Source organism: Borostomias antarcticus (genome assembly GCF_949987555.1).
Source record: "Borostomias antarcticus genome assembly, contig: scaffold_219, whole genome shotgun sequence".
NCBI classification, from domain to species: Eukaryota; Metazoa; Chordata; class Actinopteri; order Stomiiformes; family Stomiidae; genus Borostomias; species Borostomias antarcticus.
In genome coordinates, this window is record NW_028175736.1 from 82,773 (window position 1) to 145,000 (window position 62,228).

The following is a 62,228-nucleotide window of genomic DNA, read 5'->3' on the forward strand; positions in this document are numbered from 1 at the left end:
AGCCCAAACCGGTCTGGCTGGAGTCGCTCTGTATGGTGACCGGCTTGCTGACATCATAATATCGTAGGACTGGCACCGCCGTGACGAGCGTCTTGATTTCCTTCATAGCAGCATCATGCTTGGGCAGCCAGTGCCACAGCACATCTTTGTCCAGTAATCTTCTCAGCGGTTCACACACCTCTGACAGGCGTGGCATGAACCGGGACAGGTAGTTCACGAACCCGACAAATCGCTGAACCCCCTTCGCATCCGTGGGGTTAGGCATGTCCAGAACCGCCCTGACCTTGTCAGGGTCAGCTTTGAGACCCTCCGCTGAGAGTACATGGCCGTGGAAGCGGACCTCCTTCACTCGAAACTGCAGCTTTTTCAGGCTCAGCCTCAGCTTCACTTCTCTGCATCTGTCCATCAGAGCGATGAGGTTTGTGTCATGGTCGCGAATGGCTTCCTCCTCTGTGTCCCCACAGCCCACTATGAGGATGTCATCGGCTATGGGCTCAATCCCTTTCAACCCGGCCAGAAGCTCATGCTGCTTCCTCTGGTACAGCTCTGGTGCGACAGACACACCGAAAGGAAGTTTCAGCCACCGTTTCCTACCCCATGGCGTCAAGAATGTTGTCATCAGGCTGCTCTCCTCATCCGGGCGACACTGAAGGAATGCATCTCGTGCATCCACCAGGATGAAGATACATGCTTTCGGCAGCTTGTACAGCACGTCATCTAAAGTGGGCATGAGGTAGTGGGACCGCCTTAAAGCTCGATTAAGGGGCTTGGGGTCAATGCAAAGCCGCGATTTGTCTGGCTTCTTTACTATGACAAGATTGCTAATCCAGTCTGTGGGTTGAGTGACTGTGGTTAAGTGTCCATCCTTCTCGTACTGATGATCCAACTGCGCTCGAACAGCTTCCCTGAGGGCTACCGGGATGTTCCTTGGAGCGCACTGCACAGGCGCCACAGTGTTATCCAGCTCAAAGTGAACATCACCTGGCAGAGAATCGACAGGGCTCGTGAACACGTCGTGGTAGGTGCTAACAAGACATTCTTTAGTTAGTTCACCCATCTGACAATGTTCCAGTTTGTTCAGCTCTTCTGGAATGGTGAAACGTATCAGACCAAGTCTCTCGCATGTCTCCCCTGAAAGCAAGGGCTTCTGGCTAGTACGCACGATCTCAAAGTCCAGCATGTGCGTTTTGCCCCTAACGACACATTGTGTGCTGTACACTCCCATCGAGGTCATCTATTCACTGTTGTAAAGCTTCAATCTGGTGAGACTTTTCCGAAGACGCATTCTAGGCGCTAGTCTCATCTTGTCCTTGATGCTCATCACGTTGCAGGTGGCTCCAGAGTCAAGCTGGCACCTCTGGACCCCTCTGTGTAGAGGCAGGTTGACAAACCACTTTTTCCCCTGAGTGTTCACTGCCCCCAAGCTCTCTGCTGAGTACACGTCTCTCTCATCACGGTCGCTGTCACCCGGGTCCCCTAGCGGCGGGTCATCCACGGCGTTCAACTGACGTGCCTGCTGGCCTCTTTTCATGCATACTTGAGTGATTAGCAGTGCCGCATAAGCGGCATGATTTTCCAAATGCGGGGCACAGGTCTCGCCCACGTTTGTGCAGTGTGCCACAGTACTTGCATTCCCCTGTGCCTCTCATGCCGTGTGGCTGTGCAGATGTGTTGGTAGACCTCCGTCCTTGTCGCTGTACATGTGTTGCTTTAATGCTCTCCCCAGGCCCAGAGCTGACCAGTGACATGGATTTTAACTTATTGTCCATCACCTCGGCTGCACGACAGATGTTAATAGCCTCATCCAATTTCAGGTCCTTTTCTCTTAGCAAACGTCGTCTAGCGCCCTCGTCAGTTATCCCAAGGACAAGCCTGTCCCTTAAGAGTTCGTCTCTCAAAGCTCCATAGTCACATGAGGCAGCCTTTTCTCTCAGTCTAGTGACAAAAGCATCCACAAGCTCTCCTTCCTCTTGTTTGAGGTTGCCAAAGACGTACCTCTCAAAGATGACATTCTTGGTGGGTGTGAAGTATCTCTCGAGTGCCTCCAATATTGCTCCCACATCCTTCTGTTGCTCCGCCGTGAGTCCCAGGTTGTGCTTATAGACATGGCGGCAATCGTTCCCCATCAGTCTCCGAAGCGTCGCTGCCTGCACCGGCTTTTCTTCTTTGTCGAGCCCGGTCGCAAGCAGATAATCCTCGAACTCTGCCTGAAAGTTCGCCCAGTTGCTGTGAAGATCCCCGTCATCTTCATTGGCTCATACCTCCGGTATGTTGGATGCCATTGTCCCGACGTGACGCTAATGCTAGCAGGCTAACCGGAACTACTAAATATCTTGACCAAAACAAATAAAAGCACGCTGTTCCAGCGACAGGTCACGCTAGGCTCACTGTGGGTCCTAATAGGACTTCTGACACCATGTTATGAGTGCATGTGCATGAATAAAGGACAGAGTCGGGCTGTGTCTGTAAATGCCATGTATTAGTCGGCCGTGCACATAACAGATCTGGGTCATAACACGTGAGGCAGGTATATATATAACAGCGCCCACAAGGTGGGGCTGTTGGCTACATAACATAAGACCCCCGGCAACACCTACCTGTCGGACTCTCGCTTCTCTCTCTCATGAAGCTGTGCAGCACGGCAGGGGCCTCATTTATCAAAGAGCGTGTAAATTCAGGTGTAAAAGAGGGCGTACGACGAAAACAAGGAAAATGCGAAAAGTAGCGTACGACGAGAATATTTACACGCTTTTCGGATCTATCAAAAATGTCGGACACGCTGCTGCGCCAAATTCACCACAGAAAATCCGACGCTGGCGGAGGAGAGAGCGTACGCGCACGCGCCCCGTGTTCCGCCCTCTCCACGCCCAAATTCAACCATATATGGTCAAAACTATGACAGCGCACAACGTGGATACCCCGGAAGGAACCGACATAATATAGCGTGGAGCATAGGAAAGACAAATACGTTTATGGAAAAACGCGGAAACGCCGAAACTTTTCGGAGACGGAGGTGCATGTGCTTGTTGGTGAGGTCCACGCGAGGAAAGAAAATCATCTTCGGAAGGTAAGCTATTTGTACGAGCCTACATTTGTCTGATTGCTCCTACAGTTTAGGTAGCCTACTGTACGTTTCGTGCATCCTGTATTTGGCGTAGTCTACACGGACATGCTGTATTATGTGGCTGTGAGGAAAGCAAACATTCCACACATTCTGTGGTAGGCTATGATTGATTTAGGACCAAAAACAGGGAACGATAACACAGATGACCACTTCATAATGTTAGACCACATTAAACATTTTCCCCTCTGGGAAATTAAGACTCATCTAAATCACCCGGTAAATCACACTTAAGCATTTATTTGGCTGCCAACAGAAAAACAAATCAATTGAATATGGCTACACAATAAAATGTTTAATGCATAATCAAGTTAACAGACAAACACAAAGAAAATGACTGAAATTGTTTCTCCAGACTCTGACGTGGGGTGGGACTCAGAGGAGGGGGAGTCTGCAGTGGTCCTTGACCTGACGGTCGTGCCCCCGCCGGTTGCAGCCTCTACATCCAGCGCCACGACCTCCAGTGCCTCCACCTCCAGCGCACCGGCCTCCACCTCCAGTGCCATCTCCAGCGCCTCCGTCTCCACCGCCCACGCCTCCACCTCCGGCTGCCAGCGTCCCTGCCTCAAGGGTCCCTGAGGGCTGGGCTTCCTCTCAGACGCTGTGCTGGAGGCTCATGACCCTAGAGGCCCAGAGGGAAATGGCAGAAGGGATTGGGGCAGTTGTGGGGCAGTTGTGCAGCAGTTGGTGGAGGTCACCACACTACACCACCAGAGCCAACAGGACATCCTCACTGCACTTCATTCCCTCACACATGCTGTCACGGACCTCACACAGTCACTCACTACCACACTCAAGGACCTCACACAGTCACTCACTACCACACTCACGGACCTCACACATTCACTCACAAACGCACTCACACACCTCACACAGTCACCCACCAACAGACAATAAAATGGTAGAAATGTGAACCTTACTTGTTTGTGTCTTCATAGCTGGCGCATGACCTCAGTGTGGGCCCTTTGGCCCCGCTGGTAACCCTCATGACGGGGAGGGGGCTGAGGGCTTGGGTCCTCATTTTGTGGTGGGGTCTTGACTGGTTCTCATTCTTATCAGCTTTGAATATACATCTTGGCAAACATAACAGAATGATGTACAAGGAGGGGACAGATACCTAGTGAAAGTACTATTGGTTGCTAGTAAAAAGACAATAATGAGGGCTTGGTATAAGGTGGAACCCCCAACCAAGGAGCAGTGGTGGGTGTTGTGGAGGAGATTTATGAGATTTATTTATGCATTGAGGATGCAGGAAGGGAAGTTTGAAGGGAGATGGGAAAAATGGATGGATTATAGAAGGAAGTGTGATGATACCACTAATATTAAAATAGTCATATTTGAGTAAGAAAAAAAAGCTGCATGGATGGAAGTACCCATAAGCTGTTATTGTAAGTTTTTATGTTTTATTGTATTGTCGTTGTATGGATGGAAAATGCTAATAAAGATTAAAGTAAATAAGACAAAGAATATGTATCTTGGCTATGCACACACCAAGCCAGCCGTCACGCGCAGCGCCTGCCTCCAGTCTAGTCCCTACCCTGCTGTGCGCCAGGATGGATGAGTCATGCATGGAGCCAGGACACCGTGCCACTACACTTGTGATGAGCATGTCGGCGTCACATATGATTTGGGTATTTATAGTGTGCACATTTTTGCGATTCACATAGACGTATTCATTCACTGATGGTGCCCTTATGTGGGTGCAGTCGCCATCGCCGTCACCTCTTTGGAGTTCTATTGTTGTTACCTGTAACCCATTAAGCACCTATCTGGAACGGGAACAAGGTATTGTTTGTTGTGTGATTTGTTTCGATCTAACTGTTAAGAAGTATTTAATTCAATTGATGCATTTCTACCTCAATGGCGCTGATGTTACTCCTGATGTTAGATGGAGTTAAATGAATGGCTGTAATGCGACGGTAATGCAAGCTTTCTTATACACCAATTGATATGGTCTGTTTAAGTTTGTATGTTGAGCTCATTTTATTTCCATCATCTCTCCTGTAGCTCGGTGTTTCTTGAGGAAACTGATAGGAAGCATTGTGTTCAATATATGGACGGATGAACAATAAAAGGCTTCTGGAAACATCAGTGCGCTTCAGCGCATTATCTAGTAGGGTTCTACACTAACCCTACTAACACAGTGGGTTGCAGCAACGTTGCACATAAGTTGTACTTAGGTAAGTTGCAACGTTACCATCAGGCGATGTTGTGACAACGTCCATCTAAGGTCGAAAATAACTTTACCCTCCTAAGTCTAATTAGACTTTTCTGCAACGTTGCAGAAACATTGACAATATGGGTCCCTGCAACGTCATTAAATAACGTTGCAGTGACGTTGGATTAAAGTCCTATTAGGCTAGCAATAGGATTGCAATCGGGCTATCCCGTGACGTCACTGCTTGCTTGGTTCACAGTTAAAGTAGGCAGGATTCTTTGCCAAACTGCTCCTGTCTTTTTTATTTTTTATTTTATTTTCGCTTATATCCTTCATATTGTACTGTATGTTGAGGTTAATAACGCATCTTAGAAATGTTATTGATTGTATATTTACCTGTTTGTTATAAATTGAATGCTTTTTCATTAATTAAAAAAAATTCTACTAACTTTTCGGTGTCGACCAAGATATCATTTTTCAAAAGACGTGTCGAGAAATCCCATTCATTCTCTCGGCATTATGGAACGCTTCCACTAGGGGGCGATGAGATTATTTTCCCTCCCTATAGATGGGTTCGCCGCCTACGTCACAGCAGAGCGAGCACGAGGCCTCTGGGTAAAAAGGCAACGCTAGCCACAGTAGCCAGGAGCTCCGTTTCATGTAGCTTATTATGCCTCAAAGCTGCTGTGCTGTGAACTGTACAAACAGAAAAGGACAAGATGATGGCCTCAGATTCTTCAGCATCCCCTCGAGATGTCACCCTTTTCAGAGGAACCGTCGAAAGCTGTGGTTTAAAGCCATAAAGAGAACAGATTGGGGACCAACAAACACAGTGTGGTGCGCACTTCAGATCTGGTAAGTTATACCAGTTACCTCGGGGGTTTTTTTCTCATCAAATTACATTGATTTGACCGTTGGTTTAGCTATTTATTTGTTTACTTACCGGTAATATAAGATTTAAGTAAACAGAAGTAACTCATAACCTGAACGCTAAACTAAGTTCAGGAATTGGAAGCCTAATGCTAGCTAACGCTACCTAATGCTAGCTAACGCTACATAATGCTAGCTAGCACGCTGCCTAATGCTAGCTAACGCTACATAATGCTAGCTAGCACGCTGCCTAATGTTAGCTAACGCTACCTAATGCTAGCTAACGCTACCTAATGCTAGCTAACGCTACCTAATGTTAGCTAACGCTACCTAATGCTAGCTAGCACGCTACCTAATGTTAGCTAGCTAAGTCAAGGCCCGAACTTGGCTAACGTTTAGACAATATTGCAAATACTCCGACAAACTATTGCACCTATAAAACCTTTTTTCTGTTACTGCTGGCTTTGTGTTCGCCGCGAACATTTGCAGAAACATAAGCGAACGGTCTGAGCTGGTAGTTTGTGTTAGGTAACGTTGAACACTAAAATGGCCGCTGGACTGAGGGAAATGTGAATTGTTTGTTTGACTCTGCTGAATTTGAGACTCACATTGGGAGCTCGCTCGTGTCAGGCTTTCTAAGGCCATCACGAATCTTAGGCTAATATTACATAGGCAACAGTGAAGGCGAAGCCAAGATAATGCTTTATATATTTCCATTTATCTGGAAAGTGGGAGACTGAGAACAATGCCACCCACGAGGTAACCGCGGTATCATAGACAATAGCGTTAGCTCGAAACAAAGATGGAGGCAGCTTTGTTTGCCACATTAGTAATATCGGTGTGTATTGTTGGAGTTCGAGTCAAAAACAGGCGTTCCTGTTAAAACTGAAACTGCATGTTTGTGTTGAAATGAAATGTCTATGCCTACTGCACACTGATAGTTGGACTATTTTTTATTTATTTTGAATACCATTTTACTCATCTTGCAGATTTTCCAAGCTTGTCCCATGTGGGCGAGCGGGGCCCAGGCCCCATTTATAGCACCCCAGCCAGATCATACAGCACCCCAGCCAGACCAGGTAATAGTGGCATGTACTGCTGTGGTGTCTACCTGTCTTGTCTTTATTTAGTTTCCCTCCAAATGCCAGAAGCCAAAGCCAACACCATAAAGTTTCCTGCTAATCCCTTTAGGTTTTCAGTTAGCTCTGTGATTGGCTTTTTTAGATTGAATACCATTTTACTCATCTTGCAGATTTTCCAAGCTTGTCCCATGTGGGCGAGCGGGGCCCAGGCCCCATGTATAGCACCCCAGCCAGATCATACAGCACCCCAGCCAGACCAGGTAAGAGTGGCATGTACTGCTGTGGTGTCTACCTGTCTTGTCTTTATTTAGTTTCCCTCCAAATGCCAGAAGCCAAAGCCAACACCATAAAGTTTCCTGCTAATCCCTTTAGGTTTTCAGTTAGCTCTGTGATTGGCTTTTTTAGATTGAATACCATTTACTCATCTTGCAGATTTTCCGAGCTCATCCCCTGTGAGCGAAAACCATGCGAGCCCAGGCTTCATGTATAGCACCCCAGCCAGACCAGGTAAGAGTGGCATGTACTGCTGTGGTGTTGTGATGTCTACCTGTTAATGTCTTAATTTATTTTCCTTCAAATGCTAGAAGCCAAAGCATGCTGCCAACACCATACAGTTTCCTGCTAATCCCTTTCCTTTATCCCTTTTGTTTTTCAGTTAGGTCTGTGATGCCGTCGCCCAATAAAACGGCTCCAGCACCATTGACTCCATGTACCCCTCTACCTAATCGATGCTGCTCTGCAGATGCTGGTATGGGACTACTTCATGTTGCATGCAGGGATATATTTTGAGTTTCATTTAGTTTTATGTCAATGTACTTATAGCCACATCTGTGTTTATCTAGATTTCCAGAGGTCTGTACATCAGCAGTTCTCAGAGATGCGGGAGCAACTCCGTGAGCTTGCACGGACTGTGAGGGAACTGGCCCAGAGCATGCGGCCTGTGGAGTCTGGAGCCCAGGGAGAAGTGCTGGATGTACTGAACCCTGCTCAAACGGACGAGGAGCTGCAGGTCTGTGAGGCCAGGTTGAAGGACCGGGAACATCAGAGGAAGATGGTGAGTGTCTGCAGGGCAGAACTTTGTCTTATTTTTGCAGTGCAGGGAAGGGTACAGTAAATGACTGTCTTTGTTTTGCAGACACAATACCTAGGTGCCATTGGTGGCAGAGAATTGGCGGACACAGTCCGGCGGGTGCTGTCAGCTGTAGCCACACATGCGGTGTGGAGCGCCTACAGTGTGCACGGGAAGAAGGGGAAGAAGCCACTGAAGAGTATGACACTCTTCAATGTTCTAACACGTAAGAAATGGTTCATATTTTGAATATTTTTTAATACATCGTCTTTGTTCCATGACCGATGTGAATTGAAACCATTACCTTTCTTGATAACTTAAAGGTGCAGTGATGGTCTCCATGCCAAAGGCTATGATGGCGTAGGTGGCCGCCCAGCTGCAGGAGACATTGAAACATGCCCCTGCTAAATGCAGAAGGGTAAGTGATGTCTTTTTTTTTTGGTTTCTCCTACCCAGTGACACTGCATGGTTCCAAAGATTGTGTACCACTTTTTTGTGCATGTATGTGCGTTGTGTATTTACTGCCATTTCATTGTGTCTTTAGGTATCTGCAGAAGTCCGCCTGAGCACAGCCCATCCAAGAACAGTCCATCTGAGCACTCCCCAGCATTCTGATGAGGAAGACTTCCCTTCCTAGCTGCCCCCCAGCCCATCTGACGCCCCCCTGCAGCCCATCTGAGCACAGCTCCCCCCCAGCCCATCTGACGCCCACCCGCAGCCCATCTGAGCACAGCCCCCCCCCAAGCCCATCTGACGCCCACCCGCAGCCCATCTGAGCACAGCCCCCCCCCCCCCCATCTGAGCACAGCCTGCCTTTTTTTTTTTTAAATAACTTTTTTTGTAAATAACTTTTTGTATTTTTTTTTTTAAATCCTTTTTGTTTTTAAACTTGTTTATCATGTTGCAGGCCAGACATTGTGTACTTTTTTAATAAAATAAATTGTTCTTGACTGAATGGTGTTGTGTCATAACTTTTGTACCATAATTTTGCTTGCTGCATTGACTATGACATTAATAGGCTCCTTGCACAAGCTCCACTACTTCCTGACACTCTACAGGCGTATTTCTTTCCTGTCCTATACTAGTGGATGGAAGTGATTGATCAGGTGTGCTGCACACCGGATTCATCGCTATTGCTATCCAATAGTATAGGACGGTAAAGAAATATGCCTGTAAAGAGTTTCAGGAAGTAGTGGAGCTTGTGCAAGGAGCTGATTTGTTTTGTAATGCAAATTATAAATGTAGCCAACGGAAGTGTAGACCACGTTGCAGCAACGTAACAAAGTAATATATAAACGTGTATACAACGTTGCAGCAATATACATCGAAATCATCGCGGAAATCACAACGTTGTGTACACATTGAAGGCACGTTGCAGACACGTTGGACCTGCACGTTGCAGCAACTTGTGTGCAGATACCGCGTTTGCGTTGCATGCACGTTTAACTTGACGTTGAGTGGACCATACAAAAGTCTAAATTGCACGTTTCTGCAACATTGCTGCAACCTGATTGTGTTAGTAGGGAAGAAGGATTTCTGAAGAGTATTTCACTCACAAAAGTATGGAACATGACTTGGAGAACACAATCCTGAGACATGCGGGCCTCGGTCGGTGGTGGAGCTACAGAATTCCGCTACCCCATGTCCAGCACATTATGGGGTGAGTTATGAGTTTTGTGATTTGGTTGAAGGTAAAGTTGAACGAGCAGCAGAATAATAACATTTGCCTCTAGACAGTTGAAAGTCTAGAAACCGCAAGGCCAACAAATTGTCCATGATCCCTCTGTCACTCTGCCTTTTCCACAGGGACATTTTCTCATTGGGCTTCAGGCCATTTCGCTGGGTGTGTACCTCTGGTGACCCCCTTCTTTCTGACAAAGTGCTGCGTGTTTGTGCTTCCATATATCCTGGTGCCCGTGCAAATAGCCTACAACAAGACATGTTAACTGTTAGTGTACCAAATACATTCACTTGATGGACAACAGTGGTTATATGTTTGAATTTTTAGATAAATAAAACATTTTATTCATGTCTTCTGCATGGCTCTGGGTGTGTGAGTCACAGGCAGACAGGTGACAGGCTGTTACTGTCCTTTGTCCAAGATGATGGCCCATTGTGACAGATCATGGGGTGTGGTAGGGGTGTGGTCTGGGTAATGAATATTCTGATTGGCTGCTAATTAGCCTGCTAAATTTGGGAACTGTTGTGACTCAACTTTTTTTTTTGGAGCTATTTAGATCTAGGATGTTCTAAATATTTTTTACATCATTGCATAACCAAGACTTTGATGAACAACTTTCATATTGACAAAACAATTCATCACTATCATTTAGGGGGTGTTTTAACAACATTTGTGAGGGCAGAAAAAAATAGTCTTTATAACTTTTGTGTTTGTAGATCTATTTTTAAGCTGAATGGTAGTGACCAAACTATTGATGGCAAATGTAGCTGCGATTGTCCTTCAACTAAAAATATAAATCCTTCGGAGTAAGTGTGCGTTAAGTTGAGGAAATTTAAATTAAGTGTAGTCCAGTTTAAAAATGCATTCAAGGCAAGGCAAGTTTATTTATATAGCACATTTCAGCCACAGGGCAATTCAAGGTGCTTTACATGAGACATTAAAAGCATTAAAACAAAAAGCAAGACATTATAGACATTTAAAACAAAAGGCAGGACAAATTAAAAGCATTAAAACAAAAAGCAAGACATTATAGACATTTAAAACAAAAGGCAGGACAAATTAAAAGCATTAAAACAAAAAGCAAGTCATTATAGACATTTAAAACAAAAAGCAGGACAAATAGAATACAGGAATAAAAGTTACAGTGCAGTATACTGATAAACATATTAAAACACATTAAAGAATTCATTTGCGCCATACTTTACAAATTTGACAAGGTACACACAAACGGCTGATGTGACTGTGAAGGACACTTGTTGTGTGTTTAACTGGACTGTGTGTTTAACTGGACTGTGTGTTTAACTGGACTGTGTGTTCCTCCGTGCAGGTCAGCGGGCGTCTGGCCATGTTCTACGCGTCGGTCTACGCTCACTATGTGGACAAAGGAGACCCGGCGATGGCCGTCACGCTGACCATCTTCCACAATACGGTGAACGCACTCACTCACTAACGCACGCACTCACTCACTCACGCACTCGCTCGCTCGCTCGCACGCACGCACGCACGCACGCACGCACACACACACTCGCACACGCACACACACCCACGCACGCACGCACGCACTCACATGCACTCGCACGCACTCACGCACGCACGCACTCGCACGCACTCACGCACGCACTCTCACGCACTCTCACGCACGCACTCACACACACACACACTCGCACGCACTCACTCACTCACTCACTCACGCACGCACTCACTCACTCACGCACGCACTCACGCACGCACTCACTCACTGCCTGACATCTTCTGCCTCTCTCTTTCTCTCTCTTTTTCTCTCTCTTTCTCTCTCTCTCTTTCTCTCTCTCTTTCTATCTCTCTTTCTCTCTCTCTCTGTCTATCTCTCTCTTTATCTCTCTGTCTCTCTCTCTGTCTCTTGTGTTATAGCTGCGGTGCTGTGGACTGGTGGGTGCGTTGGACATCCTAGTGAAAAAGACGTGTCCTAACCATAGCTTTCTGGAGACCTTCACCATGCCTGTGAGTATACTAATATGACCTGTCTCTTCACCATGCCTGTGAGTATACTAATATGACCTCACTATACCTGTGAGTATACTAATATGACCTCACTATACCTGTGAGTATAATAATATAATAATATGACCTCACTATACCTGTGAGTATACTAATATGACCTCACTATACCTGTGAGTATACTTATATGACCTCACTATACCTGTGAGTATAATAATATAATAATATGACCTCACTTCACTATACCTGTGAGTATAATAATATAATAATATGACCTCACTTCACTATACCTGTGAGTATACTAATATGACCTCACTATACCTGTGAGTATAATAATATAATAATATGACCTCACTTCACTATACCTGTGAGTATAATAATATAATAATATGACCTCACTTCACTATACCTGTGAGTATAATAATATAATAATATGACCTCACTTCACTATACCTGTGAGTATAATAATATAATAATATGACCTCACTTCACTATACCTGTGAGTATAATAATATAATAATATGACCTCACTTCACTATACCTGTGAGTATAATAATATAATAATATGACCTCACTTCACTATACCTGTGAGTATAATAATATAATAATATGACCTCACTTCACTATACCTGTGAGTATAATAATATAATAATATGACCTCACTTCACTATACCTGTGAGTATAATAATATAAACTCACTTCACTATACCTGTGAGTATAATAATATAAACTCACTTCACTATACCTGTGAGTATAATAATATAAACTCACTTCACTATACCTGTGAGTATAATAATATAAACTCACTTCACTATACCTGTGAGTATAATAATATAAACTCTCTTCACTATACCTGTGAGTATAATAATATAAACTCACTTCACTATACCTGTGAGTATAATAATATAAACTCACTTCACTATACCTGTGAGTATAATAATATAAACTAACTTCACTATACCTGTGAGTATAATAATATAAACTCACTTCACTATACCTGTGAGTATAATAATATAAACTCACTTCACTATACCTGTGAGTATAATAATATAAACTCACTTCACTATACCTGTGAGTATAATAATATAAACTCACTTCACTATACCTGTGAGTATAATAATATAAACTCACTTCACTATACCTGTGAATATAATAATATAAACTCTCTTCACTATACCTGTGAGTATAATAATATAAACTCTTCACTGTACCTGTGAGTATAATAATATGAACTGTCAGCCAACTACTCTCAAGGATTTATACTCAGAATGACTGTAGCTGTATTAGTCACACTTAACTGCAGTAGGTCTGTCTTCTCTATACCACATAAGACAACAAAATGGATGACCAAAGATGCCTTCAGTTGTGATTAAATATCTATTTCTCTAAATGGTTCACCAGATATAGATGAAAAAACTCAATTCTAACTCTCAGAGTAAACAGACTGCACCTTAATTATTATTATATCAATTAAAATTCAACATGGAAGATTACAGAATAACTGTCCTAATACTTTAACCTCCTCTCCTCTCCTCTCCTCTCCTCTCCTCTCCTCTCCTCTCCTCTCCTCTCCTCTCCTCTCCTCTCCTCTCCTCTCCTCTCCTCTCCTGTCCTCTCTCCTCTCCTCTCCTCTCCTCTCCTCTCCTCTCCTCTCCTCTCCTCTCCTCTCCTCTCCTCTCCTCTCCTCTCCTCTCCTCTCCTGTCCTCTCTCCTCCTCTCCTCTCCTCTAGGCCTGTCCCACGGTCATCATGAACCTGTTCCAGGAGAAAGCCCCCCTGGTGATGGGTCTGTTCCTGGGCACGGCTGCCCTGCTGGTGGGCCCACTTCCATACTATACACTACGCACTTCCATACTATACACTACGCACTATACTAGTGTAGTAGCACAATAGAACACACACACGCACACACAAACACACAGTAGCTCAGGAGGTAGAGCAGCCGTCTGCTGAGTGGAAGGTTCCCGGTTCGATGGCAGCTCCCAGCAGCATGTCGGAGTGTCCTTGAGCGTGCCCACTTCTCCTAGCTTCCTTGAGCCTGCCCACTGCTCCTAGCTTCCTTGAGCCTGCCCACTGCTCCTAGCTTCCTTGAGCGTGCCCACTGCTCCTAGCTTCCTTGAGCCCGCCCTCTGCTCCTAGCTTCCTTGAGCCCGCCCACGGCTCCTAGCTTCCTTGAGCCCGCCCACGGCTCCTAGCTTCCTTGAGCCTGCCCACGGCTCCTAGCTTCCTTGAGCCTGCCCACTGCTCCTAGCTCCTAGCTCCTTGAGCCTGCCCACTGCTCCTAGCTTCCTTGAGCCCGCCCACGGCTCCTAGCTTCCTTGAGCCTACCCACGGCTCCTAGCTTCCTTGGGTCAATCACAGAGGACCCATTCCACCGGTGACACTGCTGTACTTTACTGCCCCCTGGTGGCAACCGAACACCCAGCACCGTACTGCACACTATAAACCACTCCACACTGTCTGTTAGAGCCACGGTACAACACACAGCTCTGAGAACTACTGACCTGTTCACTATGAACTACTGACCTGTTCACTATGAACTACTGACCTGTTCACTATGAACTACTGACCTGTTCACTATGAACTACTGACCTGTTCACTATGAACTACTGACCTGTTCACTATGGAGCAGATGGAGGAGAGAGGGAGAGAGAGATGGAGGGAGGGAGAGAGAGGGAGAGAGAGAGATAGATGGAGGGAGGGAGAGAGAGGGAGAGAGAGAGATAGATAGAGGGAGGGAGAGAAAGGGAGAGAGAGATAGAGGGAGGGAAAGAGAGAGACAGAGGGAGGGAGAGAGAGAGGGAGAGAGGGAGGAAGAGAGGGGGAAAGAGAGATAGAGGGAGGGAGAGAGAGATAGAGGGAGAGAGAGAGAGATAGAGGGAGGGAGAGAGAGAGATAGAGGGAGAGAGAGAGATGGAGAGAGAGAAAGAGAGGGAAAGTCAGTTTGGAAGGCACCAGGTGGTTAAATAATGGTAAATGGTGTAAAGAACCAGTGAGGAGCAGAGCAGATGGAAATGCTAAATGGACGGCACTTATAGAGCACGTTTACCCAAAGCGCTTTACAGCGAAGGCCTCTCATTCACCCACTCACACACACATCAATGGCGGCAGCTGCAAGATGCAAGGTGCCAGCCTGCTCACTGGGAGCAATTTGGGGTTCAAAAGGGCACTTCGACATGTGGTCAGGAGGAGCCGGGATTCAAACCGCCGACCCTACGATCACCGGGTGACCCGCTCTACCTCCTGAGCTACAGACGCCCGATCACCGGGTGACCCGCTCTACCTCCTGAGCTACAGACGCCCGGACGAGAGACATCAACTCCAAACCTCAAGATTGTTAACATCTCTTTGTTCCCCCTTCTCCTCTCCTCTGCTGTGTGATGACCCCTACCTACCTGTGTGTGATGACCCCTACCTACCTGTGTGTGATGACCTGTGACCCCTACCTACCTGTGTGTGATGACCCCTACCTACCTGTGTGTGATGACCTGTGACCCCTACCTACCTGTGTGTGATGACCCCTACCTACCTGTGTGTGATGACCTCTACCTTCCTGTGTGTGATGACCTGTGACCCCTACCTACCTGTGTGTGATGACCCCTACCTACCTGTGTGTGATGACCTGTGACCCCTACCTACCTGTGTGTCGCTTACATCTCACCTCCTCATCTAATGACTTTCTTCCCTCGCTCCCTTTCTGTCTCCCTCCTTGCCTCTTTCCCCCTCCATCTCTCTCTCTCTCCATCTCTCTCTCTCTCCATCTCTCTCTCCCTCCATCTCTCTCTCTCTCCTTGCTCTTTCTGTCCGTCTCCTCCTCCTCCGTTCTGTTCTCCCTCCCTCCATCTCTCTCCTCTCGCTCTCTCTGTCCATCACCTCTATCTCCTATCCGTTTGTCCTCTCTCCATCAATCAATCTCTCCTTGCTCTCTCTGTCTGTCACCTCCTCCTCCTCCTCCTCCCCCTTGCTCTCTCTGTCTGTCACCTCCTCCTCTTCCTCCTCCCCCCACCCCTCCTGTCCTCCTCCATGACCCTCCGTCTCTCTCCCTCCCCCCCCATCCCTCCTCTCCTCCTCCATGACCCTCCGTCTCTCTCCCTCCTCCCATCCCTCCTCTCCTCCTCCATGACCCTCCGTCTCTCTCCCTCCCCCCATCCCTCCTCTCCTCCTCCATGACCCTCCGTCTCTCTCCCCCCCCCCATCCCTCCTCTCCTCCTCCATGACCCTCCGTCTCTCTCCCTCCCCCCCCCACCCCTCCTCTCCTCCTCCATGACCCTCCGTCTCTCTCCCCCCCCCCATCCCTCCTCTCCTCCTCCATGACCCTCCGTCTCTCTCCCTCCCCCCCATCCCTCCTCTCCTCCTCCATGACCCTCCGTCTCTCTCCCTCCTCCCCCCACCCCTCCTCTCCTCCTCCATGACCCTCCGTCTCTCTCCCCCCCCATCCCTCCTCTCCTCCTCCATGACCCTCCGTCTCTCTCCCTCCCCCCCATCCCTCCTCTCCTCCTCCATGACCCTCCGTCTCTCTCCCCCCCCATCCCTCCTCTCCTCCTCCATGACCCTCCGTCTCTCTCCCTCCTCCCCCACCCCTCCTCTCCTCCTCCATGACCCTCCGTCTCTCTCCCCCCCCATCCCTCCTCTCCTCCTCCATGACCCTCCGTCTCTCTCCCTCCCCCCCATCCCTCCTCTCCTCCTCCATGACCCTCCGTCTCTCTCCCTCCTCCCCCCCACCCCTCCTCTCCTCCTCCATGACCCTCCGTCTCTCTCCCTCCTCCCATCCCTCCTCTCCTCCTCCATGACCCTCCGTCTCTCTCCCTCCTCCCCCCATCCCTCCTCTCCTCCTCCATGACCCTCCGTCTCTCTTCCTCCTCCCCCCATCCCTCCTCTCCTCCTCCATGACCCTCCGTCTCTCTCCCTCCTCCTCCCATCCCTCCTCTCCTCCTCCATGACCCTCCGTCTCTCTCCCTCCCCCCCCCACCCCTCCTCTCCTCCTCCATGACCCTCCGTCTCTCTCCCTCCCCCTCCCATCCCTCCTCTCCTCCTCCATGACCCTCCGTCTCTCTCCCTCCTCCCCCCATCCCTCCTCTCCTCCTCCATGACCCTCCGTCTCTCTCCCTCCCCCCCCATCCCTCCTCTCCTCCTCCATGACCCTCCGTCTCTCTCCCTCCCCCCCCATCCCTCCTCTCCTCCTCCATGACCCTCCGTCTCTCTCCCTCCCCCCCATCCCTCCTCTCCTCCTCCATGACCCTCCGTCTCTCTCCCTCCCCCCCATCCCTCCTCTCCTCCTCCATGACCCTCCGTCTCTCTCCCTCCTCCCCCCATCCCTCCTCTCCTCCTCCATGACCCTCCGTCTCTCTCCCTCCCCCATCCCTCCTCTCCTCCTCCATGACCCTCCGTCTCTCTCCCTCCCCCCCCCATCCCTCCTCTCCTCCTCCATGACCCTCCGTCTCTCTCCCTCCCCCCCCATCCCTCCTCTCCTCCTCCATGACCCTCCGTCTCTCTCCCTCCCCCCCAGGTCGCAGCCATCGTGTTGAGCTCAATCCTCAGGAAGGAGATCTGGGGCTCCCACTCCTCCTCCTCCTCCTCCGCCACCTACGTGCTCCTCTCCCCCCCCGCCACCCCCTTCTCCCCCCCCGCCACCCCCTTCTCCCCCCCCCGCCCCCTTCTCCCCCCCCCAGCCTGACCCTTACCAGGACCCCGTCGTCTTCACCCCTCTGACCGTCTCCATGACCACTGCCTCCGCTTGCATCTAACCCCTCTGTCTGCAGACCTGGGGGCAGTTTCATTAGTCTAGGGGCAGTTTCATTAGTCTAGGGGCAGTTTCATTAGTCTAGGGGCAGTTTCATTAGTCTAGGGGCAGTTTCATTAGTCTAGGGCAGGGGTGCCCACACCTTTTCAGCTTGGGAGCTACTTTTAAAATGACCAAGTCCAAATGATCTACCTACATTAAAAATGCTAAACATATTTTTATATATATATATATACACTGAGTATATCTTATGTTGGTATACCTTGCATACCTGCATGAACCCGTATGGCACATACAACACAACATTTTTGGTCATTAGCCTACCTTACTCTGATGACTTGCACTGAATGGAATCAGCCAGGGTTGCATAGTCCGGGCAGTAGCTGCTGGTAGCCATCCTCAAGCAGGCCTCCAAATGATCATCAGTCATGGTGGAACGGTATTTGGACTTAATAATCTTCATGTGGGAAAAGGCTGACTCACATAAATAAGTGGAGCCAAATAATGCAGTCAAGAAGGTAGCACATTTCCTCATGTTTGGGTACTTTTCCTCTGTGAGTAAGTTCCAGAACTGTCCATGAGCCCTGGCCTTCAGCTGAATGTCAGCTTGTAGTGTCAACATCTCGTCCTCCACTCCAGACGGGTTCAGGTGAAACAGCGTTGCGATTTTTGATGCGAGTGAATCAACCTCAACATCTTCCTGAAATGGGTAGCACATAAATGTAGCGACTGGCTCGAGTACAGCAAAGTCTTGAAAGCGTTTGTCAAACTCTGATACAATTGTCCCAATCTGCTCTGCGAAACGCGCACTGTCAAGTTGCGCACAAGCCTTCTTTTGCATCTCCAACTCTGACGCAAGGTTTTGGAAGTTCGCCAAATCATGGCGCTGCAGTTTTGAGGACACATGTTGCAATTTTCGTTTGAAAGCATTAACTGAGCTAATCATATTGACCACGGTTTTGTCTTTTCCTTGCAGCTCTAAATTAAGATCATTCAACATGTTGGTCAGATCGGTTAAAAATGCCAAGTCTAGCAGCCACTGATCGTCATTTAGTTGGTTGTATTCTGCATGTTTAGTGACAAGGAGAAACTCTTTTATCTCCGGACAGAGCTCTCGGAACCTCTGCAGGAATTTCCCCCTACTAAGCCATCTCACATCAGTGTGTAGCAACAACTCAGAATGGTCGCAGTCGGCCTTCTCCAGATGCGAACGGAACAGTCGTCTTTGAAGAGATCTGGCTCGAATAGAACAGGCGATCTTCATTGCTAAATCCATTATTTATTATCTCAGACTGGCATACCTGTACGTCAATCAAGTGGCAAATGCCATAGTGAGGATGGATGATAGGCTAACTTTTTTTGGGGGGGCGGGGGGTGTTTATTTATTTTTTTCAATGCCATGCGATCTACCCACACTACCTTTGCGATCGACCGGTCGATCGCGATCGACGTATTGGGCACCCCTGGTCTAGGGGCATTTCAGTAGTATTTGTAAATAATACAATACCCAGTTCTGATTTCCCATATCGCACACTACCGGCTTTGTTTGCCTCTGTGTTCAGCTCAACCTCTGTGTTCAGCTCAATCCTGTGTGTTCAGCTCAATCCTCTGTGTTCAGCTCAATCCTCTGTGTTCAGCTCAATCCTCTGTGTTCAGCTCAATCCTCTGTGTTCAGCTCAATCCTCTGTGTTCAGCTCAATCCTCTGGCTTCTTTTCACTGTTTAGTGACTGGATAATGTTTTCATTCTGTCCTTGGCTTGGGTGAGGGTTTCAGACTGTAGTAGGCTAGGGTTAGGGTTAGGGTTATAGGGTTAGGGTTATAGGGTTAGGGTTAGGGTTATAGGGTTAGGGTTATAGGGTTAGGGTTAGGGTTAGGGTTAGGGTTAGGGTTAGGGTTAGGGTTAGGGTTATAGGGTTAGGGTTATAGGGTGAGGGTTAGGGTTATAGGGTTAGGGTTATAGGGTGAGGGTTAGGGCTTGGGTGAGGGTTTCAGACTGTAGTAGGTTGAGCAACTACTCACACTCTCCTGCACCACCATGACCTTCACACCATGACCTTCACACCATGACCTTCACACCATGACCTTTACACCATGACCTTCACACCATGACCTTCACACCATGACCTTCACACCATGACCTTCACACCATGACCTTCACACCATGACCTTTACACCATGACCTGCACTCCATGACCTTTACACCATGACCTTCACACCATGACCTTCACACCATGACCTTTACACCATGACCTTTACACCATGACCTTTACACCATGACCTTCACACCATGACCTTCACACCATGACCTTTACACCATGACCTTCACACCATGACCTTCTCACCATGACCTGCACTCCATGACCTTTACACCATGACCTTCACACCATGACCTTCACTCCATGACCTGCACTCCATGACCTTCACACCATGACCTTCACACCATGACCTTCACACCATGACCTTTACACCATGACCTTCACACCATGACCTTCACACCATGACCTTCACACCATGACCTTCACTCCAGAGAATCTCCATTACTTAACCCTCTCTCTGTCTCCTCCTAGTCCTGAAAGTGTTCAGGGTCAAAGTTCCCGCACCTCCTGGTCCCCTCCCACTCTGCTTAACCCCCCGACCTTGCCCCCCCTCCTCCGCCGTCCTCATGAAGGAGATAAAGAGGAGCGAGCGAGGGGTGCCGGTCCACTACAGCCAGCCCATCTGCTGAGGGGTGTGGAGGAGGACCAACCAGTGCAGCCACTGGCAACGTTTAATGCAAACTTGAATGGAGGTCCCCCGCCCGCGTTTCTTCTTCTCCTGCTGCTTTCACTGCTGCTTCACACAGGAAGTGTGGACCCACAAGGGATGTTTACTGTTAAGTAGTTGAGTCTGATTTGCATGGTCAGCTGGTGTGAACCAGAATAGTCTCAGGACTGTATTCCATGTTCGTACCAGAAGGGCATCGTGTTTCTATGAATCCATTCCACAGGGGTCAGTACATTGGCTGGCTTTGTGCATTTTACCTTCAATCATTTATTTTTGTATTGTATAGCCTAGCATGCTAGCTTCACTATGACGTTGTCATAACAGCTTCTGATGGCCACATAAAGAACTGAACCTAGTTGTATTATGCAAATAAAAATGCATTTATTTCGGCCTTCCGGGAGTCCATTTATAAGAAGGGCCCGGCCATGTGTCTACTGAGACGGGCCAGGGTGTCGTTACACTGAGAGAATCCCCTTCCTGCTCCCCAGAATGGCTGTTGAGCGAAGCGACAGGCCGGCAGCCTGTGGTAATAATCAAGGCTTTGGCTGCACAAGCAGTTGATCCCGAGGACCTCGAGTGCAGACAGCTGCTTTTCTAGTGACCAAATGATGCCGAGAGACTCGCCAGTTTGTGTCATCTGACAAAAATGGCCGGTAGAGATTTTTCCAAACGCTTGTTTGTACGTTTGTTACACTGTAATCCAAGTATTTCCGTCCTGTTACAAATGGCTGTATTCTAATGTTGTTCTACTGAGTATCTTGGCCAGTTGTTGAAAAAATAAACATTCTTAAGTGCTTCTTTTCTTTAACGCCGGCTCCTGTCTGTCTGTGATTGAATGAGTGCTTGAGGATAAACATCACAGACCAATGTTGTGGATATACTTTATTTGTAATATTTATTTTTTTATTGTGCTCATGTATAGAAAAAAAGGCAAGGCAGATGGAGTATTATATGTACATTGATAAACAGAGTAACAAAAAGACGATCTGTACACCATGCAGTCCCAGGATGAGAAGGTCAGAGGTCAGGTGTGTGATGTAGCAGCGATGCAGTCCCAGGATGAGAAGGTCAGAGGTCAGGTGTGTGATGTAGCAGTGATGCAGTCCCAGGATGAGAAGGTCAGAGGTCAGGTGTGTGATGTAGCAGTGATGCAGTCCCAGGATGAGAAGGTCAGAGGTCAGGTGTGTGATGTAGCAGCGATGCAGTCCCAGGATGAGAAGGTCAGAGGTCAGGTGTGTGATGTAGCAGCGATGCAGTCCCAGGATGAGAAGGTCAGAGGTCAGGTGTGTGATGAAGCAGTGATGCAGTCCCAGGATGAGAAGGTCAGAGGTCAGGTGTGTGATGAAGCAGTGATGCAGTCCCAGGATGAGAAGGTCAGAGGTCAGGTGTGTGATGTAGCAGTGATGCAGTCCCTCTCGGCGGGAGAGCACAGGAAGTACACCTGAAGAACACAACACACTGTCCAGAGACCACCTGATGAGATGCATCACTATACCATACAATAGTTGTTTTATAGATTAGGACTGAGATGTATTATCTGAGAGGGTGTTGGTTGGAACCCCGGCTCTTCAATGAGCTTTGAGTTGAAGACGAGAGCTCCACAGAGGGCAGTTTGGCCTGGCAGGATGGAAGGGTGTAGCCAAACCAAGCCCTCCTCTCCAGCCTACACCACCTGGCAGTCCTCCTCACCAGTCTACACCACCTGACAGTCCCCCTCACCAGTCTACACCACCTGGCAGTCCTCCTTCAGTCTACACCACCTGGCACCTCTGTGACAAGCTGACTGCTTTGAAAACAGTCTTTAATTGTGGCCTGTTCCCCACCATCTGATCAACTATAGAAGTTTGTGCCTAAAGCCTAGTTTTCTCAATCCATGCTCAAAACATGCACGGCTGGTATACTTCCATCCACTCCCGTCTTTTCCTGGGCGCAGCACAGCAGGAATGAGAAAGAGGGGGGAATGGGTGAATTAATTGGAGTGTGACGCCCTCTAGTGGTGAGAATTGTGAGTCACATACTGAGAACCTAGGTCAAGTACACACACTGTACATTTGACTTGAGGTGCATTAGATTTATCTCTGAGTTTAAGGCCCAAGTATGAGAGAGCTAACCGTCTTTTATCCATATCTGGGCAACATAACGCATGAAAGAAACATGAGACAACTTTAAAGGTTATGTACATTTATACAGTTTCACAAATACAGTACGTCATTAACAGTAATGTCACATGACACACAGACATTCAGATATGGAGCAACATAGAACCATTTGGGGGAGTCGATCGCCTCGTTGAGAGGGGTCAGGGAAGACTTTTTACAGCTCACTTATCTGGCCACCGGGTGATTACTGTTTTTTTGCTTCCCTATGGAATATGTAGAGGTGGGTCGTATGCCCACCTCCCTTGTTCTCTGTAAAGCGCATTGTGTTGCCTCTGGGTATGAAATGTGCTATACAGATAAAGCTTTGATGGAGCAAGCTCCTGGAGTATGTTTGTCTACCAGCTAAGAACATTTATAAAGCAATAAATTACATTTTCAGAGTAAGAGAAGCTAAAAACGACATAGGAGAGACATGGCAAATACTGGTGTGTGTTTGCTATGGCCCAGGCCTAAAGCCGGAAGTGGGCTGGTGTATGTCTGTGTGTATGTGTGTGTGACAGGAAGTCCAGGCAGCTCACTGAGCACAGTCGTGGGATACAGTGGAGATAGGACCCAAACACAGGCAGAGAATGTTCAGAGACTTTATTCATGAATGACATTAGTACAAGCACAAGACATAACAAGTAACCCCAAACTGAACAAACCAAATGTTGAGGCCAATGGGGTAGATGGTGATGGTCTAGATCAGTGATTTTCAACCAGTGTGCCGCGGCACACTAGTGTGCCGTGAAAGATCGTCAGGTGTGCTGTGGGAAATTATCTGTCATCGTGGGGTTATTTGTTATGTATTGTTTCTTGAACGTCTTGTTTCCGGTCAGGCTGTTAGCAGGATGTGACCTTGGATTTTTCCTGGTTTAGAGCCGGTAGCCCACGTTCAAAGACTGCAAGCTTTCTTTTGAACGCTTGAACAAAGGGGCAACTCGCTCTGACAAGCGGGTCTTGGACACAATCAGGTGACATGTGCTGACGGGACACTTCACTGCGAGCCACCTCCTTCAGCCTGTCCGGCAGCAGCATCCCAATGATGCGGGCCATCAGGATGGCTCGTCTCCACAGCCCACGGATGCGCCTCCGACGGAGAGTCAGATCCGGACATGGCCTCCAGTGGGGCTTGGGTGATCGTGAAACGTCCGCGTCAGATTGTCCCTTTACCAGCACCCCACTAGACACCATGGGGGTGGTGATCGCGAATGGTGGTCTAACAGATGGAGCTGTGATAGAAGGGACTGGGTCCGATGGACCTGTGACAGACGGGGCTGTGTCAGGTGTCCTCTTCATCAGAGAGTCCGAAGTAGAAGTGGTCGCTCCTTCACAGACGTCTTCCCACTCCTTACAAATGAGCCTCCGACGCCGAGAGAGCTCCAGATCTCGTCTCCAGTGGGGCTCGGGTGATCGTGGAGTGTCCGGCTCAGATTGTCCCTTTAGCGCCACCCCACTAGATGCCATGGGGGTGGATAAGGCGCTAGTGGGGCTGTGTCCTCTACTGGTCCTGGTCATGGAAAGTGGTGGACTGACAGATGGCGCAGTGTCAGATGGAGCTGTGTCAGGAGCCCCTAACCATAGAGTCCGAGGTGGAAATGGCCGCCCCTTGAAAGACTCCCTCCCACCTCTTGCGAAAGAGTCTCTGACGCAGAGAGAGCTCCAGATCTCGTCTCCAGTGGGGCTCGGGTGATCGTGGAACGTCCGGGTTAGATTGGTCCTTTACCAGCACACCACTACACACCTTGTTCGTGGATAGGTGGCTAGCGGGGCTGTGTCCTCTACTGGTCCTAGTCATGGAGAGTGGTGGACTGACAGATGGACCTGTTACAGACAGGGCTGTATCAGGTACCCTCTTCATAAGAGAGTCCGAGGTAGAAGTGGTCGCTCCTTCACAGACTTCTTCCCACTCCTTACAAATGAGCCTCTGACACCGAGAGAGCTCCAGATCTCGTCTCCAGTGGGGCTCGGGTGATCGTGGAACGTTTAGCTCAGATTGGTCCTTTACCAGCACACCACTAGACGCCATGGGGGTGGATAAGGCGCTAGCGGGGCTGTGTCCTCTACTGGTCCTGGTCATGGAGAGTGTTGGACTGACAGATGGACCTGTTACAGACGGGGCTGTGTCAGGTGTCCTCTTCATCAGAGAGTCCGAAGTGCAAGTGTCCGTCCCTTGACAGATGTCTTCCCACTTCTTACGAATGAGCCTCTGACACCGAGAGAGCATCAGATTGCATCTCCAGTGGGGCTCGGGTGATCGTGGAACGTTTAGCTCAGATTGGTCCTTTACCAGCACACCACTAGACGCCATGGGGGTGGATAAGGCGCTAGCGGGGCTGTCTCCTCTACTGGTCCTGGTCATGGAGAGTGTTGGACTGACAGATGGAGCTGTGACAGAAGGGACTGGGTCAGATGGGGCTTTGTCAGGTGCCCTCTTCATCAGAGAGTCGGAGGTGGAAATGGCCGCCCCTTGATAGACTCCCTCCCACTTCTTGCGAAAGAGCCTCCGACGCAGAGAGAACTTGGAGGAGGACGGGGCCGTGTCAAATGAACCAGTGACAGACGAGGCCGTGTCAAATGAACCAGTGACAGACGGGGCTGTGTCAAATGAACCAGTGACAGACGGGGCTGTGTCAAATGAACCAGTGACAGACGGGGCCGTGTGAAATGAACTCATCTCAGACACCATGTCTTGTCCACAGCCCCCCGGATCATAGGAGTCAGAACCTGGATCGTCTTGTCCTGGACAGTCCCAATAGCTCGCATGCATCTTCGCATGCAGTCCCAATGGCTCGCATGCATGCATGCACCGGGCTGTCACTCTGTCCCGCTGGGCCCTTTTGAGATACAATAAAATAAAATGACTTTTGATGATTTCAGTACACTTGTACAATCAAAATGCATCATACCACACATTTTACACATAAACACACACATCTCACACATGGATGCACACGCGCACGCACAAACAAACACACATACATACATACACACACACACATAGACACACACACACACACACATACACACACACACACATGGTTGGATACACTGAAAAAAACATTATCAACTTACCAATCAATGTCTTCAAGGTTTTCATCCTAATTTATAAAGGAAATACAAGATGGATGTTGAGTTCATTAAGGCTTCAGAAAGACAGAGCAGCTTCAGTAATTGTTTGAATTGTAAATGATTAAAGTACAATGAAACTTTGATTACCAACCTTAATGTTTCTTTGGCGATTTCTCAGTTTATATAATAGCCAAAGCAAGATCAGGATCACATAGAGCGCAATAAAAACTCCCGTGCAGAGGAGTTTCACATCAAGATCCAGGAACGGGGTCTGAAAGGGCGTCGCCTCAGGACCTTGGTTTACAGGTCTACATGAAATTGGCACCCTCTCTCGGGTTCTAAAAAGATCAATTATTCCAATAGCGAACATATTGGCAAAGATAGATCTTTAGCAACATGTTCCTCTCATCACAAACACCGCACTGAGGCTTGTCCACTTGTTACAGCAGGATATGTACCTTGCCGCTGTGACGTGTTCACGTTACGCCGTAGTGCCCGTGATGTCACAGACCGGATATAATTCTATCACTACGGCGTAACGTGTACACGTCACAGCGGCAACACTGACTTGACGGCTAGTCCAGGCGGCCAGCTGATTGAAATATATGAATATATAAATAAATGTATACTAGATTTAAATAGATTTAAGCTATTTTCTTTTTGCTTGAGACCCAACGATACCCCTTATTTAATACACCCAGAATTAAATAGGTGCGCTTAAAAGGCTGGTCGGAATCAGTCCGTTAAATCCAGTCGTTAATTGTCCACGTTTTCGATAGAGATGGATAGGCATTATTGGTGAAATTAAATAAAGGTAATCGCTCTCTATGAATCATTCATATTCAAGGGCATTTGTTATTTTGAAGACTACTCGTAGGCTAGCAGTAGGATTTGAAAGGAGCCCAAGACAGAGGCGCGCTGCGCTCCTGACCCCGAGTGCACAGCCCATGATCCCATGAGAGAGAGCGGTGTCGTGTGGCCGATTAAAGCCCCCCGGGTCCTGTTATTCTGTTCATAAAGTAGCCTACTTTGAGACACAACCTCAAAGTGCTGACGAAACGGTTTGGCTTCTCGTTCCGTTAACATTAGGCCCACCTAGTCCCTGAATAGAGAACCCAACCAAAACATAGTTTTGATGAAGACCGTTTGGAGACCAGTGCTATGGATGCAGGAGCACCCTACTGTATACTATTGAAAATTACCCATTTCTCATTCATGTTGTAAATAACCCTTAGTGAGGACTATTTATTAAGTAGTTACTTCCTGCAAGCCTTTATTTTTCTTAGTGCTGTTTTTTGGTTTGTTCATATTATGAGACCTTTATTTTGGTAAACTAACCTTCTGTATTTGCTCCCTGTCACATTGTTGTTACCTGTAACCCATATCTCGGCCAGTAGGCCGAGTAGCGCCGGATTCATTTAGGCTCGCATTACGCACAGGAGGACTGTCATTTATATGCTTACCAAAGAGCAAACAGGTCCACATGATCACATATTAATGACAATCTAATTGGTCAATTATTGCCGTTTGATGGAGTGCCTGCATTAGGTGTGTGACATATAGCGCGGAAAGGTTTGGGACAGCGCATAGGTTCCGTTTGGGGAACAAATCCATATCGGACCATGAATGAGCCGGTTAGAGGACACGTCTAATCTTGCATTGCGATATATGTTTGTGCTGAATTGGGCTATTAGCCTACATGATTGTGCGTTCAGAAACTGTCGCTCTTATTCTCTCCATCAAACATTGTAATTCACCGACGCACCACCTGCGTCGCCAGTTCCCCCTGTGTTCAAAAAGGGTGTAGAAAACCGTGTAAATCGGTACGACAACCTGAGAGGTGTCCTACAAAAGCGTGTAGAAAGGCGACAAAATTTTCGCCCTTTCGGCTTGATAGATCGCAATGTGGGGGGGGAAAATGGCGTACGCCTGAAATCGCGAAAAAGACCGTGTAAAATATGGCGCACCTCAATGATAAATGAGGCCCCAGGCCTGTATTTTAACGTTGTGTGTATGTTTTTTTAAAGCTTTTATTGCTAATTGTGAGAGGATCGTGTGCCGATAGCGCATGTAAGCTATTGTGCGTCGGCAGTTGCCAACTAACGTGCAGTTCCAGCTCGCACGGATTTCCCGTGGCGCCACTATTGTGACCTTTTGCTCTGTAGCCTACCTGGTAATTGTTTGTATAATCTAGTGCATATCTACCATGATCCTGGAATATTAGGCTGCTCGATCCGATACCTATTCCTGTTAGTCAGATAGGATTTTGGCTTGCTGTGAATTCGCCCTTGTGTTGAATTCACCCTTGTGTTTAGCGTGCACCTTGTGGTTGCGGTGGGAATGTAGCCTTGTTAGGGTTTGAGGCTGGGGGAGGTAGGACCCAAAAGCAGACGGCAGGCAAGCAGCTCAGGTTCAAAATAGGTTTTAATATCCAAAATAATACCGGGAGGAAACACACACTAACATTGGCAATGAACCGACAGAGAACAAAGGAAACAGGAGGGCATATATACTCTGGGAGAACAATCAAGGAACAACGTACAGGTGTGCAACAAGACATAACGAGACACAGGTGCAGACAATCACCCAGACAAGGACATGGAGGGATTCCAACAAGACACCAACACAAGGACACAGGAACAAGGACACAAGGGAAGGGAACAGGGAACGAGGCTGGGACAGGGAAAGGGACTGGGCAGAAAACTAGAGGGGGGAACTAAAGGGCCAGGAGAGGAGGGACTGGAGTGACGTGAGACTAGTGAGGGGACAGGTGTCCAGAGCTAGGGCTGGGAGGACACAAACCAACATGGAAGACAAGACAACGAACACAAGACCAAACACACAAGGAGGTAGAACAAAACCTGCTGACAATGTGGACAAAGTGTACAATAGTCTCTGGGGGTAGTGCAGGGGCAGTCACTGGGAGGGGAGGTGCTCAGGGACAGTCACTGGGAGGGGAGGTGCTCAGGGTCAGGAATCCAGGCCGGGAACAGGGGGTGAGCAGGGCGAACCAGGGGTCTGGGGCAGGGGCGAGGGTCTGGACCGGGAACAGGGGGTGAGCAGGGCGAACCAGGGGTCTGGGGCAGGGGCGAGGGTCTGGACCGGGAGCGAGCAGAGTGGACCAGGGGTCCGGGGCGAATCGGGGGTCCGGGACGTATCAGGGGTCCGGGGCTGGAACGTGGGTCCAGACTGGGAGCAGGGGGTGAGCCGGGGCGGACCCGGCCCGAACTATAACAAGCCTATTATGTTTATGATGCAGTGCTAATGGTTTGAGGTGTTTGGAGTAGGCTGGCTATCTGTTTCCTTTCGTTGACTACAATATTAACGAACGGCCTATCTATGCCTATGTAGGCTAGGCTACTTATGGTACACGGTCTAATTACTTTGGTTGCCGATTACCAAGAACAACCGATTGTATTGAATAAAAGTAAATGTTATTTTAATCTGATGGTGTCCTGGTGATTGCTGAAATCCCACCCCAGACATTAACCTAGGCTACATTTCATAACTATTACAATTGGGTTTAGAAAATCTTTCTGCTCGCTGACAGCTATAGCCTATATTCTGTATGTTTATGTAGAAGGAATCAGAAATGTAATTTTAGCCTATTTTAATACAATTCTATAGAGGGAATTAATTCCACCGGACAGATTTAAGTTGTCTTAACTGGTCACCATGGAGCATCTAATCCAGTTCTGTGCCATGCCAACGCTAACTGATGAAGTTGTGGCCTTCAATATTGCATGATTCTTTTTTGTTTTTAATGTTACTGAAAGCAACATTTGTATGTCTGTATGAGGTAGGCCTATGACGCCTTTCTCATAGGCCTATTTTTTAGAATATAGCCTAGGCTAGGCTACAGTTTCAACATTGCTTCACGCATGGTAACTCACCCCAAAAGAGACCAGTTTAAAAAACAGGAACCACATCTGGATACCTTAAAGCATTTTAATCCTTCGCCAGACGATTTAGCTGACTGGGCACTATTATTGCTGTCCATAATCTGGGCATTACAATAACATTCAGTAAAGAGACCAGCCTATTGACTGCAGGCATAGAGACCTAGCCTACTGCATAGAAAAGAGATTACAATAACAGTCATATAATAATAACAATAATTATTAAATATAATAATAATAATTAGGCCTATAATTATTATGATAACAATAGCAAAACATAGGCCAGCTGCCCCCCCATATGGCATTTTTAAACCCTAAACACCTGTAAACTTGGCCTAATATTAATTTTTGTTTCCTGTAAGATGGTATTCATGGTCACAATAGCCTATTAAATCAATCGGTTATTGCCTAGCCTACATAAAACAACTGATCCCCATGACAATGACATGTCAAAAAGCTTTTGACATAGGCTGGTGCCACCCAGTAGCAGGTTAAGGAACTTAACAGGGTAGCAAATGCAAATTCCACCCAGGCTTAGATAATGGTTCCATCCGCATGTTCAGCAGCCAATGGAAACTGACGCGTTCAAATCGAGCTTACCCGTTCAAAATGCAAGAAATGGCCAAATGGTTCAAAATCACGCGCATTTTAACACGTTGACAACGTGTTGTCTACATGTTGTCAACATGTTGTTTACGTGTTGTCTACATGTTGTCTACATGTTGTCAACACGTTGTCAACGCGCTGATTTTTCACATGTTAAAAACACGTAGACAACACGTAGACAACACATAGACAACACGAAGACAACATGTTAAAATTCGTGTGATTTTGAACTGGACGTCCTTCCATATTCGTGTGACGTGAGTTTGCCATACAGACGTGTCTCTCCAGTGACTCATCACCCCTCGGTTCTTCTGACCGGTAACGTTGGGAAAGTAACTGCTATTTTATTCCAAAGACTGAACTAGCAGAAGTGGATTGTTTTCTTTGTTTTATTTTGTGCTCCTACCGCAATGAATGTTATTCATATTGGAGACGGATTATTTTGGAATGCAATTTATGTTTAATATATGTGCCGGTACACAGTGTTATTTTGACTGACATTATTATTGAAGGGACTTTCATGAACAGTTATTCTTTGTAAGTGAATGCACTGTTTAATGGTAATTTTACCTCATGCTATTTTGGTTTAAATATACATTTGACCTTACTGAACTGTTATTGTCCTTGTGTATAGCCTACAGTTTATTGAGAAGGTTATTTCAGTACACAGTGTACTTACCTTGGTATAGGGGCGCCTCATCTGTCTCGCTAGTGCTGGGGAGGGAGAGTTGATGCTGGGATTGATTCATATTATATGCTGAGCATACACCTTCAGGGAGCTACCGTGCCTGCTGAAGGCCTCCCCACAACATTTTATAGGAGTAGCATCCTGAACACTTAACTCAGCAGGACAGACACCCACATACTTACTCACGTAGGTACTGAGGCTAATCGTGCTGGGGCGTGTGGACCCAGATCCTTACACTGACCCAAACGCCCAAGGTAAGGTAACTACTATGACCCCTATTAGAGGTTTTTACCCTCACATAGTCAAATCATTTTTTTTTACATTTTAGAAAGATGCAGAATAAAAGTACTGCTTCCCCCGAAAAAATGTTGTCTGAATTTATTAATTTAAGAGGGTTCAACAAGAATGTCCTGTTTACTTCTGTCTGTTTTGGTCCCCACCTCTAACAAGGCAAACAATAGTATTATGACATTGGTACCATACAGTATTAGTCTACATCAAAACTTGACTATTGCACCTTTAAGATGACTTTGTATGAAAGTGTCCAAACTTGAAATTTTAAGCATTTTCCAAACATTTTGGTAAAATATAGTAGTTTGCGGACTCATGCTTACTGTAAATATATGTTCTTTATTTTTTATTATGCAGGTCGGCCCAATCCTGCAGCTGACCACCCTGATTTTGCCCCATCACTACACCTGGGTCCTGAGGTCTGGCAACGCCAGTCCAACCACATCTGCTAAGAGAGCAGCAAATAAACTGGCTCGGTACCAACGAGCAGCTGCACCTGAGCCCAGGTCAAAGGTCATTACCCAAAATAAAGAGGACAAACACGACGAATGTGACCACAAGATGGCTAAATCAAACGGCAGCTGAGAGAACAGAGTGAAACTCCACAGCAGGAAGATAAGGCTGCGCTAAGAGAGCTTTTTACTGAGAGGTGTCCAAACAGATCTGCAGGGAAACGGAATGTGAGCTCGCTAGAACAGGAGGTCACAAGACTAGCAAAATTGCTCATCTCTTCTGAGAACTTCATTGTCATAGACAAACTTCATTGTCACATATTTCCATGTTTTCTGGACTGACAGGTTTAGCTGTGTTTACATGGATTTTTATCTTAACAGTTCATCTCAGAACGAAGGGTTATGTCCAGGGAAAGTCTCCTTTTTATTACCAATGTGCTCTCAGTATTGTTGAATTTCTTACTGTTAATTCATTGCCACTTTGTTTGGCTTTCTATACATGGATCTGTCCACTTTCTGACTGTGTACAGGGCAACAGGTTTACTTATTGTCCACAAAACATTAAAAAGCTAAATAAACCTAGTCAGATATTGGTATGTAATCTCATGACAGAGTGGCGCCACACAGTTCAGAGCATCTATCAGAGGCAGGATGGGCTGAGAAACCAAACAAGACGCAGGTTACTTTACATGTAGTGAATAAGTCTGCATAACTACTGTAGCCTGCAAATCAGGCAATCTTTTTTGCACATATTGTCTGCAACAATAATCAGAGCCCAGCAGAGAGAAGGAACAGGGCAATGATGGCTTAGTTAAAACAACACAGACTGCTGGTGTCACTTTAGGAGGTGCACTTACTCTGGAGGTAAATTATTCTAAGTTGCTTTGGATGAAAGCAATGGCTAAATGACTGAAATGTAATGTCCTATCTCGATCTCACCACTAGATGTCACTAGATACTCTTTCTGAGGGTATTTGTGGTGTAGCCTAGTTTGTGTTGGACAGGCTGATATGAAGCATGTGCCCAGAGAGGCTTGTTGATTCCCTTCACTGATCTGACACAATGTGTATGGTGGTTGTCATGTTTACTCCCTGCTCTGGACTGACTGTGTTCTGACCCTGTGGCATCTAGAGAGAGTATCTCTTTCACAGTCATTACCTCTGCCCCAACGACAGCATAGTGGGGAAGGTAGGTATTCATCCTCTGCGTTTCTCCCATCCCAGCTGTCCTCCTCCAGGGGCAGCCAGGACCAGTGGGCAGCCATCGTTCATGACGCCCGGGGACCAAGTGCTCAGTTCAAGTCCTGGTCAGGGACAGGGGCATCTGCCTGTTTTTCAAATTGGGTTCTTGGGAGGAAACCCTTGTGAACACGGGGAGAACATGCAAACTCCGCTCAGAAAGGCCCAGAGACCTTCTTGCTATGAGGCAACAGTGCTAAGGACTGTGCGAATGCCCCTTGTGAGTGATTTTGGCGTTCAGTGTCTCCTTCAAGGACACTTCGGCACACTGCTGGGAGCTGGGATGGAATCGGGGTTCTTCAATCCCCAGTTGGCCGCTCCACCATCTTGTGTCCCTGCTGGCGGTGCCAGACCCTGCCTGCCTTACAGGATATTCCACTCACAGTGGTCGTCCCAGATAGGGCTTCAGTACGAGAGAGAGGGAGAGGCTGTAGATAAATACTGTTAGCTGGTCTCTCAGTTGAACACCCCCTGAGTGTCTCTCCTGGAAGGGGAGGGAGGGAGGATGGGAAGAGAGATTCAAAGAGGAAGAGAGAATGAGAGAAAGGGGGGAAGAGTGGAAGCTGAGCCATGAGAGGAGACTCTGGGAGCGTATGGGCTGCTTCAGCTCTTCTCCATGAAGAGAGGAAGGAGAGCTGGAGGAAAGACTGGAGCACTGTCTATATAGTCTATAGTCTCTATGGTCTATAGTCTCTATGGTCAAAATTGTCTATAGTCTCTATGGTCTATAGTGTCTATAGTCTCTATGGTCTATAGTGTCTATAGTCTCTGTGGTCTATATTCTCTATAGTCTCTATGGTCTGAGGAACGCTCTTAACCAGGACTTCAAGAAAGGCGCTGCATGGAGTATAAGCTCCGGGCAGATAGAATCAGGCCCTGGGGCTTTCCCTGGCCTTACATGCTGGAGGGCAGCAGCAAACTCCTCTGGTGTGAATTCACCAGAGATGTTACCACCGCTAGGAGTTGTGTCCTTCCAGAGGTCAGACACTTCTTTAGCCACGAGACGTGACGATCCGCAGTCTTTGCCCTCAGGTGTCCCACTTTTCACAAATTGTGATGCGATTTTGTTTGCAAAGATGGGGCAGTGATGGGGGGAGTGTCTGGACCTACCAGTGAGGTTGTTAAGGATGCTCCATGCCTTGCGGCTGGAGTGTGAGAAGTCGATGGAGTTAATGGTCTCCTCCCAGCGCTCTTGTCTCCTTCGGCTGAGTCTAGACAGCAGGGCTGAGGCAAGTCTGTCTGACTCAGCTCCTGGGGGCTGTTGGCAGACTTTGCTTCGCTTACGGTGGTTAATCGCAGCTACTGACCATGAGAAGGTGTCTGCCTCACCACGAATGAACTATTCATTCATTCATTCATTCATTCATTCATTCATTCATTCATTCATTCATTCATTCATACAAACAGATTATATATAAAGCTTCCCTCTCCCCATCTCTCTCTCTCTCTCTCTCTCTCTCTCTCTGGTGTTGAATTCAACCATGAATGCACAGAGAGAACCACAACATGGCCATTCAAAATCCCCAAAAAGACAGATTTCTAAATGCACTACATGAATTGCAAAACACTATAACATGAAGTAATTGTGAGTAAAATTAATTATTGGCTTTATATTCAAAAAAAAAGTATTACAATAGGACTGACTGGCTTTAATGTTGATCATGTTTCTAATAGTGGCTCAAAGTGATCATGACAGCTGGCCATCAGTGAAATGATGTGAAAATATTTACAATTCACAAATGTCACAAAAAATAACTCAGTGAATACAGTAAATACCATGAAATTACTTTTGACCACTGGTATAGATATACTCTTGTATGTAAAATAACATCTCATAAACATGAAACAACAACAACAACAAAAACATGTCCACTTCCCCAAAGTTTTAAAATGATTAAACAATCCATTGCCTTTTGGCTGACATGAGTTTTCTATGAGAACGACTTGACAGTCTGTGTCTTTATACAGCCATTTTCAATGTGGGGCCAAAAACGCCTCCAGTTGTTATATAGGTACAAATATGTTGTTTTAGGTCAGCTTCAGGTTTCTACAGTACTTTCTCTTTGCTGCTTGACTCCTCTGGACACTCTGCTGGTCAGCATTCCTTGGTTTTGGTGTTGGGTAAAGAGTCCAGCCATATCATTCATGATTCACTTCTCTGTGTGCAATATAATCATGTCTTCAGTTTTTAATTGTGTTGTGTCCATGGTCACCATGTTGGCAAGCGGTCATTTAATACAAACGACGCTAGGCAGGGAGTGTAGCATGCTTCACTTTTGGTTTAGTATCTTGTTCAGCACTCTGTGAAAAAACCTGTGAAACGCTGTGAAAATGATGTATGATTGACTGTTTAAATAATGCAGGGATATCACTTGATAGATTTATGATTGACTGTTTGAATGATTCAGGGATATTATTTGATAGATTTATGATTGACGGTTTGAATGATTCAGGGATATTATTTGATAGATTTATGATTGATGGTTTGAATGATGCAGGGATATTATTTGATAGATTTATGATTGACGGTTTGAATGATTCAGGGATATTATTTGATAGATTTATGATTGACGGTTTGAATGATTCAGGGATATTATTTGATAGATTTATGATTGATGGTTTGAATGATGCAGGGGTATCATTGTGTCCTGTGTAACGTGTGGGCTGACCTTTGATGACCTCTAACCTGTACGGTGAAGTATCCTGGTTCAACAAACACAGAAATTATATTTAATATACAGTATACTCACACACACACACACACACACACACATCTGACGATATTCTTCTGTCCAAAGTCGCTCCATAGTTTTATGGTTTCAATATTTAGGGACTTCTCCAGACTGGTTTGTCTGGACAGGTTGGTTTCCGGGTACAAAAAATGAAATAATTCATCAAATAATTCAGAAAAAAAGACTTAAAGGTGGGATAGGTAGTTTGCTTTTGGCTTTATTTGGTAAAATTGTCATAATATCCTTTCAGCTATCAGTAACAGAAGTGCTCTGAGAATAAACTTGGATCTCCGTGTTTACCGCTGCCTCTGTATTTTGGATTCAAAGAATGCACCGCGCCCGAATGTATTGACCAATCAGGGTCTCTATCTCGTCACACCTACCAGTCATGTTTGGAGGGAGGGATTACATCATGATTGACAGGAGGAAGGGGCGGGTTCTTTTGAAAAAGATGACCAATCCGAGGCCTTGTTGACATCAAACTACCTACCCCACCTTTAAGGATTTGTGGTTGAGCTCCACAAGTCATTTTTTCTGGGAAGGCGCGTCCTACTCTCCAATTGTCAAATAAAGATGTTTGTTTGCTGTATCATTTGATTGATTTATGACTGATTGTTTGAATGATACAGCCACATCATTTGATTGATTTATGATTGACTGTTTGAATGATACAGCCACATCATTTGATTGATTTATGACTGATTGTTTGAATGACTGCTGTGAGGCGACAGTACTAGGTACTGCGCCACCTGTTTGAATGATTGACTGTTTTGAATGAGGCAGGGGTATCATGTGATTGATTTATGATTGACTGAATGATACGGGTGTATCATTGTGTTCTGTGTAACGTGTAGGCTGACCTTTGATGCCCTCAGTACAGGTCCTAGCTAACCAAACACACGGAAATGATATTTTATATACTGTAACCCTGTACACTGACACACGCACGCACAGACACACATCTTCTGGTAGCTCCAGAATACATGTTCATGATCAGCTTCCATACGCCCACATACCCTCCAGAATAGTTGTTGTATAGATAGAAGCCTTCCTCTAATCTTTGGAGCTCTAAAAAATCTGAAGATATTCTTCTGTCTTAAGTCGCTCCATAGTTTTATGGTTTCAATATTTAGGGACTTCTCCAGACTGGTTTGTCTGGACAGCCTGGTTTCTGTGAAACAGGATCAGTGAGATTCTCACCCCAACACTTGATGTAAGTGGATAAGAACGTAGCCATAATCTTTCTTTGTTGTTGTTTTCAGGGGGTAGATTGATTAAATTATGCGTTTTGTCAGTACATGAGTTATCATATTAACGTAAAAATGTAAAATAATTAATTGAATAATTCCGTCATGCATTCTCACTTTTACATGATAGCCATTAGTCATCTAGTTCTACTATAACTGAAGCATATAATCAGCCACTTCCCTAATGGCATTATAGGCTTCATGTTATGTACTGTACACTTTCAAGTCCCCATCAATCTGATGATCATTATCTTCTTTTTACATAAAGACCTTTATGTGAGAGGCCTCTGACACCCCAACTCTATGTATTCTATCCCTGCGTTACCTGCTCAGTTCTCATCCACTGTGCATTTACACTACAAGCCTGAACAGCCATGTGAGCGTCTACCTAGATACAGATGATGAGGCTGGAAATGACTCATCTGATTGGTCCAAGGGTCCTACACAAGAGACAAAAGAGAGAGAAAAGAAATGTTCAGTTCAGTGTATAATTCAAGTCTTCTCAGTTCTCCTCTCTGTGAAGAAATGACATCAACAACAATTACATGCTTTGCTTGGTAAATAAAACATTTTTGGTGGAAATACATCATTGTCTTTCATCATAATGTCTCAGGTTTATAGTTTTCAGACAGAAACACTTCTCCAGATGCAAATGTTTCCAGAGCTTGCTCTTCGACATCAGTCCCTCCCATATTGTAAACATGAAACATTTTCCCGGTATCTCATTTGATCCCAAGCACACGGTCCATAAGCAGATACACGCATTGTGGCATAGGCATGGCACGGATCAGCTCAGACCTTGTTTTGCTGAGGAAACCTTGCACGACTGGCCAAAATGGCTACTCAGGATATTGTTGATTTGGATGTAATTGGTTAATTGAGTTTTAAGTGGTCAGTTGATACCTGTGCTATTCCTTGTGCTGCCCTATAAAGAGATATGTCTGTCTGTTGCTGTAACACTGTCAATATGGTTGGCATGGCTGAATTTAGGAGAACTGAGTGTGACAGCCTGAAGAGACAAACATGATGAGTAAACAACGCTCTAACTCAATACAAAGTAAAACTGAATTAAATGTTTGTCAATGTTTAAAAACAATGCTGTATTTATGTAAATGGCTGTGTTCTGATTGAGAATTAACTGTTAGTGACCGATCATACAGTAATGATGAAAGTACAATGTTTGACCTCTGCCTAGCAACATGTGACATGTGTTTTTCTGAAGCAGAGATTGGTTTGTTTGGTTAAGAGTCAGTTTATTATCTGAGTGCTCTGCTCTCTTTCATCTAGTTGAGAAGTTGAACGCTGGAGGAACATGTCCTTGTCAACTGTGTTTTCCATTTGCATGGCTGTGGTTCTGTCCACGCAAAAAGCAGGTAGGCTACATTATCATAAACTACACACCGTGAGTCTGTATAATACAGTCTGTATAAAGTCTATGGTATTACCAGGTATAATTAGCTTTCCATCAATGAACTAATGACAGTGATCTTATTGTTGAATATTGTTTCATATAACATTTGTTTAAATGTTTCTGAATTGTTCTTTGACATGATTATCATGAATTATGAGAAAATAAAGTGTGTAATGAATTCAGATGAAAACTGTGATCATGCATAATTTGTTCTTCAATATTTCAGATGGATATGAGTACTACTGTGTGTCACACTGCTTATACTCTACAGAGCAACCGCATGAGTACATATACTCTTATATTTATAATAAGATTGAGTATATCAGGTTCAACAGCACTAAGGGCAGGTATGAGGGATACACTGAGCATGGTCTGCATAATGCTAAGATCTTTAATGATGATCCTGCTCTCATGGCTGTTATGCGAGCGAACCTGGAGCGTTACTGCAAGCCCAACGCTGAGCTCCACCTCTCTGCCGTACTGGAGAAGACAGGTGAGCTGCCCTCCTCACCACAACAACATCACATCTCTCACTCACCAGATGATACGACACCTCTTTCATCTGTTCACTACAAAACCTGTAATGAAGCTTCTGTCTGGTGGATATAAAGCAACATTGACCTGATGATGATTAAATGATGATGTTTTCATCTTGTGGGATGGGAGGATGATATTGTTTTTCACCATTCAGAACTGGTGGACTGCATTACTGGTCACCTCTGGGACTAAGAGAGATCTAGAAACAAACATGATGAATCTACACAGTTATATTAAAGATCAATAATAGAGTAGACATATTAAAGACCAATAATAGAGTAGACATATTAAAGATCAATAATAGAGTAGACATATTAAAGACCAATAATAGAGTAGACATATTAAAGACCAATAATAGAGTAGACATATTAAAGATCAATAATAGAGTAGACATATTAAAGACCAATAATAGAGTAGTCATATTAAAGACCAATAATACAGTATATATAATAAAGACCAATAATAGAGTAGACATATTAAAGACCAATAATAGAGTAGACATATTAAAGACCAATAATACAGTATATATAATAAAGACCAATAATAGAGTTAATTAATAGAGAACAGAACCCTGATCAATATGATATGAATGACAGTGTTATATGAACTAATGTGTTGCTGTTTTTCCTCCACTATCAGTGGAGCCCTCTGTCAAACTTCTCTCAGTGACCCCCTCTAGTGGCAGACACCCTGCCATGCTGGTGTGCAGCGCCTATGACTTCTACCCCAAAAAGATCAGAGTGACCTGGAAGAGGGATGGACAGGAAGTGACCTCAGACGTGATCTCCACTGAGGAGTCGGTCAACGGTGACTGGTACTACCAGTTCCACTCCCAACTGGAGTACACGCCCAGATCCGGGGAGAAGATCTCCTGCATGGTGGAGCACGCCAGCCTGGACAGACCCCTCGTGAAGCACTGGGGTGAGTTCACTGTCCAGCTGTTGTTAGGGTGTTGTCATGGTGTACTAGGGTGAGTTCACTGTCCAGCTGTTGTTAGGGTGTTGTCATGGTGTACTAGGGTGAGTTCACTGCTCAGCTGTTGTTAGGGTATTGTCATGGTGTACTAGGGTGAGTTCACTGTCCAGCTGTTGTTAGGGTGTTGTCATGGTGTACTAGGGTGAGTTCACTGCTCAGCTGTTGTTAGGGTGTTGTCATGGTGTACTAGGGTGAGTTCACTGTCCAGCTGTTGTTAGGGTGTTGTCATGGTGTACTAGGGTGAGTTCACTGTTCAGCTGTTGTTAGTGTGTTGTCATGGTGTACTAGGGTGAGTTCAGTGTCCAGCTGTTGTTAGGGTGTTGTCATGGTGTACTAGGGTGAGGTCACTGCTCAGCTGTTGTCATGGTGTACTAGGGTGAGGTCACTGCTCAGCTGTTGTTAGGGTGTTGTCATGGTGTACTAGGGTGAGTTCACTGTCCAGCTGTTGTTAGGGTGTTGTCATGGTGTACTAGGGTGAGTTCACTGCTCAGCTGTTGTTAGGGTGTTGTCATGGTGTACTAGGGTGAGTTCACTGTTCAGCTGTTGTTAGGGTGTTGTCATGGTGTACTAGGGTGAGTTCACTGTTCAGCTGTTGTTAGGGTGTTGTCATGGTGTACTGGGGTGAGTTCAGGTGAGCAGGGTACGAGTGCTGTGTTGTGGCTGGGTACCTGAATGACCCTGACTGTGACTGTGTGTGCTAGCGTATGATAGATGGTGGTCTGTCAGAAGCTACATACAGGACAGCTACAGTGTCATCACATGCTAACAGAAGGGTCATTTCTCCTTGACAGACCCGTCCCTGCCTGAGTCTGAGAGGAATAAGATCGCCATCGGGGCGTCTGGGCTGGTGCTGGGACTGGTCTTTGCACTGGCTGGACTCATCTACTACCAGAAGAAGAAATCCAATGGTGAGTCATCAGCTGTGTGTAGAGAACATGTACAGTCTTCATAGTCATCTGTGTGTAGAGAACATGTACAGTCTTCATAGTCATCCAGTCTTCACAGTCATCTGTGTGTTATGTACGCAGCACACTGTAAAATAATCATGATGTAAGAAAGATTCACTTATACATTGAGAGATGTATTTTTCAAGAATACTGCTCCTGTGTTCAGTGGATGGTGGCAGCAATGTTGATTTATTTGTTGAAATATCACATAGTGATTCTGTCACCTCTGTCTCTTCACCCTCTCTGTGTTTATTTCACAGGGCGGATGCTGGTGCCTGCTAGCTAAGGTGAGACTCCTCTTGTCACAGAAAAGTTTCACCAACTACTACAACTGACTGTGCCTGATGGTCATTGTAACGGTTTTCTTTTATCTTCTCAGGTTTGCAGGTCTGTTTCTGAATCCACTGCTGAACTAGACCTGATATTAGAGCTTCCTTCTAACCAGAAATCTCAGTTTAACTGAAATAACGCTAAAATGCTTGAGCGTAATACAATATCTTTGCTCCATATTAACCAATACTGTCTTAAGAAGGCCATACATATGTGTTATGAGTTTGTCTCTCTATATGCAACAAAAAGATTCCCTTTAATATGCAAATAATGCATTGTCCTGTGTGTTCTGAATCAATAATGCACTGTCCTGGGTGTTATTAATCAATAATGCACTGTCCTGGGTGTTATTATTCAATAATGCAGTGTCCTGGGTGTTATTAATCAATAATGCACTGTCCTGGGTGTTATTAATCAATAATGCACTGTCTTGGGTGTTATTAATCAATAATGCACTGTCCTGTGTGTTATTAATCAATAATGCACTTTCCTGTGTGTTATTAATCAATAATGCACTGTCCTGGGTGTTATTAATCAATAATGCACTGTCCTGGGTGTTATTAATGTATAATGCACTGTCCTGGGTGTTATTAATCAATAATGCACTGTCCTGGGTGTTAGTAATCAATAATGCACTGTCCTGGGTGTTATTAATCAATAATGCACTGTCCTGGGTGTTATTAATCAACTGTACCAGGGTTATAAGATCCACATATCAATAATAGTCATGTATGAGAGTTGGAGTCATTTCCCTCTGGTTTCTAGTCTAAACTGGGTGTCTGTGGAGAAACAGCATTAGCAGGACAAGTGACTGGAGGACATCCTGAGTCTGACACCAAACATCACTGACAACTTCAGACACTCTTTGTGGCAGGTTAGAGGTCTGTACAAAGGCCTGTTTACTTGGTTCCTACAGGTCTTAACCTGTCTCTGCTAGAGGATAACCAGGCCAAGGTTTATCACACTGTATCCATCCTTTGCCAACAAATATGCATTATTGTAATGTTACAGTATATTCACCTTAAGTCAATAATCTACATGAGAATCCACTGTACTTGGGAGCTTCAGGACTGCTTCAACTTCAGGACAGGTCTTCAAACCTAACATATACTCCAGTATGAGAGTCCTTGTTGCACTAATGTATTGCTTTTTTTCACCATATATTAACTAATGATTAACATACAGTCAAGTGTTGGTAAATGTATGATAATGATAATCTAATGTTGGCATTCAGAGGGGAGTAAACTACTGTTCAGGAGAATAACTCAGTTGTATTCTTTGTTTTCATTTGTTTGTGAGATACAGCAGTGTTATCAGCTAAAGCTTGCCTTGTGTCTAATGTTAGAGCCAGTCAACTATTACAGTACGCAGAGCTCTGTTTAGATGAACTATTACACTTCAGTTGGTGTCTGTTTAAATTGACTAGGCTATTACAGTACGGTTGTAGTCTGTTTAAATGAACTAGGCTATTACAGTACGGTTGGTGTCTGTTTAAATGAACTAGGCTATTACAGTACGGTTGGTGTCTGTTTAAATGAACTAGGCTATTACAGTACGGTTGTAGTCTGTTTAAATGAACTAGGCTATTACAGTACGGTTGTAGTCTGTTTATATTAACTAGGCTATTACAGTACGGTTGGTGTCTGTTTAAATTAACTATTACAGTAGTCTACGGCTGGTGTCTGTTTAAATGAACTAGGCTATTACAGTACGGTTGGTGTCTGTTTAAATGAACTAGGCTATTACAGTACGGTTGGTGTCTGTTTAAACGTGGTGGTGGTTTCAGGTTCTGTTATTGGACTATAACATTAGCTTAATGATTGATACAAAATGTCTTTCTCTTATAATTATTTTACCTCTTGCTTAGCGTGTGCACAATCTACTGTAGGAGCTAACAGAAGAACATCTTACCTGTTTGATGTAGAATGTGACTAATAAAGAACATGTCACTACTCGTTGTGTCTTGTCACTACAAGAGGACTTTGTGATAACATTGTGCCACTTTTGACCTCAATATTACTATTAGTAGTGTGATGCCCGCAAAAGTTTGGACCACATGTCAGGACCAAAATTAATTTACTACCTGATATAAGAAACATATTCATAGAAATGTCTGCACTGTAAGTCAAGTCACAATTATGTTTGGTTTCTGTGATTTATTGCGCAAGACAAGCCAATTAAGCTAATTAGCAAAGCTTATATCTTACAGTGTATATGTTACGTTCCACTTTAGTTAGGCCTACAGTCCAATATGTTTGTCCGTTTCGTGCTTTTGTTCTCTCTTTCTTGCTCTCCTTGAGTTCTAGGCTCCTGTTCCCCATTGGTCGTCTGTCCTGTCCGTCATCGTTAGCTGTGCTGGCAATCATCCCTGTTCCACGTGCCGCCAGCTAATCGTCTCGTCCTGTCAGCCAATCATCTCATTGTGTCACTTTACTGTTGTCCAATCAGGGTGTTCTGCTGTTTATTTAAACCTTTGTCTCCCCTGTATGTTTAGGTAGTGGCATTTGATTTTTGTTAGGTAGGCTGTCTGTTCTGTTTTGTACTCCTAGATTCATGTTATTACCTCACGTTCTGTTCTGTCTTTGTAGCCCCTTTTTGTTATGGGTTTCTGTCTGTCCTGTTGTTCCGGTCCCCCCATAGTTAGTTCCAGGGCAGGGTAGGGAGGTAGGCTAGCGGCCCATGGGTTTACATTCTCACACGTAGGTAACTCGATGTCTAAATACACCAGGTAAGCTTCTTTGGTCAGGTGCTACCTTTTGTATTTTAGTGAGCTTAGTCTAGGAGGGATAGTTTAGGGATGGATAGTGAGGACGATGGTTTGTACATCTAGGTAAGTAAGTGATTAGGGTAGTGTTCAAGGGATTAGAATAGGAACGGGTTTAGGTACTTTGTTATTTTGGCACCTGTACCGCCCCTCCCCTTAGCTTGTCCTGAGGAGAGCTTGTCCTCATGTTTTCATTGTTTAATGTTGTCTCGTTAACCGTCTCTTACCGTATCACCTTTTTGTACCACAATAAACCAAACAAGGTCATTGTTACTTGGTCGTCCGTCTACCTTGTTGGATATTAGTTGTGTTTGTTTTTGCCACTGCTTCCATAGTCTCTGCCTTACATTACCCATACTTGGCCACACGCAGGCACTGCTTGTTGCGTTTGCCCCTCTCCCTCTACACCCCTAAACATAACAGCCTGAGAGGAGACGTAACAGTATAGTTTTCGAAAACTGAGGTAATCCACACAGCCGCCAGAAGGCGTGTTCATAGGCGGAACATATATTCCCTAACCTGCTATTTCCCCCGTGTCCTTTTAGTATTACTCATGCACACTTCCGGCTTAAACTAGCCAACTCATTGATCTGGAGCAGGAAGTATATTTGTTATTGATAAATGCTCTATGTGTTATTTAGACAATTATGGTTGTAAGCCAGCGCACCTAGACAAGAGGCAGTGTTTTTTTGTGCATGGATGTAATCCAGCGCACCTTGAATAGCGCTTGTCCGGTTATCACTCCCTCCCTCCCTCCCTCCGATCAATGTTGACCTGCATTTCTCTGTTGTCACCACAAGAGGCAGTAGTCCCAGCACACCAAAATAAAGAAGGACACCAAAATCAACCTGCCGATCTCCACTGCACAAGTAGAGTAGTGGTGAGAGCATAGGACTCCCACCCAGTAGACGAGGGTTCAAGGCCCCAGTGGGGATGACTTTATGGGACTATACCCCAAACATCCACATGTTCATCCTTTCACTCCAACCTTTACCCCTTGCCTTATAGGTCAAAGAAGTTGAACCAATTGCAGCAAAATAGCTACCGTTACAGGAATAATCAGTGTGATTAGCATTGGAAGCATTGGAACTGATGTGTCCAGGCGACAAGACCTATCTTAAAGGTACGCGATGTAGTTTTTGACCACTAGTATGCGCTCTAGAGCAAATTTGAGAAGGTGGTCCCCGAAAATTGCGTATACGTCATTTCTCGCACGCGCACGAGGACGCACGAGCAAGCGCACGAACACGCGCCGAGCACATAATAGTGACGTTATACCCCCATATTCCAGCAGTTCGTTGCTGATTGGCTCAATTCACGGCGGGGTATTTTAGAAAGAACTTCGAGAGACAACCAAGTTAGCTATCTAGCTACAGTATACAGTATGTCTGCCGGAGGAGATAAAATGAAGCCGGACAGGGATGTCCAATGGCGACGGCTAATGGATCAGAGAGAGAAGAGAGTAAACATTGGTGGAGAGGCTTTTACAAGGTGGAGAAAGTTGCAGGCTGAGAGGGGATTCAGAACGGACGCCGAGGTGGCCGTCTTTCTACTGGACTGGTAAGTCATTTTTGTCTCACTAGCTTGCTAAGATTGCTAAGTTGAAAACAAGGATGTCAAACCCTATTCCTTCTCCTTTTCTATCGATTAGTATGGGGCAGATGTTTTATCGGTAACATTACTGTCGGCTGTTTGTTAGGTATGAACGAGAAGGCGAAATAGCGTCCACTCCTCTGAAAAGGTACCGTTCTGTCCCTCCAATCCCATTGTCTACGATCCATGGATCAGGCTCCGACTCTGGCTCTGAAAGGTAACTTAGCTAGCTAGCCAACTACGTTGGTAGAAAACACGGATGTCAAACTCTATCTTCGCAATCACCGTGACCGTGTTAGTTTATGATTGTCATATCGCTTTCAGACTGGAAGAACTTGGAGTAGCGAGCATTGGATCAGAAGAGCAAGCTGGAGCAACTGCAAGGTATTCAAGTTAGCTAACGTTACTGGTGTAACAGACGTCAAAATGCCTGCGAGTCCCTGTGGTAGCCAGCACGTAAGTACCTAGCAATGTTGGTAACGCGTCCGTCTCACGATCAGAGGGTGCTCAGGGGAGCAGGGGAGCACCCTCATTTACATGGGTCGAGCCAAAAACACAACTCAGAGGCACGAGACCAGCTATACTAACGTCAGTCTAGTAGTAGGAAGTAGTCGTCAGGAACTGAAGATGTCCACCTAATTTCAGGAAGTAGTGGAGCTGGACTACAGCAGTGAACAGAGCATATTGATAACGCAATGCTTCTTTCTGTTGCATGTCTTTCAAAGGATGGAGATTTCAGAGGAACACACAGTCACAGTACAGCACATCACCAGTGATGAAACTGTGACTGCTGGATGACAACACCATCAACAATCTCCAAAACAGCATGTGAGTGTGCCCCTGCAGTGCAGTTCTAGGTCAAGCATGATATAGTGGGTGTTGCTTGTCAGCTGTTTTATGTAGTATAACAGTTATGGTTGATGTCCAGTGTGGGGGAAAGGAGCGTTCTGTGGGTGGGCATGTTGGCCCTAATGCGCTGGCTGTTGGGGTCCCTCCTTAGCCTTGGTTTACATCTCTTTTGTTGTTTCATTTCATTTGTATGTATTTCCATAGGGACAGCATACAAGTGAAACAAGAGCGTTAAAACAAGTGATGAGAAATACCACAGCATTTATAGCCTAGGGCTAGTTTGCGATGCCAGTCCCTAGATTGTGATGGCCGTGTGGCCTGGTTATGACAGTGCTTATTTTTTCCTTTTACAGTATTGACTGGGCTGAGGAGCCGTCAAGTGCTGATGATGGCAGAGACAGCAATGAAAACAGGGATGAGGACTGGAGTGCTGTCGAATTTGATGAAGACAGCAGTGACAGTGAAGAGGGCTAAACTCCTCCCTTGTGTGTGAAGTATGTGGAAGAAATAGGTTGAATATTTCACACTCAGATGTAGCTAATGACTACATGCAACCTATCTACCATACTCATGTTATTCAACAAAACTGTTTACATTCTCAAATAAGTGCTACTCTGCATAAACAAAAGAATATTGCTATTTTTGGGGGTGGGGTTACTTCACCAGAACAGGAGGTGCTCTGAAGAATACCTTCAATATTGAGTAACTTCCTGAGGTGGGCGTGAGCGACACAGTCTTAGACATCCAGCAAGATGAAGCTCAGTCAACTACAGAAGAGATGCCTGAGAGACCGGAAACACTGCGGCTGCTATGTCATGAGGACATTGTAAATCAATCAGCTTCAATCACCTATGAAGCATCTCTACGACAGCTGGTGAACTTCCTACAGCTTCCCTTTGACCGTTGCCCATTCTCTACAAAGAAGAGAGCATGTGATGCAAGAGCACCATTTGAGATAGAGTTAAAGAGGAGAGGGACTGCAACTGTTATCGAATGGGTGAGTTCAACTATGCATATCTGGAGTTACTGTAGTTTAGTCATACATTGTTTTCATCAAATGCCTCTCTATGTCTATTTATTATCCATTGTCTTATTAATTTGTGGATCTGTGATACCATACAGAGTGACTACAGTAAGTGTTTGGCCTTCTTTTACAGACATGCCCCAACATCCACATAGTGTGGAAGTGGAACTCGCAGCCCTTGTTCAAATTTGGGTTGCAGGCCGGAGACTTCATGCTCTCTACAAACATTCTCATCTCCGGCAACAACTTCAAGAAAGTTCTCCTTCTCCTAAAGTTCATGAACATGGGATGTGTTGCAGAGAGCACCTTCTATGCTGTTCAGGGCTCATATTGTGTTGGTGCTATCCAGCACTTCTGGGAGGAGAATGAGCTGGAATCATCCAATCTCTATGACAGAAAGACAGTATTGTAGCACTAGGTATGTTTCCTCTGCAGTTATCAAATATGATCTTGTAAAAAAATAGTTTTGAAATTGAATATAGATGGCATGGAAGGTACTTATGAAAAGGGCAAAGACATAAGCTTTGTCTTTCAGGTGACGGGCGCATGGACTCCCCTGGCTTTTGTGCACAATACTGCACCTATTCCACAATGGACAACGACACAAAGTTCCTCATTGAGGTCGTCACCATCGACCAGAGAGAGACCAACCGGAATTCTGTGATCATGGAGAAGGAGGGCTTCACAAGGACCATGGACAAGCTTCTTGATGAAGTGCCTCTACGGGAGTTTGTCACTGATGGGCACATTCAGATCGCAGCGCTGATGAGTATGCCTGATTTATAATGCTTTATATAACCCAATGTTGCCATTATGTGTGTGGTGTTTTATTGATGCAATATTGTTGTTTGAACACTGGGTAGCGTAAGGGTGTACAGCCTACAGGTATAGGTGAGCTCACCGGTACTGGTGTCATTGATTGGGACTGGGGTGAGCATACTGTTTTTGACGGTGTAGCCATGTCAATACTGTGTGTTCAAAATGTTAATTGAATTGTAACTAATTATTGTCCTTACTACTTTTAGGGTTTGAGGCAGGACCCAAAAGCAGATGGCAGGCAAGCAGCTCAGGTTCAAAATATAGTTTAATATCCAAAATAATACCGGGGGGAAAAGCAGGGGAAACACGCACTAACATTGACAATGAACCGACAGAGAACAAAGGAAACAGGAGGGCATATATACTCTGGGAGAACAATCAAGGAACAATGTACAGGTGTGCAACAAGACATAACGAGACACAGGTGCAGACAATCACCCAGACAAGGACATGGAGGGATTCCAACAAGACACCAACACAAGGACACAGGAACAAGGACACAATGGAAGGGAACGGGGAACGAGGCTGGGACAGGGAAAGGGACTGGGCAGAACTAAAGGGCCAGGAGAGGAGGGACTTGAGTGACGTGAGACTAGTGAGGGGACAGGTGTCTAGAGCTGGGGCTGGGAGGACACAAACCAACATAGAAGACAAGACAACGAACACAAGACCAAACACAAGGAGGTAGAACAAAACCAAGTGACAATGTGGACAAAGTGTACAATAGTCTCTGGGGGTAGTGCAGGGGCAGTCACTGGGAGAGGAGGTGCTCAGGGTCCAGGAAGGTCCAGGGGGCACAGGAGCTCAGGGTCAGGAATCCAGGCCGGGATCAGGGGGTGAGCAGGGCGAACCAGGGGTCCGGGGCAGGGGCGCGGGTCCAGACTGGGAGCAGGGGGTGAGCCGGGGCGGACCCGGCCCGAACCATAACAACTACAATAATTTCGATCACAAATGTTTTATCTTTACAGATCCAGAGAAAGGGAAGTACAAAGACTCTGGGGTGAAACACTCTCTGGATATGTGGCATGGTGCAAAGTGTTTGGCCCAAAAAATCAATGCGCTATGTATCTGATGTATGCAAAAAATCCAAGTAGTGGTCTTAGTGAAGCCATGAATGACTAATCACTTATCTCAGACCTGCACACTTGTCACCTTTTGGCTACAGTCACCTTCTTTATGTTAACCAAGGTAGTTTCAGTGAATCTAGAGGGTTTTAGTTTTGTATGTCATCACCTGTTTCACTACTCCAGAGTTTGCAGGTCTGTACTATCTGCTTTGTCCATAAACAGGCAGGACAACTCAAGGGAAATGGAGCCCTACTGTACTGGATGCGAGACATAGTCAACCACTATTGGTACAGTTGTAGAATGGCAACCACAGTTGAAGAGTTTGTGGTAGGTACACAGAAACAAGCACCAAGTGCATTACAGACCACGGCACTCTGGCACCCTTTACACGTCACTCGCATAGCGTCCCCACTAACCATCACTGATTTACTTACTTACACAATGACCTGAACTTGTCAGCTCTAGACCATGGCTAGGCCCTGCGCAGTGGTAAAAACAATCATCTAAAAGTGATTTACATGAGTTCCTGATGAGTGTACATTGTCAGCGACAGAGATTGCTGCATAGGCATTTTTCTAATCTTTTCTTACTGGCGTCTGAGCCGTTTCAATTGTTGTAGCCTAAATTGAGAACCCCGCCTCTAGACCTATTATCAAATACTCAGATGTAGATTACATGAGAATCTTCCAACAGACCTGATCCTCCATCCTCTCTATTGTTGTCCATGTTATATTGATCTCAGCAAATTCCCCTCACAGTAACATACTCTGTAGAACCCTACACAGGAATGTGCATTTCCCCTAGGTGTGTTAAACTCCATTTGTGTTTCTTATATATTTTCTCAAAGAAACATTGGCAAGGTGTGCTGAATCACGTGGTAAATCAACACAGCTGGATTTTTGGAAGATGCCACCATGAGCCTCAGGAGGACATCAACAAGGAGTGGATGGAGATGGACTCGCCAGCGCATCAAGCCTTGAGAGCCATTGTCCTTGACACAAAGTTGCTACGTCAGGCTCACAAATACATAACATTCAGGTTTGTCTGAAAGTCCTATGTATAATCAGATACAGAGAAGAAATAGTAATAATAATAGTAATAATAATAATAATAATAATAATAACGATAATAAGCGTAACACAATAATAATAATAAACAAACATAACAATGAACATGATAGTAGTAGTATTTATGATGCTAGTAGCAGTATTGGTAGCAGTGTTTATGAGCCGGGGGGGGGCTATGAGTCTGAGGAAGGGTGGGGGGGTTCAGAGTTCACTACCGCGCAGTCTGTTTCGGTGTTCAATCTGATGGCTGTTGTGCAGTCTGATGGCTGCTGGTAGGAAGGAGTGTGAGAACCGCTCTGTCCTGCACCTGGGGAAGATGAGCCTGTGGCTGAAGGTACTCCCCATCTTCCACAGTTCATCATAGAGGGGGTGGGAGGGGTTTTCAAATATGGTGTTCAGCTTTTCTCTCGTCCTCTTCTCCACCACTGCCTCCAGACTGTCCAGTTTCTGTCCAACAACGGAGCTGCCTTCCTCACCAGCTTGTTGAGTTTGTTGGACTCTCCAGTCTTAGTGCTGCTTCCCCAGCAGGCCACAGCAAAGAGGCCATAGCAAAGAACAGTGCACTGGCTACTACAGACTGGTAGAACATCCGTAGCAGCCTGCTCTGTCCTTTCTTGTAGATGGCCTCCATGTTGTCTGTCCAGTCTAGCCTCTTGTTCAAGTGCACTCCCAGGTACTTGCATGAGTTCACCATCTTCACTTCCTCACCCTTGATGGTATCGGGTTGGGGGGTCTGTCCTCTGTCGGAAGTCCACAACCAGCTCCTTGGTCTTGCTTCTGTTATTGTTTGGTGTATCAAATGTTAGAGAAATCTAATCTTGGTCACAAGCCTAAAGGAAACATCTTTGTGCTGAATGTATTTGTAGATTCACTGCAGACCTGGAAAGCTACCACAATCACTTGTTGATGTATGCAAACAAACGCTAAGCTTTCACCCCTCCTGTGTACCACGCCCGGGTCCTTTTGGCAGCTATAGACTACAATGCACACAAGGATCGGCCCCAGGCAATCAACAAGAATGGCCATAAAATGTACGTATACTTGTAGCGAGTAGTAGGCACACACACATCAAATAAGCCATGGCATTATGGATCAGCTGGACACTGATTAACCATGCTGTACTTTTTAATCAAGCTAGATGTAATTTTTTATCACAGTAATTTATGTACTTTGTGTCTATGTTTATTTTCCCTTTTCCATCATGCAGCTTTAAATGGAAGTTCAAGAAGAAGTCACAGCGCTGGACGGTTGTTGCAGAATTAGAGCCAAAGACTTACGGCTACATCAGTGATCTCCAAGACAACATTGTCAGAACACGACTGGAATCGGGAACAGGGATTCGGAGGACGAGGCCACCAAGTGAAAGTGACCCAAGAGACCTAGGTCTGCTCCCTCCAGTACCACCTCCATCAGTTGAGGACCTGGTACAGGCACACATGTCCAGAGGACTTGGTATGTGAACAATAGTCTAAGATTCACTGCCCATTCTGGATCTGATTGTGTTACTAGCATCATGTGATGATTATTTCAAAGTCTAAACTTCAATATGGAATTGTGATTCATGTGCTGATTATTTACATCCAGATTTCATTAAATATTCATGTAGTACAACAAACACTAATGACATTTTTCTATTCTACAGGACCCAAAAAACAGTCCTGATCCAGTCTGGACTCCTGAACAGCTCTTATCTGCAATGTTTTGACATCGGCCTATCAACTTCAATCTCACCATAGATGGCACCACCGTCTTCTCTTCTCTTCTCTTCTCCTAGCCCGTCTCTACCTTTTCTTGTGTCCTTGTGTTGTATCTGTGGCAATATTCTTTTTGTCTCACCCCCTCCCCCCACCTCTAGTGTAAAGCTACTGAGTATGTGAAAAGCGCTACATAAATCAGAATTATTATTATTAGCTCTGGGATGTGCTCTGAGGGATGTTGATAACTGAATCTGTTTATGAAGTAATGTTTTCTAATTTGCAATGTCTCTATTTGAATTCCATATGTACAACAGTGAAGGTTGATTTTCAGACTCATACTGGCACTACATTGTTCTATGAATAAAAATGTCTTCATATTTTCAAAACGTTACCAACTCTAATTTGAACCGTGTATCCTGTGCAGTACAGTAAGTCATGTTTTACGACTGAACATTTTTATTGATCCAAAAAGTAAAATATAAACTGAACATATTATTTGATCCAAAAAGTGAAATATAAAAATAAGAACATTTGTAATAATAATAAATAAATAAAACTAAGAAGATTTATGTACTAAAAAGCCATCTCCACTATGGACTTCAGCAAGGTTCTACAGTCTTCCAGGAATGAATCCAACGAACTGTTGAAATGGGTCAGGGAATGTATGTCTGATCATCCACACAGCACAGCTGGATATCACCACTCTATTTCCTGATCCTAACATCCCCCACTGCCACACAACAAACTGTCGGTAGGCTGCATGAGGGAATTGCCTATTCTCCTGTCCTGGCTCAAGAGCTTCATCCCTGAGTCCAAATATGTCATTCCGGGTGGCCCTTGCCACCTGGAGGATTTGCATATCAAGGCAAATGTGGGCCATGTGTGGCAAGGTGCTGACTCAGTACTGTGGCCCATTGGCACCACAGCATTTTCTTTCCAAGTCTGTGGGCATTTCTTTGCAATTGGTGCAAGTACACCGATTCGGGGGAGGGGGTTCTTGGGCTGCAGGGGGATCCTGGGATTGGGAGTAGAGGTATGATGTCAAACAGGAGGCCTGGCTGACGCTCCAGTACTTGCAGAAACTGCGACCTCAGTTCTGGCTCTGGCATCTGCATGACCATATCCTACATCAACAAACGAGCCATAACGCAGGTAAAATGAATGGGTAGCCAAGTACTCATTGGCCAAATTCGAAATTACATAATAAAATATAATACTGTTCATAAGTAGCCTTCTTTCCAAATCACAATGTTACCTCCTGCGTCTGAATCCTGTTTGCCCCGAGTGTATTTATGCGTTCTACATCCGTAGGAGCCAGTGGTGGTCTTGGTCCTACCCTGCTTCGCGCACCGCGGCGCGTGCGAGTGCCGCCTCGGATCCCAGGGCCTCCCTGGCCCCACACTCGGCGACCAGCACCACCCCTGGATGTTGAAGGCTATGAACCGAGTGGAACAATTGCAACATATTGTTTTGAATTATGCTTATGTATGAAAATGAACTAGGTCTACAGTAGGCCCTACACTAATAGGCTAATGTAAAGGTTAGGCTAGCCTATTTGGGTAACCATGACTAAACAACAATATAGTATATAGTACTAAACAACAATACAATATGGTTATTTCAGAATTTCCCTCTTGCAATTCACGCATCATATGGTTGCTGTTTTATATAGCCTAGGCTATATTTCTGACCTCGGCTGCTGACATGGTGTTGGGTGTCAATCCGTTACCTAGCGGTAAACTACGGTGCACCGCTCGCACACGTAGATGAAGAAGCGAGACACTCCCACTCCTGTCAATCAAACTCAACTGGCAGGAACCGCCCACTCAGCGGAAGTAAACAAACGTTGTATACAAAACATTAGCTAAATATCATTTAGCGAAGAATATACAAGGTAGGACATACATTTGAGTGATTCAACATGTGTATTAGTCAACAAGGAACAATTTAATTAAGTAATTTGGAAAATAAACAAAAAAATGTTTTTTTTATTCACGTTATATTGGGCACCTTTAATCTATCAGACATTATTTAATGTCATTTCATACAGCTATTTCAGTGGCGTGACTACATAAGCCAGGCTGGAACTGGCCTGGTTTGGACTTCATGAATGGGACATGGAATCAACTGTCACTCAAAAATAGTTGTTTACACAAAGTTCTATTGATTATATTAGATTCAACATTGCACCGTAGCCTACTGGAACATCCAGAAGCTGTTAGGCTAGCAAAGAAATGCAGTTAACATCATGAATAGCATTTTTGTACTGAAATGCGTGTCATTAGAATCCAATGACATGTTCCTTTGCATCTACTTTAAACTAAACGATTCCACGGATTTTACAAATTTTGAATGTTTATTTACGAAGATATTGGGCTTCTTTTTTTTCACGGCACCGGCAGCTATGATTCATATCACTGCCTCGGTTCAAAAAGCATTATGTGAGTTTGCATCTACCCTCGGTTTCAAGTCAGCATCTTGAAACCCTCGTTTTGGAGGGCTGTTTGAACGTCCACTAGCCCTCTATATGCCGCCTAGCCCTAGAAGCTAAAAGGAATGGGACACACTTCCCTAAGCGTGAACGCACAAAATGTAGGGGTAGGGCCAAGGGCTAGGGCTAAGGGGGGTATTGAGATTGGGCCTAAACTAGAGGGCCAGGAGTGAGAGGGACTGGAGTGACGTGGGATTAGTGAGGGACTGGTGTCTAGAACTAGGGCTGGGAGGAATCAAACCAACATGGAAGACAAGACAACGAACACAAGACCAAACACACAAGGAGGCAGAACAAAACCTGCTGACAACGTGATCAAAGTGTACAAAAGTCTCTGGGGGAGTGCAGGGACAGTCACTGGGAGGGGAGGTGCTCAGGGACAGTCACTGGGAGGGGAGGTGCTCAGGGACAGTCACTGGGAGGGGAGGGGCTCAGGGACAGTCACTGGGAGGGGAGGAGCTCAGGGACAGTCACTGGGAGGGGAGGTGCTCAGGGACAGTCACTGGGAGGGGAGGTGCTCAGGGACAGTCACTGGGAGGGGAGGAGCTCAGGGTCAGGAATCCAGGCCGGGAACAGGGGGTGAGCAGAACAAACCAGGGGTCCGGGGCAGGGGCGAGGGTCTGGACCGGGAGCGAGCAGAGTGGGCCAGGGGTCCGGGGCGAACCAGGGGTCCGGGACGTATCAGGGGTCCGGGGCAGGAACGTGGGTCCAGACTGGGAGCAGGGGGTGAGCCGGGGCGGACCCGGCCCGAACCATAACAAGCCTATAATGTTTATGATGCAGTGCTAATGGTTTGAGGTGTTTGGAGTAGGCTGGCTATCTGTTTCCTTTCGTTGACTACAATATTAACCAACGGCCTATCTATGCCTATGTAGGCTAGGCTACTTATGGTACACGGTCTAATTACTTTGGTTGCTGATTACCAAGAACAACCGATTGTATTGAATAAAAGTAAATGTTATTTTAATCTGATGGTGTCCTGGTGATTGCTGAAATCCCACCCCAGACATTAACCTAGGCTACATTTCATAACTATTACGGTTTAGAAAATCTTTCTGCTCGCTGACAGCTATAGCCTATATTCTGTATGTTTATGTAGAAGGAATCAGAAATGTAATTTTAGCCTATTTTAATACAATTCTATAGAGGGAATTATTTCCACCGGACAGATTTAAGTTGTCTTAACTGGTCACCATGGAGCATCTAATCCAGTTCTGTGCCATGCCAACGCTAACTGATGAAGTCGTGGCCTTCAATATTGCATGATTCATTTTTGTGTGTTGGCTGTAAGCCGACACACCAAGGAGAGGGAATCCTTTTTGTCCGCGCTTCTTGCGTCTTGCGTGTTCTTGTGTCTTGCGTCGTGTTGTTGACCTGCAATTCCATTGCTGCTACCACAAGAGGCAGTAGTCCCAGAACATCAAACCAAAAGACTCCACTGACCCCTACATGCGTAGTTTCTCTCCCTATCTGCGTGTGTGTACGGGGTGTGCAGGGGGGGGGGGGGGGGGTATGGGGGGCATTGGGAGTAATAACAATGTCGGAGAAGACCCTGTGCAAGACCCCACGGTACGCTACTGCATTATAGACAGACAGTCCTCATTACAATAGGAGTAGGACACTTCAAATCCTATAGTAATTCTTTTTTGTATAGGATGTGATGCACCCGTCGCTTTACGCCTATGTGGTTTATTTTCAGTGATTAGACTGACTGTTGACTGGCACAGCTTTAGGTAGTGATGGAGAAATGAGCTTAATGTATTGATGCTTTTTCGTGCGTGACTTACAGTGCCAGCGCACCTAGTATAGCGTTCGTCCGGTCATCACTCCCTCCCTCCCTCCCCTCCGTTACTGCGGACAATGTTGGCCTGCATTTCTCTGTTGGCACCACAAGAGGCAGTAGTCCCAGCACACCAAAATCAAGAAGGACACCAAAATCAACCCGCCGATCTACACTGCACAAGTAGAGTAGTGGTGAGAGCAATGGACTCCCACCCTGGAGACTGGGGTTCAAGACCCGGTGGGGATGACTTTATGGGACTATACCCCAAACCTCCACATGTTCATCCTTTCACTCCAACCTTTACCCCTTGCCTTATAGGTCAGATCCTGTCCCAACCCCAACCCATATTCTAACCCCAACCCACACTAGGGACTGGAAGGACACCAAAACCAACCCGCCGATCTCCACTGCACAAGTAGAGTAGTGGTGAGAGCATTGGACTCCTACCCTTGAGACTGGGGTTGAAGACCTGGTGGGGATGACTTTATGGGACTATACCCCAAACCTCCACATGTTACTTTCACTCCAACCTTTACCCCTTGCCTTATAGATCAGGGCCGCGTTTCCCAGATTTGCCGAATTTCTCCGCACTACGACGCTTCTCAAGGTATACCTTGGCGAAGGGACAGTTTTTCCTACGAGTGTTTCCCAGACTATCCCTTAGCGTGCGCGTGAAGATACATCGTTAGGTCCATCCCAAGATACATCGTTAGAGGAGCTGTCCCTGGGTGCGGTGCTGAAAAAAGAATGAATCGATGCCGCACACATCGATGGCCATTCGTAAAGTCACAGAAATGACGTGCCAATATAATACGTTCTGTCTTAATTATTTTATTTCAGTCTAAATATTACCAAAAAGGAAGCTAATCCTCCGAAAGCTCATCTGCTAATGTATTTAAGAGTCAAAGCGATACCTCGTGATAGTCCCAATTCATACATCAAATTACATTACATCAAATAAAATATCCAAGAAAGAGCATGGATCGGATCGGGACATATAAGCCCCGTCGAGGATGTCTTGAAGGCCAGGAAAAAATACTTTAATGATGATAGGCAATGATGATAGCAAAATGACCACTGATTTAGTTATCATACAAACAAAGGTATAATGCCCATATAAATTGCCCCTGTGGCATTAGCATTCCCACGTTAGAATTTGCGCGGATACGATGACTAATTGAATCTATCAGGCACCGGTGTTGGCGCATGTGGCCTATAAAAAAAACAAGGGTAACTGCACATATTGAGCGACATGGCAGATATGAAGAGGAAGCGTGTGATAGCGTTCACCAAAGAATAACTAGTGATCATGCTGGACGAGGTGGAGCAACCGAAGGCCGTCCTGTTTGGCGGCTACCAGTAGGGCCTATGCACAACTCCAGTAGGCTACTTCCTGAAATTAGACATGCTTCTCTATTTCCTGTCCTACACTTTGGATGAAATGATTATTCAGGAATTCCTGAATAATCATTTCATCCAATAGTGTAAGACAGGAAATAGAGAAGCATGTCTAATTTCAGGAAGTAGCCTACTGGAGTTGTGCATATAGCCCACTGAAGAAGGCTGCATGGGCGAGCATTGCAGCGCGGATGGCTGCTTCCACTCCTGGGCCACCCAGGGAGTGGACAGTCGTCAGCAAGAAATGGCAGGACTTCGCCAGTCAGGGGGGGCGGCAGTGCGCCGAGAGGCAGAGCACCGTGCCTTCCCTCACCCCGGAGGAGGAGAAGGCCCTATCGATCATCGGCCTCACAGCCTCCCAAGGCATCACTGGTGGCCTTGATTTGGAGTCTGGAGAGGGCCCCTCCAACTTCCAGCCCTCAGCTGAATCACCCCAAGCCTCCCAGCCCTCAGCTGAGTCACCCCAAGCCTCCCAGCCCTCAGCTGAGTCACCCCAAGCCTCCCAGCCCTCAGCTGAATCACCTCAAGCCTCCCAGTCCTCAGTTGAATCACCCCAAGCCTCCCAGCCCTCAGCTGAATCACCCCAAGCCTCCCAGCCCTCAGCTGAATCACCCCAAGCCTCCCAGTCCTCTGGAGAGGAGACCCCAGCGCAGTCAGACTGCTCCACCCCGTCGACACGCTCTCCCCCCACCCCCCACGCACCCCATGACGTCCCCCCCCCCCCCGCCCCCCGTGAGAGGCAGCTGAACACCACGGATGCGAGGTGCGACTGCGGCAAGGAGCTCCTGTAGGTGGGGAGGCAGAGGCTGGGTGTGCAGCGTGAGAGGCTGGACCTGCAGAACAGGCAGCAGGCCCTAGCGGAGGCACAGTTTGTGTGGCCCTCCATATCAGTGCCCATCATTCTGCCAACTCCAGGTAGGCTAAGTGTGTATTTTGTATACTCTGTCTATTCCCACACTGCATGCATTCCATTCAATGTCGCTAATTGAATTTTCCTCCCTTGCAGATGATGCAGATGCCTGAGACACACTGCACACACTCACCACACACACTACATACACTTACCACACACACTACACACACTCACCACACACACTACATACACTTACCGCACACACTGCACACACTCACCACACACACTACATACACTTACCACACACACTGCACACACTCACCACACACACTACATACACTTACCACACACTGCCCACCCACTACAGTACACTGCGCACACACACTAGATACACTCACCACACCACTCATCCTTCCTACGTGTTGCTACCTTGTCGTGGTGGGAAGGCTTGTGTGCCTCCATGACCATGAAGGCTATATTGGAGGGGGGTCACCCCCCAGCAGGTTCAACCATGCCGGGCAGGATCAGGGTAGAGGCCAGACGAAAAGCAACAACTGGCCCTCCAGGTTGGGGGTTGGGCATGGGTCTAACAACCCCACCCCGGAAAAAGACAGCCTGTTACAGGACAAAGGTCTGAAGAACAAACCTGCCCATGTTTTTTCCCAACCAATATTAAACAAGTTCCCTTTATCCTGTATATTTGTTGTTTCTTGCCACATTACAACAGTAGAGGTTTTGGAGAAGGCACACAATATAACAAACAGCATTTGTAAGATCACTAAATACTGTGAATCTGTTAGCAAAGTTCACTATAAGGACAACAGTATTGGGCCACCTACACATTACAACTTTCATGACATCCCATTGTAAATGAATAGGCATCATATGGAGTTGGTCCCCCCTGTGCAGCTATAACAGCCTCCACTGTTCTGGGAAGGCTTTCTACAATATTCTGGAGCGTGTGTGAGGATATTTGACTATTCATCTAGATGGCCTCATTGGATTAATCGATTCGCCAGGATATCTGTCTGACAATATATAAAGACAGCCAAAAAAGTCATGTCATCAAATTATCCCTTTACATAAGAAAATGTTGTTGTTGTTCACAAAGTGGATTATATTAGGCTATGGATAGTCCGTATATGTTGCTTGGCTCAATAAAAGTTTTAAAAACAACATTTCCATGATGTGTTCTGTAGGCGCCATAACATTTTGTTCATCATTCAAGTTCTTTGTATTTTGTGTTCACTAATGATGTGAATCGCGCAGGTAGGATAGATAGATGTGCGCTGTATTGCAACTCTCCTTTTTCAAAGTGTAATTTCGCTCGAATCGAGCTAAAACTATAACGGGATGAACGGAGCGCATCGCCAAGGTACACTAACGATGGGGTCTGACCGCCCTTCGTAACGTATCCCTTGGCTGTGGTATACCTTGGCTAAGAAGGCTCTGGGAAACAGCGCTTCGGCTCCAAGGAAGGCTAACGATGTATCTTCGGAAGGTACATCGTAAGGGCGATTTACAATGTACCTTGGGTGGAGCTGTTTCCCAGAGCCTTCGTAGCCAAGGTATACCTTGGCTTAAGAAGGTTCTGGGAAACGCATCGCCACCTAGAGGTGGAGCTAACGACGTTCTTAAGAAGCACGTAGCGCTACGATGCCTTAACGATGCCTCTGGGAAACGCGGCCCAGGACCAGTAAGTGAGAGTGACATCTTGGTGACCCTCGATGTTGAATCCCTCTACACCAACATACCCCACCAGGGGGCTCTTTGAGTTTTTTCTGAACCAGCGCCCAGAGGGTTCTTACCCCAGCACTGACTGCATCTCCACACTTACAGATTTGGTGTTAAAGCACAACTACTTTTTATTCAAGGCTGTGCAATGGGAGCAAAAATGGCCCCCCAACTAGCCAATATATTTGTTGGTAAATTTGAGAACGAGACAATACTCAATCCAAGTAATCCTTTCTATGAGCACATTAGATTCTATAAGAGATTTATCGGTGACATTTGTCTCATATTCACAGCTGGCCAGACCGAGCTCCAAGCCTTTCATCAGTACCTCAACAGCTGTAATGAGAACCTCCGCTTTACCATGACGGCTAACCAGAAAGAGATTGACTTCCTTGACATCAAAATCAACAAGGAGAATGGTATGCTCACCACAGATCTATTTAGAAAACCAACAGATAGAAACACTCATCTCCGATGTGACTCGTATCACCCCACACCTTTGAAAAAGAGTCTCCCCATTAGTCAGTTCAACCGAGTGAGACGAATATGCAGCAGCAGACACATTCGCACAACAATGCCAACAAATGTCCCAAAATTTTACACAGAGAGGCTATCCAAGACAGAGTCGGACAGACCTCCCAACTTCAGTGTCTCAACTCCACTAGAAAGAACAGTGACATGGTGAGAAGACCCAAGTGCTTCCTGACATACTCACCCCTAGGTAAGGAATTCAACAATATCCTACACACACACTGGCATATCATCAGCTCAGACAATGCCTTTAAATCAGTCTTTGATGGACCACCGCAGGTGGTGTACAAGAGAGCGCCGAACATCAAGTCCATGATTGTGAGATCCGAACATAATCCTCCTCCACCTCGGACCTTCCTTGATAGTGTCCCATCAGGTAATTTCAAATGCAACTCCTGTGCACAATGCGGATCCACAACCAAATGCGAGACATTCAACCACCCCCATACAGGGAAAAAAGTTCAAATCAAAGGAACTATCACCTGCTCGACAACTAATGTGATTGACATGCTGTGGTGTCCCTGTTCTCTGGCCTATGTGGGTCAAACCAGCAGAGCACTCAAGACCAGGATCAGTGAGCATCGCTCTAACATCAGGACCCGAAACCCCAAGAGCCCGGTGGCTGTCCACTTTAACAGACTGAACCATCCTGTATCATCACTGAGGTATGTAGGGATAGAAAAGGTCAATCTTCCCCGTAGGGGAGGGGATATCCACACTCCTCCACATCGGGAGACATTTTGGATCTACACCCTCCGCACTCGGCAACCTGGAGGCCTCAATGAGGATTATGATGTAGTTCCCTTCCTCTAGAACTAACCCCTCTATCTTCTCTATGATGTGGTTCCCTTCCTCTAGAACTAACCCCTCTATCTTCTCTATGATGTAGTTCCCTTCCTCTAGAACTAACCCCTCTATCTTTTCCTGTGCTCCATAAAACAGGCGATGAAGAACGACAAGCCCCTGGACCTCCAGGCAAACAACATGACCACTTATAGTGAATGTGAATAGAGGAACAGCATGGCCGATTGTGAATGTGATTAACTAATATGAGTCATTTCTCACATTACCTTGTGAAGTGTATAGAAAACCTTATCTGTACTGTTAACTAATGCATACACCAGTCCTAAATGTTTGTACACTGAACCATTCAAATTTGTACATAGTTGCACTATGAACTTTGACCCCTAGGGGTGACCTTGAAAACACGTGGTGTCAATTAGGGGAACCCTATTTAAGGGGCTGGGGCAGTGACAAACATCACCTGACGAAGACCCACACGGGTCGAAACGTTGTCACCTTTTACCCAATAAATAGCCCTGTGGAGCAGCTGTGTGCAGACCTCAGCCTTACTGTATCAGATTTCATTTTGTCCTGCACCAGCATGGTGGATGTGCTTAGCATACATTTTATTGTATTTCAAACACTGGTGTATGTCTGCGTGTGTGTGAGTGTGCCTGGGCCCAGATAGAGGCAGGGGTTGGGGTAGGGAGGAGGTAGGAAAAGGATACGGACCCGGGTTAGGGTGAGGGGA

The 62,228-nt window shown here is 45.9% G+C and overlaps 1 protein-coding gene and 1 long non-coding RNA gene across 2 annotated transcripts; both read left to right on the forward strand.

Moving 5' to 3' along the window:
* Positions 1-8,475: 8,475 nt before the first annotated feature.
* LOC311329233 lies at positions 8,476-9,018 on the forward strand. Its single transcript, XR_014631291.1, has 3 exons — positions 8,476-8,526; positions 8,624-8,718; positions 8,845-9,018. It is a non-coding gene; the product is annotated as an uncharacterized lncRNA (long non-coding RNA).
* Positions 9,019-9,896: 878 nt separating this feature from the next.
* Positions 9,897-41,200, forward strand: LOC311329236 (H-2 class II histocompatibility antigen, I-E beta chain-like; the record flags this gene model as incomplete). The annotated part of the gene is made up of 7 exons (XM_084463111.1): positions 9,897-9,908; positions 11,309-11,410; positions 38,548-38,728; positions 39,412-39,693; positions 40,539-40,655; positions 40,955-40,981; positions 41,074-41,200. 6 exons carry the CDS (start codon positions 9,897-9,899, stop codon positions 40,978-40,980), a joined length of 720 nt encoding a protein of 239 aa, XP_084319237.1. The 3' UTR covers position 40,981; positions 41,074-41,200.
* Positions 41,201-62,228: the final 21,028 nt, after the last annotated feature.